General features: G+C 38.9%; 1 protein-coding gene across 1 annotated transcript; it reads left to right on the plus strand.

Moving 5' to 3' along the window:
• The first annotated feature begins 35,809 nt into the window (after positions 1-35,809).
• LOC141649137 (uncharacterized) lies at positions 35,810-39,255 on the plus strand. The gene is made up of 7 exons (XM_074457833.1): positions 35,810-36,044; positions 36,110-36,481; positions 36,663-37,273; positions 37,375-37,444; positions 37,541-38,013; positions 38,278-39,023; positions 39,072-39,255. The coding sequence occupies exons 1-7, from the start codon at positions 35,810-35,812 to the stop codon at positions 39,253-39,255; spliced, it is 2,691 nt and encodes an 896-aa protein (XP_074313934.1).
• The last annotated feature ends 32,834 nt before the right edge of the window (positions 39,256-72,089 follow it).

Consider the following 72,089-nt stretch of genomic DNA (forward strand, 5'->3'; position numbering starts at 1 on the left):
AGCATCGCAAGCAAGTTGGGGTCGATCCACGGGACGGGGCTACTCGAATTGTTCAATTTAATCGTAGTTGTGCTAAGGGTTGTCACAATTGTTTGGAATTGATTGATTCTAAACTAATGAAAGCAATAAAGTAAAACAAGCAATAAAGCAAATAAAGATGTAAACAAATAATAAAAGATACTAGGATGTCATGGGATCATAAGGGAATCATGATAAGATAGCATAAATAAGTTATGTGGATGCAAGCAATTTATTATTGTTTGGAATTAAGTTAGTTCATATCATATAATTCATAAGAAGCTTTGGGTCCCGAAGCCGAGTCATTTGTGACTTCACAACACCTACAAGTCGACTTGGGTCTTCCCTATTCAACTCTATGCATGGTCTAATAAGGCTTGAGTTGGTTTATATATTACAAGCCTTATTGAAAAGATAACAGATGGGTAAAAAAATGCAAGGTTTCATAGTCTAGCATTTCATCAAACATGACACGTGCATAAGTTGAAGAACAATAAGCAAGCATTCATATGAACTCATTAAGCATAAATCTATCCCATGATTAACTCCCCTAATCCCCCACTAATCCTAGTTAAGTAACTACTAACTTATTATCATGGGAAACATGTTATCAATGGTGTCAATCATTACAACAAGTATAAACATGATAAGAGAATGAAGAAATAAGCAATAAAGAGTAAAGAGTAAAGGAAGTATACCAAACTTAAGATGAACAATTGGAAATGAAAGAATAATAGAAGAAAACTTGATTGATTGATGAAGAGTTGTCAAGTCTCCAATAATAACCCAATAATCTTCAATTACCCAATAATAAACTTGAACAATAATTAAGGAAAGATTAATGTGGAATGATTGAGATTAATCTATTCTAATCTACTCCTAATCTAATCTAAGAGAGGTTTTTATATAATCTAAGACGACTTGGTTATTAGCTAGGTAATACAATGGAGAACATATAGTGGTACATCATTAGGTTAAGTAAGGGTAGATTAGTAAATAACAATGCTTAAGTGTTGAATAGAGCTTTGCAAGTCCCGAGGGAAATGCGCGGATCATGTAGCAACTCCCAAGGAAATCCGCGTGGATTGGCTTGAAGCATGGCTTGTCCTATGAGGGGATCCGCTCGGACTGGGCATCGGGACCCCCGGATCCTAGTCTGGGACCCTCGTCCTGAGCTCGGGATGCTCGGATCCTGGGACAGGGTTCTTCTCCATTCATGACTGCCTAACAATCCGCTCGTCCTGAGTCCAGGATGCCTGGCCTATGTCTAAGATGCTCGTCTTGAGTCTGGGATGTCCGGCCTGAGTCTGGGACGTCCGGATTGAGTTCGGGACGCGCGGATCCTGAGACAGCTTGTCTATTTGAGCTTGGATTGTAAAATTGACGTCATTTCCTTATCCGGACTCTTATTGGAGTGATTCAAAAGCCTAGACCACTTGATTTTTCGACGCTGTTTCATCTAGCTTATTTTCAGAGCCAAAAAAGCAACTCTTGGTTTGTATCCGAGCAATTTCTTCTTGTAATGGCTTCCTTCTCGCCATCCTTGTTTTTAAGCCTACGATCCTTATATATACTATTTTTTCTACATCCTTGGTCATCATCCTTGCCTTATCTTCATACTAGTCCATCTAAGATCGTTATCAAGCTTCCGAATATGCACGAGAGACGGGGATTCCACCTCATTATCTTCTTTCCTACAAGACATATAAAATGCAATAGGAAAGCAAAATAGGAAGGAATTGACCGATAAAATGGCCATGAAATGCTATATTAGTATGCAAAATAGGTTCAATTAGGGGACTAAATGTGCACAATTAAGAGTCACATCAACGATGTGAAGAAAATCAAACATTATAACTGGTCAAAGTATGTCTTCAAAAAGATGGTTGAAGGTATCAAGGGGTTGAAGACGGGAGCTATGAAGTGTCTCTGTGGGTGTATTGTAGTGCTCATTTTGGCATACATTCACCGATTTGAATTCAACAAGGAGGTACAACCTTCTAAGTTACCTCTGATCAAACATTGGTCAGATAATAAACTATCCAAGAGAGTGAAGAATGAAGCAACGCTAGGTTATCTAGGGGGTGGTGATAAACAAAGAAGTGAGGCAGATGAAGAACCATCTGATGATAAGGATGGAGAGGATGGTGAAGAACAAATGTGAAAGAAAGATGAAGAGGAAGATAATGATGAGGATGAAGAGGAGGGTGATAGCAATGAAAAACCAGATGAAGACAATGGTGGTGATAACAATGAAGACAGACCTGGTGATAAAAACGAAGATAACAGTAACGAGGATAAAGGAAATGGTAGTGAAGAGGGCCCTGGGAATGATGAAACTGGTGAAGGAAAAACAAGCGAGGGCGGTAATGAGACAGTTGGGGAAGAAGAACCAAGTAGTCAGGTAGGAGAAGATGCCAATGATGAAGAAGTTGATATTGTGGATGACGGTAGTTCAGATGACCATGTCGACGATTGTAGCAATGAGGTTCTTTATGAAAATTATGATGAAGAAACGGGCGACCAATATTTGTTACATTCTGAAACAACTGAAGAGTTGATGCGCATGATGGATCCTTGCTACGGCTGCACAATGAATTGTGGCCTACCAGCTCCGAATCTAACACTTGTGTCTGAGACTATGATAGAATATGATGCATGTTCTTGAACGTAGGAAAGAAACAATTGACTATTGTTTCCTTGACGATGATGAGGACCTCCGAGATACGTAAGTACTCTTTTTGTTTTTGACTTGTTATGGACATATGGTTTTACTTTAACAGTGTTACTGTAGTACTTTAAACTGTTGTTACAGTAACACTGTTACTCTATAAAAATGGTATTCTGACACGAACTTGCCGTTGTCCAACATGGAAAAGTTGGTCTCGTATGGGAAGAATCACTTCGTTCCTAGGGAAGATTTAGTTTCATTGGTTCCTGGTGAGCTTATTTATATAATGGTGATTGAATGTTAGGCAATGTTGCTCAATGACCTTATCTTCCGAAAGGTAGCAAGTGATACACCATCAAGAATATTCATGGGATTAGCTCAATCTCTATGTTTACTATAAAAAAATAAATGTTTATTAATATCTTTTTGTCTATTGTTATGCGCTATCGTTATTGACTGATATTTTCATATTTGTTTTTGAAGGGGGCATTAGAAGGTTTGCTTCTTCCAAAACCCTATCCTAAGAGAGATTTTGAAGCTGAAGTTGTGCAGACCTTCAAATGTTGGGTCAAATACTGCAAGAATCCACTTAATTTTGATTGTGATATGGTAACAACATTACTGTTATTTTTTATTATTCTATGAGTGTATATATATATATATATATATATATATATATATATATATATATATATATATATATATATATATATGTTTGACAATTACATCTGCTTAATTGCAGATATTCATCCTGCTCATTCTGGACGGGCACTTCTTCTATGCTTGTTGATGCGTGTATTTTATATAAGGTTTTTACCTCATGTTTACATGCATTTCTCTGTTATTTACGTGGCATCTAGCTACAAATGCCCCCGAATGGTCTACTTTGGTTTGTCTTGTATAAATTGCAGGTATGAGTCAGAAAGGAGCGTGATCAGGCCTGAACTTGTCCTAATCTCATGCATTTTGGAAAACAAGGAATCAGAGCTCGGAATCTGTCACATAGGGATGCGTGAAGTGGCTTCGGAAGGTGTCAAGGAGTCCACCCGTGCTTATATAGCTCGATCGATCCATTTTGCTAATCACAATGTTCGATCGAATGCTTTATCCTCCAGAAATCACTCGATCGAGCTCAGCCTTTACTCGATCGAGATAGCCATCCTCTGAAGTCTTCGATCGAGAGCCATGTTTATTCGATCTAACTATTTGTCAAGTTTTATCTTCGATCGAGTGGTTTCATTTCACTCGATCGAGTCTAGTCTGTTGTGCGGATTTTAGTTGTTTTCGGGATTTGCTTTTGTAAGGAGGAATAAAAGGGTTAATGACGGTAGTCATTAGGCTCTCTCTCTCTTCTTTTGGACTCTCTTCCTTTGACTATTCTCTCTATTACTCTCTCTTAGAACTTTGTACATGGAACCCTATTCTCGATTGTTTTCCTTTTTGTAATCGGTATTCTCTCTACTCTTAATTCTTAATTAGCTACTTTGATCTATTGCTTTCTTTCTATTAATCTCTATTGTTTTTATTCTCTTTTTAGACTTCTACTATGTTGATTTCTTCAAGTTTGTGTATTATTGTTGTTTACTCGATAATTATGCATAACTAAATTCCTTTGCTAGGACATAGGGGAGCCATGATTTTAAGGGAATTATGAATAGGCGATTAGAATTTGATGCGACTAGATCTATGTTGTTAATCGCTGCATTTAATTGTTCTTGTATACTTGAGTCAACGCAAATAGATAATTAACCTCGGTACACCTTGACCTAGATCGGAAGATTGGAAAAGGTAAGACCTGCAGTGAACATTAGGGCATTCTAATGAGGGCGGAAGCTGAGTTAGTATTGTTTTAGGGTGAATAGCGGACCGGAAGGATCTCTTCACTACTTTGTAGATCGAATTTGCATTGACCTAAGAACCTAGACTATAATTCTTAAGAATCATGGTGAACCGGTTGTCTTAGCTGTTTCTCTTCCCTTGATATTTGCCAACTTTCTTCTTTGCTTTTCTCTACTCTATTCTCTCTTTTGACCTCCATAGATTAGAACAAACCTTCAAAACCCCCAAGAAATAGTCACTCAGACGGACTTAGTTTAGCAGTCATTTTTCCATCTCCCTGTGGAGATTGACCCTACTTCCACTAGGTTCTGTTAGTAGTTTTAGGTATTTATTTTTGGTACTTAACAATGGTATCAAATTTTGGCACCGTTACCGGGGAGGTGGCGTAATTTTGTTGCATATTTTAAGTCTGTCTCTCGTCTCAAGGAATTTATTCCTTGAGACTGATCTCATATTTTTCTAGTGCTTTATTAGTGTTGCAGAAAATCTGTTCTAGATGAGAACATTGTCATACCTACCCTTTTGTAGACTCTGTTTGCCAATATGCCGAATATCGCCAGTCACTCAAAACCTACGGTGGATTCTTTACTTAAAAGGTTTCTTGCTTCCTACTATAGATACGGGCACCTTTGGGATCCATCCATCTTATATACAGTTAGTTGAGAGAAATTTCTTCAGGGGGGTACCTGGCGAGGATCTATGTAAGCATAAAGAGCTGTTTACAGAATACTGTTCTACCATTCCTTTAGTTGCTGGGGTGACACAGGATAGGGTCAAGGGAGTTTTGTTTCCCTTTTCTTTGACTGATGACGCCCGGGAACGGTTGAGAGATTTGGACAGGGAAGCTGCCGGTTTTACTGACTGGAATTCCCTTGCTTTAGCCTTCTACATACGGTATTTCCCACCACAGCGCACTAATGCGTTGAGAGGCCAAATAACTGCATTCGAACAATTGCCTACTGAAGATCTGAATAAAGCTTGGACTAGGTTCAAGAAACTTGTTCATTCTGTGCCTCATCATGGCTTCAAATGTTGGTTCCTATGTACCCACTTTTACAATGGGTTATATTCTAACCAGAGAGCCATATTAGACAACGCGGCCAAAGGGAGGTTCCAGAAAAATGTTGAAGATGATAAAGGATGGCACCTTATTGAAGAAATGTCCATTCACGTAGCTGAATATGGAAATCCCAGAGGAGGTAGTCGAGTAAATGAATCTTTGGTAGCTGAGGTGGAAAGTTCCAGTAGAAGGTTGGACAATTTGGATATTCTACAAACTTCAGGTGTGCATGAACAAGTTTATGCCATAACTGAGCCAGAGGTGATTTGTGGTAGATGCGGTACAGAGGGACATGATCCTATTACTTGCATGGCAGATGTGGAGCGAGTCCGTGCTTATCGACAATTCAAGCAAGGAGTGTCATTCCCTAAACTATATTAAGAGTTGACCATGACAAGTGCCTCAAGTCCTTCTAAACTAATGTCACAACAAGTTGATTCACCCTCTACAATTGGAGAACTTGCAGAGTTGAAGTCCATGGTGTTGAATTTAACACTTTAGCTAGAAAGGAAGTCTGACAAAGACGACAACGCTATAGAAGAGCTGTGATGCGTGTATTTTATATAGGGTTTTTACCTCATTTTTACACGCATTTATGTGTTATGTACGTGGCATCAAGCTACAAATGCCCCCGAATAGTCTACTTTGGTTTATCTTGTGTAAATTGCAGGTACGGACCAGAAAGGAGCAAAATCGAGCCTAAACCTGTCCCATTTGTGTGCATTTTTGGAGAATAAGGAATCGGAGCTTAGAATCCGACACTTAGAGACACGTGAGATGGCTTCGAAAGGTGCCAAGGAGTTCATATGTGCTAATATAGCTCGATCGACCAATTTTGCTACACTATTTGGTCGATCGAATGCTTTATCCATCAAAGAATCACTCGATCGAGCTGTTCTATTACTCGATCGAGGTGGCTGATATAAGGAGTGCTCGATCAAACTCCAGTTTCACTCGATCGAGGAGAATTTCAAGATTTGTCCTCGATCGAGTGGTTTCGTTTTACTCGATCGAGAGGCTTTGTGTTTATTGCGTGTTTTAGCCAATTTTCGTGTTGGGCTTTGTAAATTAGATATAAGCTAGGTTAGTATACGATACACGGACTTTTTCTTCTCCTCTCTTCACTTTGATACTTTCTCTCGACTCTCTATACTTTGCTCTTGAACCCTAATTTGGATTAATTGTAATCGGTATTATTGCTCTTTTCTTAATCTTAATCTTTTATTGCTCTCTATTATTTTCTCTCCTTTAATCTTCATTTGTTATTGTTAATCTTTCTTTATCTATTATCATCATGCTTACTTTTTATTGCTCATGTGTTGTTGTTGCTTATTTGACGATAATGCGTAGGTAATCCTCCCTTGCTAAGACATAGGGGAGCCATGATTTTAATAGAATTGTGAATTGAGTAATTAGGTTTAATAAAATTTTGGTCTACGTTGTTAATCGCTACATTTAACTGTTCTGGTTTAATTGAGTCGACGCAATTAGTTAATAAATCACGGTACACCTTGACCTAGATCGGAAGATTGGAAAGGGTAAGACCTGTAGCGAACAATAGGGCACTTTAGTGAGGGCGGAAGCTAAGCTATTAGTGTTTGAGGGCGAATTGAGACCGGAAGGAGATATTCACTGCTCCGTAGATTAATCTTGCATTGACCTGAGACCTTAGATTGCATTACTTGAGAATCATGGTGAACCGACTGTCTTAGCTGCCTTCTCTCTATTTGCCTACTTTCAACCCTTTTACTGTATTTCTCTTCCTTGACCTTTTAGTTCAGAACAAACAATCAAACCCCCAAGAATTAGTAACCTTGACGGACTTAGTTAAAGCTGACATTTTCCCATCTCCCTGTGGAGATCGACCCTACTTACTGCTAGCTTCTGTTAGTGTATTTAGGAATTTATTTTTGGTGCCTGACGACGGTATCAAATTTTGGCGCCGTTGCCGGGGAGGTGGCGTAATTTTGTTGCTTTTATTAAGTTTGTCACTCGTCTCAAGGAATTTATTCCTTGAGATTGATCTCATATTTTTGCAAGTTCTTAATAAGTTTTGCAGGAAATCTGTTCTAGAAGAGAACACTGTCGTACCTGCTTTGTTGTAGACTCTATCTGCTAGGATGCCGAATATCGCCAGTTATTCAGAGCCTACGGTGGATTCTCTTCCTAAAGGTTTCTTGTTACCCACTAATGATTCGGGGACCTTTGGAGTCCACCCATCATATATACAGCTGGTTGAGAGAATTCTCTTCAGGGGGGGGGGGGGGGTACCTGGAGAGGATCCTTGCAAGCACATGGAGCTCTTCACAGAATATTGCTCCACCATTCCTTTTGCTGCTGGGGTGACACAAGATAGAGTTAAGGGAGTCCTTTTTCCGTTATCCTTAACTGATGATGCCCGGGAGTGGTTGAGAGATTTGGATAGGGAAGCTTCCGGTGTAACTGACTGGAATTCCCTTGCCTTAGCCTTTTATAGACGATATTTCCCACCACAGCGCACTAATACGTTGAGAGCTCAAATTACTACATTTGAGCAACTACCTACTGAAGACTTGAATGGGGCTTGGACTAGGTTCAAGAGGCTCGTCCAATCTGTACCTCATCATGGCTTTAAGCGTTGGTTCTTGTGTACCCAATTCTACAATGGGTTATATTCGTACCAAAGAGCTATTCTTGATAATGCGGCCAAAGGGAGGTTCTAGAAAAATGTAGAGGATGATCAAGGATGGCTTATTATTGAAGAAATGGCCATCCACGTTGCCGAATATGGAAATCCCCGAGGAAGTAGGTATGTAAATGAGTTAATAGTAGCTGAGGTGGACAGTCCTAGTGGAAGGTTTGGCAGTCCGGATATTATACAGACTACGGGTGTGCATGAGCAAGTTTGTGCCATAATTGAGCATGACTAGATGCGGTACCGAGGGGCATGACCCTATTTCTTACATGGCGGATGTAGAGCGCGTCCACGCTTATCGAAAATTCAAGCAAGGGATACCATTGTCTAAGCTATATGAAGATTTGACCTCAACATGTACTTCTAGCCCTTCTACACCAATGCTGCAACCAGTTGATTCGCCTTCTACAAATAAGGAATTCGCAGAATTGAAATCCTTGGTACTGAACTTAACACACCAACTCGGAAAGAAGTCCGATAAGGATGACACCGCCATAGTATAGCTAAGAGAGCAAGTTGTGCGTCTAACACTCGCGCAAAATCAAGTGAATCAATCACCTCCATGTGACCCAATCAATGCCATTAATCTCCGAAGCGGTCTTACTTATGATGGACCGAAAATGCCGGAAGACGGGGTTGTGACAGCTGATGACACCCCGGATAACGATTTGGGGGAGCTAATTGATGATATCCCTGCTGAATATCATCCTGCAGCTCGATCGAGTGAAATTTTTACTCGATCGAGTGATTTAACCTCTCCTAGTACTCGATCGAGTACAATACCTACTCGATCGAGAAGTGCCCCATTTGAAGGATTCGATCGAGGAGCTAAATCCTCTCGATCGAGTAACTTGGCAAAAAGAGTTGTTCGATTGAGTGATTCTGGGACTCGATCGAAAGATGCAGAAATTGAAGAACTCGAGCGAGAGGTGGACATTCCTCGATCGAGTGATTTTTCTGATAAAACAGTTCGATCGAGTGAGAAATCTGTTCGATCGACCACCAGTAGCAGCGGAGCTTCAAATTCAAGATCTAATTCCGCTACCGTGTCATCTTCCCCTACTGTGGAGGTGTCACGTGCTGATAAAGGTAAGGAGAAGGTCGCGGGGCCACTCATTGCTACCAGGGTTCCCTATCTGGGACGTCTGAAGGATGTTAAGGTCGAGCGACAATACGATAAGTTTGTGGACATGGTCAACAATCTCCAGGTAACCGTCCCTTTTACCGAACTTATTACCCAGATACCTACTTACGCAAAATTTATGAAAGACATTGTGACGCGTAAGAGAGAGCTTAATGAATTTGAGACTGTTGCATTTATGGAAGAGTCTAGTAGTTTACTTTTAAATAAAGCTCCACCAAAAATGAAAGACCCGTGTAGTTTCTCTATTACCTGTACTATAGGCAATGAAGTGATAGACAAGGCTCTTTACGATTTAGGAGCCAGTGTCAGTGTCATGCCCTTTTCTATCTGCAAGAAGCTTAATATGGGTCACCTTAAAATGACTAACATTACATTACAGATGGCTGATAGATCTGTAAGACGACCCTTGGGTATCTTGGAGGACGTGCCTGTCAAAGTAGGCAAGTTCTTTATACTAGTGGACTTTATAGTCTTCGACATAGCTGAGGATACCCGGACCCCAATTATTCTAGGAAGACCATTCTTATGTACAGCTGGGGCCATTATTGATGTGAAATAAGGGCGTTTAACTCTTGCAGTGGGGGATGACGCGATCACTTTTAGTCTGCCTAATACTCTTGCTCGTCCAATGATAGAGGATACTTGTTATTCTGTTGATATTGTTGACAAGTCTTTTTATGACTTCAGGTCGGGTTCTTTTATAAAGAACCCGCTAGAAGCTTTGATGATTTTGGATGAGTGTGCAGATAACCCAGATAACAATGATGCTGTGTTGGATTTGCTTGAAGCTGCTTTAGATGAGCATGAACTCACCGACGCTGAAGGAGAGAGAGTGGAACAAATGATTAGTACTCTCTGCGCCATAGAAGTAAGGATACCTAAGCGTAAGCCTCTCCCTTTTCATCTTAAATATGCTTTCTTAGATGATTCGTAGCAATATCCAGTCATTGTTAGTGCTAAAATTGATGATGATCAGCTGACTGCTTTGGTAGCTGTGCTTAAGAAAAACAGGAAAGCTATGAGTTATTCATTGGATGACATTAAGGGCATTAGTCCTGATATTTGTATGCACAGAATTGAGCTTAAGGAAGATCACAAGCCTTGCAGACAGGGTCAACGCCGATTGAACCAGAAGATGCAGGATGTTGTGATGGCTGAGGTAATGAAGCTGCTTAATGCAGGTATTATCTATTTTGTTGGTCATTCTAAGTGGGTGAGTCTAGTTCAGGTAGTTCCTAAGAAAGGAGGGACTACTGTGGTCAAGAATGACAAAAACGAGTTAATACCTACTAGAATAGTAACTGGCTGGCGGATGTGTATAGACTACAGACAATTGAATTGCCGCCACAATGAAAGATCACTTTCCCCTCCTTTTCATTGATCAAATGGTAGAAAGGTTAGCTTCTCATAAGTTTTTCTGTTATCTAGATGGATACTCAGGGTTCTTTCACATCCCTATTCATCCAGATGATCAGGAAAAGACTACTTTTACTTGTCCTCAGGGTGTTTTTGCTTATCGCAGGATGTCTTTTGGTTTATGTAATGCCTCTGCCACCTTCCAAAGCTGCATGATGGGGATATTTTCTGAGTACATTGAGTCTATTATGGAAGTCTTTATGGACGACTTTAGTGTCTATGGAACTGATTTTTCTAACTGTTTATCTAATCTTGATAAAGTGTTGCAGCGTTGCATTGAGGTTAACCTTGTGCTTAATTGGGAGAAGTGCCACTTTATGGTCAACGAGGGAGTTGTCTTAGGGCACTTAGTTTCTGACAGGGGTATTGAGGTTGACAAAGCAAAGGTGCAAGTGATTCAGCAATTACTTCCTCCTGTTAATGTCAAAGGAGTGAGGAGTTTCCTTGGTCATGCTGGCTTTTATCGTCGGTTTATCAAGGATTTTTCAAAAATTGCTAAACCACTTACACAGCTGTTGCGTAAGGATGACCCCTTTGTATTTACTGATGAATGTCTTTCTGCTTTTAACAGGTTAAAGCAGGCCTTGATTTCGGCGCCGATTATACAGCCTCCCGACTGGGATTTGCCATTTGAGATTATGTGCGACGCTAGTGACTATGCACTAGGGGCGGTGCTAGGCCAGAGGAAAGACAAAGCTTTTAAATGAAATCTACTATGTGAGCCGAACTCTGGATGAGGCTCAAGTGAAGTACACCACTACTGAGAAAGAGCTGCTAGCTGTGGTATATGCGCTAGAAAAATTTCGTTCTTATTTGATAGTGTCAGAAGTTACTGTTTTTACTGACCATGCAGTGCTGAGATACCTCTTGCTAAGGAAGCAAAACCACGACTGTTGAGATGGATACTCCCTCTTCAGAAGTTTGATTTGCAGATCAAAGATAAGAAAGTTGCTGAGAACGTAGTAGCTGATCATCTGTCGCGACTGTCATAGCAAGAGGGAGAAAATTATCTGCCTATTGATGATTCTTTTCCTGATGATTCTTTGTTTGCTGTTTTGTCCTCTATTAGTGGTATGCAAATTTAGCTAATTACGTTGTTAGTGGCACGCTGCCACCTGACCTTTCTCATCAGCAGAAGAAGCGTTTTCTCTATAACGCTAAGCAGCACTTCTGGGATGATCCTTATTTATTTAAGGAATGTGCAGACGGTCTCTACAGATGGTGTATTCCGCAGTGGGAGACCAGAGTAATCTTGGAGGGATGTCATTCTTCTTCTTATGGTGGTCACCACGGTCCATCGCGTACCGTGGCTAAGGTACTTCAGTCTGGTTTTTACTGGCCTACTTTGTTTGTTGATGCTAAGGTTTTTGTTTCAGTTTGTGATGCTTGACAACGATCCAGGAATATTTCCAAGATACATGAGATGCCACAAAATGGTATCCTAGAGGTCGAGGTTTTTGATGTCTAGGGCATCGATTTCCAAGGACCCTTCCCGTCTAGCAAAGGTAACAGGTATATCTTGGTAGCTGTAGATTATGTGTCTAAGTGGGTGGAGGCGATTGCTTCACCAAATTGTGATGCCAAGACCGTGATTAAAATGTTTAAAAAGATTATCTTTCCCCGATTTGGTGTCCCTAGGGTCATCATTAGTGATGGGGGAATGCATTTTAAAGAAAAGAAACTAACTTCTATTTTGTCTAAGGTGGGTGTTCAACACCGGCGTGGTTTGGGGTATCATCCCCAAACTAGTGGGAAAGTTGAGGTCTCTAATAGAGAGATTAAAGAGATTTTAGCTAAGGTAGTTTCTAAATCACGGAAGGACTGGAGTTTTAAACTAGAAGACACATTATGGGCTTATCGGACTGCCTTTAAAACACCGATTGGTTCATCACCATATCGGCTGGTTTATGGGAAGTCCTGTCATTTACCTGTTGAGTTAGAATGTAAAGCTTGGTGGGAAATTCGTGAACTTAACTTTGATCCTAAGTTGTGTGGTCAGAACCGTTTATTGCAGCAAGATGACTGGAGGCGTTTAGGCTAAATGCCTATGATAGCTCATGCATCTACAAAGAGAAGACGAAGAGATGGCACGACAAATGGATCATACCTCAAAAGTTTCATGTCGGGCAGAAGGTGTTACTGTTTAATGCCCGATTGTGCTTATTTCCTGGCAAGCTGAAGTGCTGGTGGAGTGGCCCTTATACAGTGACAGCTGTCACTAAATTCGGGTCCGTTGAGTCAGAAAATTCTAAGGGAAATAGGTTCAAGGTAAATGGGCAATATGTGAAGCATTACCATGAAGCAAATGATGCAGACGACCGTGTTGAAGTCCTGTACTTCGGCAATCCTGATGAGCCAGCTAATTGAAGCCAGAAAGGTCGTGTGGGACCTCTTAAACCTGCGCTTTTCGGGAGGCAACCCGAACTGTTTTATTGTACTTTTGTTTGAACTTGTTATTTCTTATTTTTGTTGTGTGTTAAAACTTAATACGCTGAACTTTTACCGCTTGAATTAGTCTTGTACTCCTTTAGTGCGTTTTTGCAGGTGAAAAGTTTTGATCGAGTGGTTTTTCTACTCGATCGACCACTTTGGCTGGAATATCTACTCGATCGAGCATCTTCTGCTTTCGATCGAAGCCCTGCAAACCCACTTTCCTCGATCGAGCTTCCTATTTTCTCGATCGAACACTATGGCACCCTATTCACTCGATCGAACCTCTCTGCTATTCTCGATTGAGTTCTTGCGTGACTTTGCTGCTATTTTTCATCTGTTGTGATGCTACGCAGGTATCTGTGACCTCCCATGTTCATGGGCGGTTTGGGGAGGTCCCTCATTTACGTTGTCTTGTAAGTTTTCCGACTCTTATTTTCCTTTTCTCTTTAGTTTGCATTTCTTTCCCTATTTTTGGTACAATGAGGACATTGTACAGTTTGGTTTGGGGAGGTATGCATCCATATCTATGTCTGCATGTTTTGTTGCATTTCCATCTGCACGTTTATTTATTTTCGCATGCATTGCTGTTTCAATTCAAAAAAAACTAAAAACTACATAAAATTCAAAAAATTTCACGTTTATTATTGCATTTAGGTCGAGTCGGAACGATTGAACTTTGACGCTACTTTGAGTCCCTTTTACCCTTACCCTGCATATTCTTGACATTCTGTTGGCATGGTAATGTGCATAATCTATGAGTTTTAGTTTCTCTCTTATCTGAACGAATGGACTTGACTCATATATTGGCAAGTTACTTTACATTCTAAGGTTAGAGCTTAATAAACTGGTGACATTCATGACCAGTTTCATATAAGATGTGAGTAGTACTCTCTATAAGGCATGTAACATCATTTTACATAAACATGAATCCAGTCTTCTTGATACCTGTATGCATTCGATCTGTGGTTGGTGACACATGTTAGGAGAGGCAGTTCCCTTTATTTCATTCTACCCATGAGCTCCACATAGCCAAATTGCCCATTTTGTCCTATATAGCTACAATCTATAATTTTGCCTACCCTAGCCGAGCTAGTAATAGTAGTTGTTTGGAATGTTTCATTGCAATTTGGTTATATATCTGATTTGAGAAGTAGGTGGAAATGTTGAAGGGAATGAGGAGAAAAATGATGAAAGAAAAAGAAGCTGTGAAAAATGAAAAAAAAAGTGTTGGGAAAGAAAAAGAAAATAAAAAGAAAGATTATGAAAAAATCATGAGCCGAAAGCTTACTATGTTGTGATTTACGCTCCCATGTTTTATTTGTATCTTATGGGGAGTTAACAATTTTATGGTGGTTAGTGAGTTATGTGCTGTAATTTAGTACCGTTTTGTTTTGAAATATTGAGTATGAAGTTGGGATGTGTTCTAATTTGGACCCGTTGCTGCTAGCTTGGCTGCTAACTCCACACTTCCAAATTCTTTATAGCCCTTTCTTACCCATTACCTCACTATTCCAGATGTAAGTCCTCGGCATGTGTCTTGGTCATCAGTTGCTGGAATTCATATGTACGGTTATAGAGATTTTATTCATGTTATACTGCATGCATGTTCTTATAGGTCAAGTTAGGTGAGTGTCTTTACTTCTTTCTATCTCCTACTTATATACTCACCCAGTGCCTAAATTGTGTGATGAGCGACCCGTGAGAGTCCGATATCTGTGAGTCTTGCAAGGTTGACGGTTCAGTAGTCTGAAAGATTGATTTAACTCGTTTGCACTTGCCTATTGCTACTTTGTTAGTTGTTGCATTAAACTGGTTTGGGTGGGTGATTTGTAGCTGATGAGTTGGTCTCGTTCCGTTAGTTGTCTTTAGTTGCATTCATAGTTTGTTTGGGGACAAGCAAAGGTTTGGTTTGGGGAGATTTGATGCGTGTATTTTATATAAGGTTTTTACCTCATTTTTACAAGCATTTCTGTGTTTTTTACGTGGCATCAAGCTACAAATGCCCCCGAATAGTCTACTTTGGTTTGTCTTGTGTAAATTGAAGGTATGGACCAAAAAGGAGCAAAATCGAGCCTAAACCTGTCCCATTTGTGTGCATTTTTGGAGAATAAGGAATCGGAGCTTGGAATCCATCACTTAGAGACGCGTGAGGTGGCCACGGAAGGTGCCAAGGAGTTCATATGTGCTAATATACCTCGATCGACCAGTTTTGCTACACTATTTGGTCGATCGAATGCTTTATCCATCAAAGAATCACTCGATCGAGCTGTTCTGTTACTCGATCAAGGTGGCTGATATAAGGAGTGCTCGATCGAACTCCAGTTTCACTCGATCGAGGGGAATTTCAAGATTTGTCCTCGATCGAGTGGTTTCATTTTACACGATCGAGAGGCTTTCTGTTTAATGCGTGTTTTAGCCTATTTTCGTGTTGGGCTTTGTAAATTAGATATAAGCTAGGCTAGTATATGATACACGGACTTCTTCTTCTCCTCTCTTCACTTCGATACTTTCTCTCGACTCTCTATACTTTGCTCTTGAACCCTAATTTGGATTAATTGTAATCGGTATTATTGCTCTTTTCTTAATCTTAATCTTTTATTGCTCTCTATTATTTTCTCTCCTTTAATCTTCATTTGTTATTGTTAATCTTTCTTTGTCTATTATCATCATGCTTACTTTTTATTGCTCATGTGTTGTTGTTGCTTGTTTGACGATAATGCGTAGCTAATCCTCCCTTGCTAAGACATAGGAGAGCCATGATTTTAATGGAATTGTGAATTGAGTAATTAGGTTTAATGCAATTTTGGTCTACGTTGTTAATCGCTACATTTAACTGTTCTTGTCTAATTGAGTCGACGCAATTAGTTAATAAATCACGGTACACCTTGACCTAGATCGGAAGATTGGAAAGGGTAAGACCTGTAGCGAACAATAGGGCACTTTAGTGAGGGCAGAAGCTAAGCTATTAGTGTTTTAGGGTGAATTGAGACCGGAAGGAGATATTCACTGCTCCGTAGATTAAACTTGCATTGACCTGAGACCTTAGATTGCATTACTTGAGAATCATGGTGAACCGACTGTATTAGATGCCTTCTCTCTGTTTGCTTACTTTCAACCCTTTTACTTTATTTCTCTTCCTTGACCTTTTAGTTTGGAAAAAACAATCAAACCCCCAAGAATTAGTAACCTTGACGGACTTAGTTAAAGCTGATATTTTTCCATCTCCCTATGGAGATCGACCCTACTTACTGCTAGCTCCTGTTAGTGTATTTAGGAATTTATTTTTGGTGCCTGACGACGGTATCAAGCTGCAAGACCAAGTTGCGCGTCTTTCATCCGCGCAAAGTAAAGTGAATCACCCACCTCAATGTGAACCGATCAATTCCATAAATCTCTGAAGCGGTCTTACCTATGATGGACCAAAAATGCCGGAAGATGATAATATAAATGCTGATGAGATCCCGGAAATTGTTTTGGAGGAGTCTATTAGTAATGTCCCTGCTGAGCATTGTCAAGTCGCTCGATCGAATGCCACTTCTTCTCGATCGAGTGATATGGCCTCCGAAGGTACTCGATCGAATACTCCCACTGTTCGATCGAGAGAAGTTCAAACTGACGTTCTCGATTGAGGAGATTATTCTTCTCGATTGAGTAATTTGCCCAACAAAAATGTTCGATCGAGTGATTCAGGCCCTCGATCAAACTGCACCGAATTTGATGAACTCGATCGAGAGGTATACATTCCTCGATCGAGTACTTTTGCTGAAGAAATTGCTCGATCGACTGGAAACAATACTCGATTGAATGCCTGTACCAGCGGAGGTTCCATGTTGAAGCCTCATTCCGCTACCGTGTCGTCTTCCCCTGCTGCGGAGATGACACGTTCTGACAAAGGAAAAGAGAAGGTCGCAAGCCCGCTTATTGCTACCAGAGTTCCTTACCCGGGACGTCTGAAAGATGCTAAGGTCGAGCGACAGTACGGTAAGTTCGTGAACGTGGTCAAGAACCTTCAGGTAACCGTCCCCTTTACTGAACTTATTACCCAGGTACCTACTTACGCAAAATTTATGAAAGACATTTTGACGCGTAAGAGAGAGCTTAATGAATTCGAGACTGTTGCTTTTATGGAAGAGTCTAGTAATTTACTTCTCAATAAAGCTCCACCTAAAATGAAAGACCCGGGTAGTTTCTCTATTACTTGTACCATAGGAAACGAAGTGATAGATAAGGCTCTCTGTGATTTGGGAGCCAGTGTCAGTGTCATGCCTTTTTCTGTCTGCAAGAAACTTAATATGGGTCACCTTAAAATGACAAACATCACCTTACAGATGGCTAATAGGTCTGTTAGACGACCCTTGGGTATCTCAGAGAACGTGCCTGTTAAAGTAAGAAGGTTCTTTATCCCGGTGGATTTCATTGTTTTAGACATAGCTGAGGATACCCGGACCCCGATTATACTAGAAAGACCATTCTTATGTACAGCTGGGGCCATCATCGATGTCAAACAAGGGTGTTTGACTCTTGGAGTGGGGGATGATGCGATCACTTTTAGTTTATCTGGTACACTCGCTCGCCCAATGATAGAGGATACTTGTTATTCAGTTGATATTGTTGACGACTCTGTTTATGAATTATGGTCGGATTCCTTTATAAAGGATCCACTAGAAGCTTTGATGCTTTTAGATAAGTGTGCAGATAACCCAGAGAACAATGATGCTGTGTTGGATTTGCTTGAAGCTGCATTAGAAGAGCATGAACTCACCGACGCTGAGGGAGAGAGAGTGAAATAAATGATAACTACTCTTTGCGCCATAGAGGTAAAGGTACCTAAGTGTAAGCCTCTTCCTTCTCATCTTAAATATGCATTTTTAGATGATACAGAGCAATATCCAGTCATTGTTAGTGCTAAATTGGATGATGATCAGCTGACCGCTTTGTTAGCTGTTCTTAAGAAAAATAGAAAGGCCATGGGTTATTCATTGGATGACATTAAGGGCATCAGTCCTGATATTTGTATGCACAGAATTAAGCTTGAGGAATATCACAAGCCTTACAGACAGGGTCAGCGCCGACTGAACCAAAAGATGCAGGATGTTGTGATGGCTGAGGTAATGAAGCTGCTCGATGCAGGTATTATCTATTCTGCTGGTCATTCTAAGTTGGTGAGTCTAGTTTAGGTAGTTCCTAAGAAAGGAGGGACTACTGTGGTCAAGAATGATAAGACCGAATTGATACCTACCAGAGTAGTGACTGGTTGGCGGATGTGCATAGACTACAGACAGCTAAATGCCGCCACAAAGAAAGATCACTTTCCCCTTCCTTTCATTGATCATATGGTAGAAAGGTTAGCTTCTCATAAGTTTTTCTGTTATCCAGATGGATACTCAGGGTTCTTTCAGATCCCTATTCATCCAGATGATCAGGAAAAGACTACTTTTACTTGTCCTCAGGGTGTTTTTGCCTATCGCAGGATGCCTTTTGGTTTATGTAATGCCCCTTTCACCTTTAAAAGGTGCATGATGGGGATATTTTTTGAGTATATAGAGTCTATTATGGAAGTCTTTATGGACGATTTTAGTGTCTATGGAAGTTATTTCGCTAATTGTCTGTCTAACCTTGATAAAGTGTTGCAGCGCTGCATTGAGGTTAATCTTGTCCTTAATTGGGAGAAGTGCCACTTTATGGTCAACGAGGGAGATGTCTTAGGGCATTTAGTTTTTCTGACAGGGGCATTGAGGTTGATAAAGCAAAGGTGCAAGTGATTCAGCAACTGCCTCCTCCTGTTAATGTTAAAGGAGTGAGGAGTTTTCTTGGTCATGCCGGTTTTTATCGCCGGTTCATCAAGGATTTTTCAAAAATTGTTAAACCACTTACACAACTGTTGCTTAAAGATGCCCCCTTTGCATTTACTGATGAGTGTCTTTCTGCTTTTAACAGGTTGAAGTAGGCCTTGATTTCAGCACCGATTATACAACCTCCCAACTGGGACTTGCCGTTTAAGATTATGTGCGATGCTAGTGATTATGCACTAGGAGCGGTGTTAGACCAGCGGAAAGACAAAGTCTTGAATGCAATATACTATGCGAGTCGAACTCTGGATGAGGCTCAAGTGAAGTACACCACTACTAAGAAGGAGCTGTTAGCTGTGGTTTATGCACTGGAGAAATTTTGTTCTTATCTGATAAGGTCAGAAGTTACTGTATTTACTGACCATGCAGCACTGAGACACCTTCTTGCTAAGAAGGAAGCTAAACCACGGCTGTTGAGATGGATACTTCTTCTCCAGGAATTTGATTTACAGATCAAATATAAGAAGGGTGCAGAGAACGTAGTAGTTGATCATCTGTCGCGATTATCGCAGCAGGAAGGAGAGGATTCTTTACCTATTGATGACTCTTTTCCCGATGATTCCTTATTTGTTGTTTTGTCTTCTAATACTAACCATGATCCATGGTATGCAGATTTAGCTAACTATGTTGTTAGTGGCGAGGTGCCACCCGACCTTTCTTATCAGCAGAAGAAGCGTTTTCTCTATAACGCTAAGCAATACTTCTGGGATGATCCTTATTTATTTAAGGAGTGTGTAGACGATCTCTACAGATGGTGTATTCCGCAGTGGGAGACCAGAGCAATCTTAGAGGGCTGTCATTCATCCTCTTATGGTGGTCACCACGGTCCGTCGCGTACCGTGGCTAAGGTGCTTCATTCTGGTTTTTACTGGCCTACTTTATTTGCCGATGCTAAAGTGTTTGTTTCAGCTTGTGATGCTTGCCAACGCTCTTGGAATATTTCTAAGAGATATGAGATGCCACAAAATGGCATCCTAGAGGTCGAGGTTTTTGATGTCTGGGGCATCGATTTCCAAAGATCCTTCCCGTTTAGCAAAGGTAACAGGTATATTTTGGTAGCCGTGGATTATGTGTCTAAGTGGGTGGAAGCGATTGCTTCACCTAATTGTGATGCCAAGACCGTGATTAAGATCTTTAAAAAGATTATTTTTCCCTGATTTGGTGTCCCTAGGGTCGTCATTAGTGATGGGGGAATGCATTTTAAAGAAAAGAAACTTACTTCTATATTGTCTAAAGTCGATGTCCAACACCTTCGTGGTTTGGGGTATCATCCTCAAACCAGTGGGCAAGTTGAGGTCTTTAATAGGGAGATAAAAGAGATTTTGGCTAAGGTAGTTTCTAAATCACGGAAGGATTGGAGTCTAAAACTGGATGACACATTATAGGCTTATCGTACTGCCTTTAAAACACCGATTGGTGCATCACCATATCGCTTGGTTTATGGGAAATCTTGTCACTTACCTGTTGAGTTAGAGTGTAAGGCTTGGTGGGCTATTCGTGAACTAAACTTTGATCCTAAGTTGTGTGGTCAAAACCGTTTATTGCAGCTAGATGAACTGGAGGAGTTTAGGCTAAATGCATATGATAGCTCACTCATCTACAAAGAGAAGACGAAGAGATGGCACGACAAACGGATCATACCTCGAGAATTTCATGTCGGGCAGAAGGTGTTGTTGTTTAATGCCCGACTATGCTTGTTTCCTGGTAAGCTGATGTCCAGGTGGAGTGGCCCTTATACAGTGACTGGTGTCACCAAATTTAGGTCCGTTGAATTGAAAGTTCTGAGGGCAACAGGTTCAAAGTCAATGGCCAGTATGTGAAGCACTACCATGAGACAAACGATGTGGATGGCAGATTTGAAGTTCTATACTTCGACAATCCTGATGAGCCAGAAAATTGAAGTCAAAAGGTCGTGCGGGACCTCTTAAACCTGCGCCATCCGGGTGGCAACCCGGCCTGTCTTGTTGTATTTTGTTTAAACTTTTTGTTTTTTTTTTTGTGTGCTTAGGCTCTAGTTTTACAAACTATTGCTGAACATGTACGTTCTTTTGTTAGACTCGTGGTCCCTTTTGTTGCGTTTTGCAGGTTTGACGTGTATACAGTTCGATCGAGAGGTTTTATTGCTCGATCGAACACTTCTGCTGCTATTTCCCCTCGATCGAACACCTGCTCCCTTCGATCGAGTGCCTGCAAAATCCATCTCTTCAATCGAGAGCCCCTTCTCCTCGATCGAAAGCGTTTGCCACCTCTTTTACTCGATCGAGCATTTCTGCCCTTTCGATCTAGTCCTGTTGCTATATCTCGCATGCTGCGACGCTATTGGGCTGTTTGCGACCTCCCATGTTCATGGTCGGTTTTGGGAGGTCCCTACTTAACGTCCTCTTGTAAGTTTTCCGACCTCCATTCTCCTTTCTCTTCAGTTGCATTTCTCTCCCTGTTCTTGGTACAATGAGGGCAGTGTACGTTTGGTTTGGGGAGGTATGCATCCATATCTGTGTCTGCATGTTGTTTTGTTGCATTTCAGTTTGCACGTTTATTTCTTTTCGCATGCATTGCTGCTTTAATTCAAAAAATGCCATAAAAATTTAAAAAATCACGTTTATTTATGCATTTAGGTTGAGTCGGAACATTGAAATTTTATGCTACTTTGAGTCCTTTTTACCCTTACCTTGCACATTCTTAACATTCTGTTGGCATGGTAATGCGCATAATCTACGAGTTTTTGTTTCAAACTTATCTGAACGAATAGACTTGACTCTTATATTGGCAAGCTACATTTACATTCTAAGGTTTAGAGCTTGACAAACTGGTAACATTCATGACCAGTTTCATATAGGATGTGAGTAGCACTCTCTATAAGGCATGTAACATCAAATTGCATAAACATGAATCCAGTCTACTTAATACCTGTGTGCATTCGGGTCTGTGGTTGGTGACACATGTTAGGAGAGGCAATCCCCTTTATTTCATTCTATCCATGATCTCCACATAGCCAAATTGCCCATTTTGTCCGATATAGCTACACTCTATAATTCTGCTTACCCTAGCCGGGCTAGTAATAGTAGCTGTTAGGAATGTTCCATTACAATATGGTTATATATGGTTTGAGAAGTTTGTGGAAATGTCGAAGGGAATGAAAAAAATGAAAAGAAAAAAAGAAAAGGTTGTGAAAAATTGAAAAAAGAAATATGAAGAAAAGAAAGATTATGAAAATCATGAGCCGAAAGTTCTATTTTGTGATTTCCGCTCCCATGCTCTAGTCTGCTGTGCGGATTTTAGTTGTTTTCGAGATTTGCTTTTGTAAGGAGGAATAAAAGGGTTAATGACGGCAGTCATTAGGCTCTCTGTCTTCTTCTGGACTCTCTTCCTTTGACTATTCTCTCTATTACTCTCTCTTAGAACTTTGTACTTGGAACCCTATTCTCGATTGTTTTCCTCTTTGAAATCGGTATTCTCTCTACTCTTAATTCTTAATTAACTAATTTGATCTATTGCTTTCTTTCCATTAATCTCTATTGTTGTTATTCTCTTTTTAGACTTCTAATATTTTGATTTCTTCTAGTTTGTGTATTATTGTTATTTACTCGATAATTATGCATAACTAAATTCCTTTGCTAGGACATAGGGGAGCCATGATTTTAAGGGAATTATGAATAGGTGATTAGAATTTGATGCGACTAGATCTATGTTGTTAATCGCTGTATTTAATTGTACTTGTCTACTTGAGTCGACGCAAATAGATAATTAACCTCGGTACACCTTGACCTAGATCAGAAGATTAGAAAAGGTAAGACCTGCAGTGAATATTAGGGCATTCTAATGAGGGCGGAAGCTAAGTTAGAATTGTTTTAGGGCGAATAGCGGACCGGAAGGACCTTTTCTTTACCCTGTAGATCGAATTTTCATTGACCTAAGACCCTAGACTATAATTCTTAAGAATCATGGTGAACCAACTGTCTTAGCTGTTTCTCTCCCCTTGATATTTGCCAACTTTCTTCTTTGCTTTTCTCTACTCTATTCTCTCTTTTGACCTCCATAGATTAGAACAAACCTTTAAAACCCCTAAGAAATAGTTACTCAGACGGACTTAGTTTAGCAAGCATTTTCCCATCTCCCTGTGGAGATCGACCCTACTTCCACTAACTTCTGTTAGTAGTTTTAGGTATTTATTTTTGGTACTAAACGACGGTATCACTTGTATTAATTTTTTGATGGAAAGGGTTGACTACCTCGACAATAAACCATTTTATGTCAGATCCCGAAAAGAAAAAATGGCAAGGAATGCAGTAAGTCTCCTCTACTTATATATTATCAGCTTTACATATATAGTAATATTTTTAACTTCCATTACAGTAACAATGTTACATTTTTTATATAGGCAAATATCATGGAGAAATTGATGGTGCAGATGGGTGTTGAAAAAGGATCTTAGGTGCTGAATTACCCACTTAAGAACGTGAAGTTTGGATGGCAGAGCAATGCAAAAAAATGTGGATTGTGGGGTTTTCATGATGCTGCACATGGCATTCTACACGGGAACTGTATTTGAATGTGGGTTGATTGATGAACAGAAAAGAATTTTGTACCGTGCTGAAATTTGTGCAACACTTGTCCTAAGTGACTTGAACGAAGAACGAGCAGAGGTCCTAAAAAGAATATCAGAATTCAGGGAAAAAAGGGAACAATTGAAGGAAAAGCTAGTGGAAAAAAGAAAGGAGGAAGAGCAAAAAAAAAAAGGAGGAAGAGCAAAAAAAAAATAAGGAGGCAAAGGAAAAAATAAAGGAGGAACAGTCATTGGAAGCAAAGGCGAAGGTGGTAAAAAAGAAGTCTGTTGCTCACAAGTATCCCAGAAAGGGGAATTCTCCTAAAGACATTGATCAAGATGAGACGAGAATAGTAAAATTTCGCGAAGATGATGCAATGGGTTGTTCTTTAGGTTATTCGCCTACTGACACTGATTTGTTCCTGGTCTCTGAATTTTTGAAAGGAAATCAGACTCTATTGTCCTCCACAAATAATCTGAGAAGGAACGTGCTTGATTATAGGTTCCTTGATGATGGCAACTTCGATATAAGGTAAAGTGTGACATTGTTACTATAACTGTGTTACTGTAACATTATTACTGTATAAGCTCTAGTCTGACTTCAATATGCTGTAACATTGAGACCCTGGCTATGTTTGGAGAGAGAAGGAATTTGACAAGGGCAGATATACTCTCACTACATCCAAACAGTCACACGAACTGGATTGTGTTTTGAATGTTGGTCTCTTCTCTTAAATAATGTGGAGAACAACAAAAGAGCAACAAGGCCCAACAGTACTTTACCTTGGACTAGGTCACATGGTAAGTTCAACCGTTGTAAAATGTCTGCTTCTGTTTAATCAGATATAATGCTTTTAAAAATCAAAACTAACATTTGAACACAATCTACTGTAAATGTGTTACTGTAACATTATTACTGTATAATGCTTTTTTTTTTAAATACAGAATGCTCTATTGGCTTTGATGCAAGAGGGAAGTGAACAGGGTAATTTAAAGACCGAGTTGTTTGAGATTTGGGATAGTTTCATCCATGGGAGCAAGGTTAATAGCAGAATTGATGCCCAGCTTATTTTTATACCTTGTTTGGTCGACAATACAAGTTAATTAATTCCTTAAAATTGAAGAAATGATTTTGTGAGTATAAATACGTATCTTATAATTCGATTAAATAAGATTCGTACTAAGTAATTAAATTGTTTAATTACTTAGGTTAGTTATTTTTTATGAAAGAATTATAATAAGAATGAATTGTTTATTATAAATACAAGTAGTTGTGATTTATAATTATATTACCATTTTAAGTAATTGTAATTGTGAATTACTAGTTAATTTTTATATGTGATTTATTTCATTTATAAAATGATTTTTAATTTCTTAAAAATGCATTATTTAAATGACATGTCTAGTAACATGTCCAACTGTCACACAATACAAATTAACAAATTGACAAAACTTAAAATGGACCCATTTTATATAGGTGTACCGTGTGAGTGGAGGGAGTTGGGTAAGTTTAGGATTTAATTAGTGCTCTAATTGAGAATTAGGCATAATGATTATGTCCTTTATAGACCTAAACCTAACCCTACACTATGTGTCTTGAGAAGAACAAATGTGTGCAAGTATTGGGCACTCTACCCTTGGCAAAATCGTGGCCTCCCCCCTTTATACACTCAAGTAGTGTATTTTCACTCACTAGTTCATTCTTATGAGTTTTAAATTAGAGAAAAACCAAAACCTCTCTTGTTTTTGTTGTTGAACAAAATTGATAAACTCACATAAATCTCTAATGTTGTTAACATATTACTAGAAGTAGTAATCACTTAATATTAGTAATTTTAATGGAACAAATATTAATTCTAGTAATCAAATTAATATTTGTATTAAGAGTGATTTTCTTGGTACAATCCTTGAGGAAAGATTCTAAATTGAATCTTTTTCATCCATTTGGAAAGCTCAAGAACTAAGTAAGGTAGGAGACCTTACTAGTGCCCTAATAGCCGAAAATACATTTGTAAGGGACCTATTTTCTTCACTCTTGTATTTTGTTTTGCATGCATAAGATCTAGAATTAATTTTATGACTAAATTAATTTATCACATATTCAATATATAAACTTATGAGATTGATGAATCGAACAAGTGGTATCAGAGCAACACGGTTGTTGCATGCAAAATCGGGTTAGTTTTTCCGAGTTAATTTGTTAACAAATAAAACTTGTTATTGAGAATTTATAAAGATAAATCATGAAATAATTTTGCATGTTAAAAGTTTCTGGTCCTAAATGGATTTTAGGTCATATGGGACGATTTATGGATTTTTATTGTTCATTTTATATATTATTGGCATTAAAATGTGATTTTTGTGAGACAAATGTCATATTTGGACGAAAAATAGCTAAACTTCGAACTTTTCAGTGGTTTTTTTGATATGTTTTCACATATATTATCTACTGATAGCATGTTAAATCTCGTGAATGACTAAGTTATTTTGCATGATATATGGATTTTATAAGCTTAAATTGAATTTAAAAGGTTTATTAGGTTAATATGACTTAAATTTCGAATCTGGTCATGGAAATTTTATCTGTTGTCACATGCATTTTTACTCAGTGTGTGTAAAAATCTTAGACTTATTTTACTTCTTATGCATAATTTATGAATTTTTGAGTAAAAATTCAATAAATAGTGACTTAAATTAGTCTAATAATGCTAAAACATATTTCATGACTATAGAAAAATATCATATGTTAAATTTTTATCCCACATTTCAGATCTAAAAGGAAAAAGTTGATTAAAATTATATTTCTCATATTTTAATGGTCATGGTTGTTAAAACCGATAAACCGCAACAATGTCTTTCTCCAAATATTTTCCAAATTTTTAACCTAAGTTTTGAACATTATGAGTGTCATGGTATTTTTCTAGAATGTTCATGAGTTTGAATTTCAAATTTTGAAATTATTTGGAATTTTTATAATTTAATTTGGAGTTTATAATATAATATTGTATTTTTGGGTCCATAATGAACAATATTGAGGAATCAAGTTGAATTATTGTCAAAGTGTTAGTGAAGACTAAGTTTTGAGTTCTAAGATGGTTAGGGTAATTAACTTGAACATAAATATGGATTTATGAGACATTTTGTGATTTTAACAAGCTTATAATCACGCAAATCCATAAAAACCGATAAAATATACGATATTGGCTCTTAAAAGGCGATTTAGCATCAAATTAAGCATGTTCATACATATTATAATGCTGCATTTTATTTATGATTGTCATATTTTATTTTATATAATTTTGAATTATGTAATTTTACTTAGTATGGCCTTAGTTTTTTAATTGGTATTACCCGGAATGTATGGGAATACCGATTCAGTTGTAATTATTGTGATCTCGTATCACCGTTTTGTAATTTAATAGATTTAATTTTTATTAAAAAATGTATAATAGGAAATTATGTAATTTTTAATTATTACTTGTAATTCCGGAGATTCTTGAAGACGGTGCCATTAGGAAAGGCGTTCCGACAAGACGGTGTTGCCTTGGAATGCGTGCCAAGTGAAGTTCAAGGGACCAATGGAGTTGGTTCCAAAATTGTAATAGTTAATTAGATTTTCTATTTTAGGAAGGCCATACTAGGACTTTATATTTATGCTTTGCATTTTATTTATATGTTTGCATGCATCGCTAAATCGCCATAACTAAACATGCATTTTATTTTATCGTATCATCGACCGTGTCAATTATAATTATCGTAGTTCACCGCTTTAGTTCGCTTAAAACGTGATAGATAATAAATTGACATGACCTCTCGCTAAATTAATAATTGAGATATAGCCTTACCAAATAGTAGAACCCATGAAGTACCAATTTCATAAGGGAGTTAAGCCGGCTTCACCATAATACAAACCTTGTTACGTTGGCGAAGTGGGGTAGTAAAATGTTATTACATCGAAATTTGGATTGAGCTCAACGGAAGTATTCGTGACCGTAGTCGCATGTGTTCCGGGCTAAAGATAAAAATTAGAGTAATTTTATCGACCGAGAGTTCTAGAAGTAGAATCGATTAAAGAGTTAATCCACCGAATTATATTGATAAGGGATGAATCGGCTCACCGTGCCCGAGTTAATATGAATTTGGATCTCGGAATCATTTATCATAGTTGGGTAGAGGTCACTATGTAAATGCTTTACTTGTTAAAATATTTACAAGTATTATTATAACGATAAATGTTTTGTTTTCATTATTCCATTAATCATATTGATCTAATTCTTAACCTCAAATTACATACGATATCATTTCGATTTTAGTTCAAATCTCCATTAAAACCACGTAACTAATGACAAATTAGAATTTTCTTCTAAAAACCTCGTATTATCCATTGCAAGGATCTCTTGTGAATAGTATAGATAAAAGTTATTCGTGATCAAAAGGGTTTTTGATTTTTGACTAACATATCTACTTACAATGAATTGTTTCTCATATGCTTAATTGAGTTAAGTACTTTGAAACGTTAAATCTTTTTTGGTGACTAGATTTGTTAGAAATCGTAATTGACCAAAATACCGCAACCACTTCAATAATAGTTTTAAGACTAAACGAATAAATTGAAGAGTAGTCTTCATGAATTTCAATTTTGCTTCTCTTAGCAAAGACTAATTGAAAAGAGTGGGAGCATTCTCTTAAACCGTTAAGAAAAGGACGGGGTTTAAAGAAGTATAATTAGAATGGAATTGATACAAGATAATGGTAAAAGTAAAGTTATTGAGAATAACGATACTAAACCTATCAATCCCAACCGATAAAGTTTCCATTTTGGAAGTGTTGGACACTGAAAGGAAACTACCCCAAATCATTGAAGAATCAGCAAGTTAGTTGTGGGACATCTAATGAGACTTTCTTCTATAAATGTTTATTTGATTGACATAAATTTTGCTAGTACTACTTCGTCAATATTAGAAACCGGTGGTGGTTTTCATCATTGTATTCGATACATAAGATGATTAGAATATGACGACTAGCATCAAATAATGTTGAGAGATAGAGTCATTGTGTACTCAATCTAGTTTTGTATTTATCGTTGTACCTTAATTATGACTATTAAGTGCATAAACTTTAAATAAGAATATAAACTTGTTAATATACAAACGAGGTTTCACTTTTGTGACCCTATACACCATGATTTAATGTATGGCTAGCCCATTATCAAGGTGATTATATTCTAAACCAAACTAGAATGATATATCATGTAGATGATGCAAGACTCAAATTGGGAACCCAAGATTAAACTTTAAATTCTGGAATGATGAACGCAAAGAGTTAGCGAGTACTCTTGAAACCATTAGATTTTTAATCTTATGCTATATGCGTATCTTGTATTCAAAGCAAGATGTCTCGTGCCTTTTGGTTGAAAAGGAGATCGAGGATGTAAATCATTGATCCAGAATAGGTTGATCATTTTCTTTTACCAACGATTTAAGTTGACACTAATGTGTTCACTTAATAAGGTAAAAAGAGAAATCTTTGAACAAGTTCAAAGAGTTCCAGGAATCGCGATTTAGTCGTGATGGGATTATCTAAGTGAAGACTTTGATATAAGCCAAAGGAAATGTGATATAGTATCACAAGTTAATCTCTCTTAGCACGCATTATGGGATAAGGTGTGATTAAATGAAGATATCAAATTACTTTAAGTTAATTGATTTTATTTTGGGGATTTTATCATTTTGTCAGTTGATTTTTCCACTAAATCTAAACGATTCATATGAGATATGAAATGGTAGAGTACCATGCTTGTAAGTTTTCACAAGAAACAAGTGCTCATTTTTCTTTGCAGTGATCACGAGTGCAAGGGTTTGTGGCTCGTGATGCTGTCTTTCTAGAATACAAGTTTATTCCTAGAAGACAGAGTGGGAGAAAATATTCAAGAGCCACAAAAGAATTTTGTCAAAAATTGTATGTCGCAAGAAACTGGTCTTTCTTGGCTACATGACGTTTTTTGTTACTTTTAGAAAGTAAAGAGCTTGCAACTTACAAAGAAATTGTTTGATTCAAATTACTTTTAGAAAGTAATGAACATATGACTTACATGAGAGTGTTTAAGTCACAACTCAATACAAGGCTAGAGCCATGAAAATCCGAAATAAATTCCAAGTGGAATTGTTGGATATCAAAGAGAGACATCAAAGCTTGATTAGTTGCAAAGTGTTTTCCACTATTCGGATCTTCTTAGGGATTGTGTTTCATTATGATGATATACATATAACGAGTGAATCTAAAACCCATTTCTTCAATTAAAGAAGGAATGTATTACGCGAGGAGACCAAAAGAAGATGTTCTTGAGGATATAACGCGAGGAGACCAAAAGAAGATGTTCTTGAGGATATTACACAAGGAGACCAAAAGAAGATGTTCTTAAGGAAACTACATGAGGACACCAAAAAAAGGTGTTCTTTTGAAATTTTTCAATACATGTGATGTGTTTTATAGATTCTTACAATCCTAAGACAATGTGCAACTTAAGAGATAGTCTTAAGTAGGACATCAATGAGTTGGAGTCAATGTTTTGATCATGTTATAAAACTTTTCTCGATGGGTCGAGAAGTTGTGTTTATACATGAAGTTTTAGTGGGAGTTACAAAAATTTTGATTAATCTTATATGTGGATGACATATTGATCATTGGGAATGATTTAAGACTTTTGGAGTAATATAATACATTTTTAATATCCGGATTTATGGAGATAAATCCACATGATATTATCGCCAAATAAGAAGTCTTATGTTGATAAGATTCATGATTAGTTCAATCGAGTTGAACATATTTGATTGATTCCATTTGCTTCCGCTGCCGGATCAATTAAATGAGTAATGATGTATAACACTTCATATACTTTATGATGAATTGTTTCAAATCGAATTTAGGTAATAGTTACCTAGTAGCCATATAGATTATCCTTAAGTGCTTGAGGAAGCATTAAGGATGTAAAGTTAAGTGTTTTTGATACAATTCACCAATTTTTGTAAGGGCTTACACTAATGACTGTTGAGATTGTGCAAGGTTTCCGACAAAACCGTATATCAAAACACATAAAGATGGTTAAGGAACCATTGTGGCTATGTTATTTAAGAAATAGATTTGCTAGAATCGTTCTAGGCAATAAAGAACAATGAGAGATATTTACAACGGAAATTGAGTACACTTACAATCATGAGATGTGCAAGAAGGATGAGTCCCGCACACTATGAAAACAGTGGGAGCCATTCTAAGGCAAGAGAGCCTATGTTTAGATTGGATCTAGACACGTACTCAGAAAGTTTTTGTAATACAAGTGTATGCATTACGAAAGGAAAACAAGTGTGTAGCAAGGTTGAGCAAGGAGTTGTTAAAACCTACTATCCAATGCCTATTCATGGGCTTAACATGATGAGTCATGTCATTTCAATTGGATTGAGATGAACAACCATATACAAGATCTAAATTGGATTATAGAATATGAAGTAGTAATAAGGTATTGACTACTCATATGATAATCACATTTATCGTTTGAGTTATCATTAACTCATCTTGTACTTTGTTATATCCAATGGGTTGTAGAGACAATCATGAACCCCATTAAAGTGAACTGGTTTAACATAGTATTTGCCCCTAGTTGCTTATATGAGGTGACGTCTCGAAGTAACTAGAGTGTGATGCGATTGATGGCAAGTTCAAGTGTTATAGAGTCATAAAGAGATGACTAGTCGATCACATAGGCAGACTGTGAGGGACACTCTGTCGGACTTATGACCGCTTATAGAGTTCTGGCAATTTTTACAGCCTGGTCGTGGCGAGAGCGACTATGGTATTCTAATGAGCCGTTTCTTTGACTAATGACTGTTCGCCTAAGATGGCAAAGTTTCAGGGTGACTTTGATTTATCTCCGGCGACCTTCGTAATTTGGGTATGATGGGCATGCTTTGGGTCATGATGAGCTGTGGCTAATCGAAGGGAAGAGTGTAATAGGAATTGTCCATCCCGTCAGGGTTATCTTATATCTCAAGGCCACTCGAGGAGCAATGAACTGGAAATGCGTGGCCACGCTCGGAAGGTATCTATGGTAGATAATTCCGGTCAGACAGTTATTCTCCAGATCGAGGAAACCACTCTAGATATGATCAAATGCAAGTACGACCTGCAAGACACCTTGCATTGAGTGAGAGATAATAATAGGACAAGAGAATTGGTGACGCACACTTGTCGCGGACAAGTAGGAGATTGTTGGAGTATGTGTCCTCGACAATAATGCGATCACATGTTTAAATCTCATATTAAGAATACTAAAGGGAAAGTAACATTTTATTGTCAACTGATCCACATTAATCGGTAATGATTGGCTGACTAGAGTTTGACATTACTGTCGTGTGACGGTGGTGATCAGTTGATCCCTTAAGGTCATACCTTTAGGGAAACATTCTTAATTGACTAATTAATTAATTTTATGACGATACAAGTTAATTAATTTCTTAAAATTGAAGAAATGATTTTGTGAGTATAAATACGTATCTTATTATAATTCGATTAAATAAGATTCGTACTAAGTAATTAAATTGTTTTATTACTTAGGTTAGTTATTGTTTATGAAACAATTATAATAAGAATGAATTGTTTATTATAAATACAAGTAGTTGTGATTTATAATTATATTACCATTTTAAGTAATTGTAATTGTGAATTACTAGTTAATTTTTATATGTGATTTATTTCATTTATATAATGATTTTTAATTTCTTAAAAATGCATTATTTAAATGACATGTCTAGTAACATGTCCAACTGTCACACAATACAAATTAACAAATTGACAAAACTTAAAATGGACCCATTTTATATAGGTGTACCGTGTGAGTGGAGGTAGTTGGGTAAGTTTAGGATTTAATTAGTGCTCTAATTGAGAATTAGGCATAATGATTATGTCCTTTATAGACCTAAACTTAACCCTACACTATGTGTCTTGAGAAGAACAAATGTGTGCAAGTATTGGGCACTCTACCCTTGGCAAAACCGTGGCCTCCCCCCTTTATAAACTCAAGTAGTGTATTTTCACTCACTAGTTCATTCTTATGAGTTTTAAATTAGAGAAAAACCAAAACCTCTCTTGTTTTTGTTGTTGAACAAAATTGATAAACTCACATAAATCTCTGATATTATTAACATATTACTAGAAGTAGTAATCACTTAATATTAGTAATTTTAAGGGAACAAATATTAATTCTAGTAATCAAATTAATATTTGTATTAAGAGTGATTTTCTTGGTACAATCCGTGAGGAGAGATTCTAAATTGAATCTTGTTCATCCATTCTGAAAGCTCAAGAACTAAGTAAGGTAGGAGACCTTACTAGTGCCCTAATAGCCGAAAATACATTTGTAAGGGACCGATTTTCTTCACTCTTGTATTTTGTTTTGCATGCATAAGATCTAGAATTAATTTTATGACTAAATTAATTTATCACATATTCAATATTTAAACTTATGAGATTGATGAATCGAACATTGGTACCACAACAAGTTATATCAGCGGGCATGTTGTGCTCAAATCGCTGCATCTTTGCTCTTAGCAGACATCAATAAAATAAGGACTGAATTGCTGGACGCTGTGGAAATCTTCATCAAATCCAAGAAAACTCTTTGGCCTGGCATATATGCAAGGATAGAAGCCCTTAGAAAGGCCAAAGGAAAGGCACCAGAAGACGTTCAGGAGTTGCAAGGATATGACGAAGAACCGGTTCAAGAGAAACCGAAAAAAATTAACACTGAAATGCCTGTCCTTCGTTTTAAAATAAATAACAAGTAATGTTAACTTAGGTCTACTATAAAACAATGTTACTGTAACAGTATTATAGTGGAGTTGCATTTTCGAATATTCCTATTATTATGTAATGTTCAACGATGATGTTAATCAGTGACTAATTAGAAGTGACATTTCTTAATTACGTAACATCTTACCTTGTCAAATTCAGTATTGTTTTGATAAACTGCTATTGGACAATAATTTAAACGACAAATCGTTAATAAGTAACTATAACACTGACAAATCATTAATAAGTAACTGCTCTTAATCAAGGGAAACATTAAACGTGGGTTACATCAATTTTTAAACTTAACTTTAACTTCTCAAGTAAGTTTTTAACTTTCTAAATTCCAAAAAATAAAGAAACAGTTTTTTTATAGCAGTTAATTAATTCTAAAACTGTTTTTAACCAATTTAAATTCAAAACTATAACTGCTAATGGACGTTATTTGAAACCACAAATCATTAATGATGTTAGTGTAACAATGTGACGGTTAAATTATGTGACGCTTCGAATTCTCCATTCTCCGCAGCAGTATTACTGCTCTTTAATCATGGGGGACAGGTAATCATGTGGAACATGTAGCATGGGTTACATCAATTTACACTTATTTTTAACTTTGTCAATTCCAAATTAAATTAAAAGATTATTATGTAGCAGTTATTTAAAAAATGTAACTACTTCCTAATCTCACTTGTCTATAAATACAATCATTTCCATTCAACATATGCACTTCTCATTTCCATTCAACTTTGCTTTAGTTACAAAAGGTTTTTTGTTTTAATTTTTTTGTTGTTTTGCAATATTAAATCTACTAAAAAATTATCGAATCTTAATATTAAAAATGTCGATGTATTTCGATTTTAATATCTTAATACCTTGTTTTCTGTTCATCTTACCTGCATTACTCGAATTTTATTACAAAGAGTAACACCGTTACAGTTTAATTTCTTTTTATTAATATATATTCTTTTCGCTGGTACAGAGACAAAAGGTCAAAATAATGGAAGAAATTAAGAAGATGGAAGAAATTCAGAAGATACTTTCAGAAACCAAGAATGAGCTTAAAGAAACAACAAGGCATACAGATTCCTTGTTTGAAGAGGTTGTGGCAAATGATTCCAAGGTTCTCGAATTTGAAAAACGTGTACAATTGCTTGAAGAAGATTTGCAGAATGCTGAAGCGCATGTCAAGTTTCTAATTGGAGAAAAAAAATGTATTGCGAGACAATTAGAAGAAAATAGGAAGAACAAATACACTGAAGCTGATCTAGACAAGCAATTTCTCCTTGGTGTAACAGCTTTAAGGGGAGCATATGCCAAAATCCACCCGTAGAATAAGGTAAATTGGCCTATAGTTGTGAAAGCAATTGAAGAGATGGAAGGTTACAAGAAGCGTCTTAAGGAGGAGTTGCTTGAGGGTGAAAGTAGCTTCCATGGTTCCAGGAACAAACGTCCTAGAAGGGGCTGAAAAATTTGATATATTCTTAACAGTACAACATCATGCTGTTACTGTAACAACACGTTGTTACAGTTTATTTCAAAGTTAACTACTGTTAGTTTTTGCGGAGTATTTAGTTTTGTTAGTAGTTGTTGACTTGACATTTTGTCTAAGAAGATATTTTTCATGAATGAACGTATCCTAATTTAATAATTGTGCAATTTATTCCGTTTAAAATTTATACTAACATAACACTCTTTCTGTAACAATGTGACACTAAATAACGGAGTAATAATAACCTAGAGAGATGTTTAACCTAGAGAGAGAAAGGGAGACAGCCGTCATCTCGAACTAAAACTGTTCTTGATTTCAGAGTCAATATGACAAGGGGATCAACAAAATCTTCTAGCAATAAACGTCACAGTACAAACAAAATCTCTGCTACATCTACTTCTATTAGGGCGGTTAAGCATGTTGTCTTGGCTGGCCCTAATGTGGAGAATGATGTAGGACAAAAACAAAAACCTATTAGTTAAATCAATGGAATCCCAGTTTTGAATATAGGAGATGGAATGGTGAAGGATGTGGTAGAGGACTCTGAATCAGACAAGGATGCAGAGGAGGAAGGAGAATGGTATCAGCGACATGGTAAGAAAGTGATGCAGGTGATTGAAGAGGAGCCAGAGGATCTGCTACAATTGTCTGAAGAGGATGTACACGATGAGGTTGAATACTGGAAGCAGGCAGTCTATGGCTTCAAAGTTGGGGCAAATCCTCCATAGCAAATCTTGGAGGGGTTCCTGAAACGTATATGGAACAAACATACCATAGATAAGATATCGTTTCTTCTCAATCGAATTTTCATAGCAAGATTTCAAACGGATGAAATGAAGCAGGTAGTCCTTAATAGTGGTCACTTCTTGTTTGACAATAAACCCATGATTGTTAAGCCTTGGGTTCCTGATATTGAATTAATTAAGGAAGAAGTCAAAACAGTTCCTGCATGGGTAAGGCTGCACAAACTCCCTCTTAAATTTTGGGGTAAGAGTTTAGTTAAATTGGCAAATCTGGTGGGTAGCTATGTCAAGTGTGACACTGCCACAGAACAGAAGGCTAGACTAGGTTTGCTAGGGTATTGGTGGAATTGAAAATTGGATAAAAATTTCCTAACTCTATCAAATTCTTAGATGAGAAGCAGAAAATAATGGAAATAGAAATAGGCTATGAATGGAAACCTACCATGTGTTCCACTTGTAAGCAGTTGGGTCATGACAAGGAGACCTGCAGGAAGGGGCAGACTGTAAAGCATACTCAGCCCAAGAAAGTATGGAAACCAGTGCAGAAGGTTGTTCAAATCCAAAAGGCCGTTCAAATCCAAAAGCCTGCTCAGGCTGTTCAGCAACAAGTCCAGCAACCTGCAAAGAAGATAAAATTTTATCAGACTATACCTGAAGTAGTCCAGACACCTGAAACTAAAATTGGGCCAAGCAGCAGTGGGTCTCTATCCCCAATTAAAGTCACTAGACAGGGTCCAAAAATGGTAGCAGGATTAGACATGGGTCTCCCACATACATGGAGACTCTAAGTTGTTCTAGTTCTCCTAAGCAAGGAATTGGAGTGAATGGTAATGGCCTATCACCCCAAAAGCTATGATTAAGATAGGGTTTTGGAATATGAGGGGGATGAACAGGGTGGATAAGCAAAAAACTGTACATAATTTTTTGAAGTCCAATAATGTAGGTCTGTTTGGTCTATTAGACGCTAAAATAAAACCTAGTAAAGTGAATAAAGTTGTGGTTAATGTTTTCAATGACTTGAGTGTATCAACCAATTCTGCCTACCATCCAGGGGGGAGAATCTGGGTGGTCTGGAAGCCTCATCTTTGTGATGTCCTCTTTTTAGACTATGCAGCTCAACTCATTCAGATGAAAATTATGGATAAAATAACTGGAATGTGGTTCTACTATACAGATATTTATGCCTTCAATGGGATTGGTGAAAGGGAACCCTTGTGGGACAGGTTGAATATTTTAAGACCTCAGGGTACTGAACCTTGGCTGTTAGGGGGAGATTTCAATTGTGTGTTGCAGGCCAAGGAGAGATTGGGTGGAGGTTTTAATATGGCAGAGGCTAAACCCTTCCAACAATGTTTGGAGGAGTGTGAGGTGATGGATATTCAAGCTGCAGGGTCCTATTATACTTGGAACAATAAACAACCTTTAGAGACTAGAGTATATAGCAGATTGGATAGGGCTTTGGTTAACCAAAGTTGGATTGATCAATTCCCTAATGTGTATGCCAATTTTCTTCCCGAGGGCCACTTTGATCATAATCCTTGTATGATTGGAATGGCAGATACAGGACAACATAGAAACAGGCCTTTAATTTTAAATATTTTAACATGTGGAGTTTAGCTCCAGGCTTTCTTGAGTGTGTGTCCAATATTTGGCAGATGCATTATGAGGGTACACAAATGTTTAAGGTCACTCAGAAGCTCAGAAGACTAAAGCCTGAACTAAGGAGTATTAATAAATCCTGCTTCTCTGATGTTGAAAATCAAGCTATGTTGGCTGAAACTAATTTATTTTAACTTCAGAAACTATTTTCTTAATCTCCAGGGGACAAGGATCTTTTGGCTCAGGAATATACAGCTCATCAGCACTCAATTCAGTTACAGCAAGCTAAAACAGCCTACCTGAAGCAGAAAGCAAAGGCTCACTGGCTGGTAGATGGAGACACTAATTCCTCTTATTTTCATGGGCTTATTAAGGCTAGGAGGAATAAGAATTGTATTTACCAAATTAGAGACCATAAAGGAATTATGCATTCTGATGAAGATGGGATCCAACAAGCTTTCTTCGAGTATTACGAAGAATTGTTAGGATCTAATGCTCCTACTATAGGAGTCAAGAATGTAATCATTCAGAAAGGGAAAAAATGCACCAAGGCTCAAAGACAAATTCTGTTAGCACCTGTGACACAAGAAGAAGTCAAAGAGATCATTTTCAATATCTCAGATGACAAAGCACCAGGCCCGGATGGATATTCTAGCAAGTTTTTTAAAGACTCGTGGGATATAGTTGGGGGAGAGGTGACAGCTGCAGTGATGGATTTTTTTGACTCGGGAGCTTTGCTTAAATAGGTAAATGCTACTCTGGTTACCTTAATTCCCAAGGTAGAGCGACCTGAGACTGTGCTTCAATACAGACCTATCGCTTGTTGTAATGTCATCTATAAATGCATATCTAAAGTGTTATGCAACAGATTGGCCCTCATCTTGCCTGACTTAATCTCTCACACTCAAGGAGGTTTCATTCAGGGGAGAAGTATCATGGATAACATATTGATTTGTTAGGATATTATACGACTGTATGAAAGAAAGGCTAGCTCCCCTAGGTGCTTATTCAAACTTGATCTCCAAAAAGCTTATGACACAGTGGAGTGGGGTTTTCTAGCTCAGTTGCTCAAGGCCATGAATTTTCCATCTCAATTCACTCAATGGACTATGCAATGTGTCACAACTGCTAGTTATTCATTGAATCTTAATGGAAATTTATTCGGTTTTTTCAAGGGGAAAAGGGGGCTAAGACAAGGGGATCCCCTATCTCCTTTACTCTTCACCATATGTATGGATTACTTATCTAGGTTCTTAAGTTATTCAACTGAGACTCCTGATTTCCATTTTCACCCCTTGGGCAAACCCATGAAGCTATCTCATCTAATGTTTGCTGACGATCTTTTATTATTTAGCAAGGGGGATGCTCACTCTATGATGATTCTGCTTCGTACCTTTTCTACTTTCTCCAAATCATCAGGCTTAAATATGAGCAAAGGAAAGTCTAATGCCTTTTTTAATGGAGTACCAAAAGGCCTTAAAAATGACATCTTGCAAGTTTCTGGCATGGTGGAGGGAAGACTTCCTTTCAAATACCTAAGGGTTCCAATTAAAACTACTAGGTTGTTTGCCCAGGAATGCAAACCCATTATTGATAGAGTGGTGGATAGAATCAGGGGTCTGGGAGCTCGAAAATTGTCTTACGCTGGTAGACTGGTCCTAGTGAATGTTGTGCTTAAAACTTTACATAATTATTGGGCTACAATGTTCATATTGCCAAGTGGAGTTATAACATGAATTGAGGCATTTTGTAGGAATTTCCTTTGGGATGGAGGGACTGAGTTCATCAAGTCTCCTCTGGTGTCATGGGAGAAAGCTTGCAAACCTAGAGATGAAGGAGGACTGGGGCTGAAAAATGATGTGGAATGGAACAAAGCTGCTATTGGCAAACTAGTCTGGTGGATAGCTAGTAAAAGTGACCATTTATGGGTTAGGTGAGTCAATCATGCTTACATTAAGGGGATGCCTTGGCTGACTTATAATCCGCCAACCAATTCTAGCTGGTACTAGAGGAGAATATGTCGAGTCAAGAATTTATTCCTTAATGCTTATCATCAGAATTTATGGTCACCCCATCCAACCAAGGAGTACAGTATAGCAAAGGGTTATGAATTCCTAAGGGAAAAGGGTCCGAAAGTCACTTGGCACGACCTGGTTTGGAACAAATGGTCCATACCCAAACATAGTTTTATGGCATGGGTATATCATCACAATAATATGAATACGATGGAAAAACTATACAAATTAAATGTCAGTGATGAGGATACATGTTGGATTTGCAGGAGCAACACGAAAACCATTGAACATCTCTTCTTCGTTTGTCCTTACAATTGAAAAGTGCTCACCAACATAGGAGAATGGCTTGGGATCCCTATACCGAGCAACGACCTTCTGATCTGGAGATTGGGATTCATGGGCTCTAAAACTAAACGTGGTATTGTGAATGCATCCATCAACAGCTGCATTTACCATCTATGGAAGCAAAGGAATCAAAGTAAACATGAGTTTAGCATCCTCCGACCAGAGAAAGTGGCACAACAGATCATAGAGGAGATGCGCAGTAGAGTGAAATACCTGATGTCAGGACTGGTGAAGGGAAAGGATCGTATCTTCGTGCAGTGAGTCACTGGTGTTGATTGCGATCGTCTCTGTGTACTAGGAAGGAGATAGATTTTTGGGATTTAGAGATTTTCCATTCCCAAATCTGATTTTGTTCCTATGCAATTTTGTTGCTCCACTGAGTATATTTCGATTTGTTGGATTTCGTATTGGGCTGCCATGCTGATAGACCAAAAAAAATCTTGTATGGTCTTGATTTTGTTTATAATATACTTACCTTTACCAAAAAAAAAAGTGTGACACTAAATATAAACCAATTGTTAAACAACATGAAATCATGAATAATGCTTTGAGAACGGGTCGGAAAAGGTCGTTTATAATCAAATATATAGTAACACTGTAACTCTAAAACTTGAATGGCATTAAAAGAGGGGAAAGACGCTTTAAACACGGGATGGAAAAGGGTTTAGGGTTGGATTAAGCGACACCGCTTCGCGGAGCCGCCTAATCCAACCTTAAACCCTTTTCCTTAGTCAAACGCCATTCATAATCAAACATATAGTAATAATGTGACTATAAAACATGAATGGCATTAAAAGAAGGGAAAGACGCTTCTAAAATTGGACGGAAAAGGGTTTAGGGTTGGATAAGGCGTCACCGCTTCACGGAGCCGCATAATCCAACCCTATACCCTTTTCCTTAGTCAAAGTCGTTTGTAGTGCAAAAGCCCAAGACTAAAACCTAGGGAGGTATGGGTAATACCCTATCGTGGATGGGATTAAAAGAGGGGAAAGACGCTTCTAAAACGGGACGGAAAAGGGTTTAGGGTTGAATTTGGCGTCAACGCTTCGCGAAGCCGCCTAATCCAACACTAAACCCTTTTCCTTAGTCAAAGGTCGCTCGTAGTGCAAAAGCCCAAGACTAAAACCTAGGGATGGATGGGTGATACCCTGTCGTGGATGGGATTAAAAGAGAGGAAAGACACTTCTAAAACGGGATGGAAAATGGTTTAAGGTTGGATTAGGCGTCACCGCTTCGCGGAGCCGCCTAATCCAACCCTAAACCCATTTTTTTAGTCAAAGGTCGTTTGTAGTGCAAAAGCCCAAGACTAAAACCTAGGGAGGGAAGGGTGATACCCTGTCGTGGATGGGATTCAAAGACGGGAAATACACTTCTAAAACGGGACGGAAAAGGATTTAGGGTTGGATTAGGCATCACCGCATCGCGGAGCCGCCTGATCCAACCCTAAACCCTTTCCTTAGTCAAAGGTCGGTCATAATCAAACATATAGTAACACTGTGACTATAAAACATGAATGGCATTAAAATAGGGGAAAGACGCTTCTAAAACGGGACGGAAAAGGTCGTTCGTAGTGCAAAAGCCCAAGATTAAAACCTAGGGAGGGAAGGGTGATACCCTGTCATGGATGCGATTAAAAGAAGGGAAAGACGCTTCTAAAACGGGGCGGAAAAAGGTTTAGGATTAAATTAGGCGTCACCGCATCGCGAAGCCGCCTAATCTAACCCTAAACCCTTTTCCTTAGTCAAAGGTCGGTCATAATCAAACATATAGTAACATTGTGACTCTAGAACATGAATGGCATTAAGAGAGGGGAAAGACGCTTCTAAAACGGGACGGAAAAGGGTTTAAGGTTGGATTAGACATCACCGCTTCGCGGAGCCGCCTAATCCAACCCTAAACCCTTACCCTTAGTCAAAGGTCGTTCGTAGTGCAAAAGCCCAACACTAAAACCTAGGGATAGATGGGTGATACCCTGTCGTGGATGGGATTAAAAGAGGGGAAAGACGCTTCTAAAACGGGACGAAAAAGGGTTTAGGGTTGGATTAGGCGTCACCGCATCGCGGAGCCGCCTAATCAAACCCTAAACCCTTTTCCTTAGTCAAAGGTTGGTCATAATCAAACATATAGTAACAATGTGACTCTAAAACATGAATGGCATTAAAAGAGGGGAAAGACGCTTCTAAAACAGGACGGAAAAGGGTTTAGCGTTGGATTAGGCGTCACTGCTTCGCGGAGCCGCCTAATCCAACCTTAAACCCTTTTCCTTAGTCAAAGGTCGTTCGTAGTGCAAAAGCGCAAGACTAAAACCTAGGGAGCGACGGGTGATACCCTGTCGTAGATGGGATTAAAAGAGGGGAAAGACTCTTCGAAAACGGGACGGAAAAGGGTTTAGGGTTGGATTAGGCGTCGCCGCTTCACGGAGCCCCTAATCCAACCCTAAACCCTTTTCCTTAGTCAAAGGTCGGTCATTGATGTGACCATAATTGGCGCATATTTAGCTCCCGAATTACCATTGTTTCCATGCTTTTTAGTGCCTATTTGGGTCATTTCTTATCTTTAGTTCTTTGTTTTGCATATTCTTTGAGATTTTGATCCCTTGGTAGGAAAGGAGTAAGAATCTTGCATTTTCGTGGCAAAACGAGGCTAAATTGATCGTATTCAATGACCAAGCATCAAGGAGAGACAAGACTAGAAGGCCTTTGTACATAGCATAGTAGAAGAGCAATGTTGAGAAAAGGATCCTTGAGTCCCCAAGGAAATCCCCAAGGAATTCATGAAGAAAAGGGAAGAAAAGAAGAAGAAAAGATGCTGCCAGACAATCCGAACGGATTGTACACAATCCGTCCGTCCGCCCAAGCCCAATCCGAGCGTCCCTCAAAGGAATCCGCTCGGATTCCCCCTCGCCAATCCGAGCGTCTTGCCCAAGGATCCGCTCGGATTCTCCAGCCCAGATCCGGCCGTCCCGACTCCCATCCGCACGGATTTCGATGACAAAGACGTTTTCATTCTTCAAGCCACGATAAGAGAAGCCCTTCTCTCGGAGAATACCGGAGTCTCCTTGCTCAACTTAAAAAGTGTAATTACTAGTTTAGCCCTTAGTTAACCCTAATGCATCCTCCCTAATTTTCACTATAAATACCCCATTAGTCTAATTAGAGGAGCATGTTCTTCTTATCAATAATTAGTGTAGTTAATATCAATCAAATCTCTCTTCAATATTGTAATCAAGTATTAATCAAGTTTTAATCCAAGTTCTAGTTCTTTAATCTCTCTCTTGTTCTTACTTTATTTTGGGTAATTGAAGATTATTTGGGTTATTATTGGGAGATTGACAACCTCTCAATCTAGGATTCAAGTACTTCTATTATTCTTGCTTTATTATTGGAATCATTAGTAGGTATAATCTCTTAATCCCTTTTTAATTATTGCTAATTACTTTCATTTATTCATCATGTTTCATTATGTTAGTATGAATGACAACCTTTCTAGCATGATCAATATGATAATGAGTGAGTAGTCTCTTAGCTAGGGTTTAATGGGTGATTAGGGGAAACCAACATGGGGAATGATTCATGCTTAAATTAATATGCTTTCATATCTTATTTGCTTGCTTGTTTTGATCTTAATACATGCACATGTTATATTTGATGAAATGCTAAGCCTATGAATCCTTGCATTTACTATCATCTTCTATCCTTTCAACTTGACTTGTAAGACATAACCCAACTCGAGTCTTGTTAGACCATGCATGTGTTGATTAGGAAAGATTAAGTCGACTTGTAGGTGTTGTACAATCTAATCGATTCGGCTCCGGGACCCAAACTTTCCTAGGATTGTAAGATATAACCCAACTCAATCCATCACAACAATAATTGCTTGCTTATAATTTGAGAACATGTTTGTATGATCATATCCCATGATTCCCCTATGAACCCATGACACCCTAGTGCCTTTAATCATTTGTTTACACCCCTTATTTTATTTACCTTGTTAGTTTATTTTCATTGCTATTTTAGTTTAGTAACCTTCTACATCAACCCAATTTGTGACACCCCTTAGACACTACTAGTTACAATAGAATTCTCATTTCAATACCCGTCCCTTGGGATCCGACCTTTACTTGCCTCTTTACTTATTGTAGAGTTGTTTGTGAAGTATAAATTGTGTTTTGTATCGACCATTGACCAACGACCACATATGCTTAATTTGTGAAACGAAATGGACTCGATCAAAAATGGCGCCGTTGCCGGGGACGGTGTTTAATTGATTTAAGATTTCTTTTATTGTTTTTAGTTGTGTCTTTTTCACCTTGGGGAAGTAAAACTCCTCAAGGTTTGTTCTAATTGTTTTCGTGTTGTTTGATATTTTGCGAGAATGGATTTCATAGATTGTTTTGTAGAGGACCACTTGAGTATCCCTTACTTCAAGGATCCCATGCAAGCATTAGAGGCCTTAGAAGCAAGTAAGGCTAAGAGCATGTATTGGGAGTTGGAGGTGGATCTCTTTGAGGCCGCTCTAGCTAACAAGGAACTCACTCATGCACAATCCGAGTTGGTGCATAATATTCTAGTAGAAGCATGTCAACCCATAGAAGATGAGCAATCCATCCTAGAGGATATTCTACAAACTCAAGAGCAAGAGGAGCCCATCATGGAATTCGAATATGATGAGGTTCATGAAAGTGAAGAAGAGTATGTCATGAGAATGGAATGTTTAATGGAGATGGAGCAAATTCTCAATGAAACTCCAAAGGAGGAAAGTGAGGTACAAACTCCTACTTTGAAACCCCTTCCCCCAAATTTGAAATATGCTTACCTTGATGAATCAAAGACCAAACCCGTGATTGTTAATGATAGACTTGATGATGACCAATTGGGAAAATTACTTGATGTGTTGAAACAACATGAGAAGGCTATAGGTTATAGTCTAGATGACCTTAAGGGGATAAGTCCCAACTTTTGCATGCATAGGATTCATCTAGAAGACGACCATAGACCCACCATTCAACCCCAAAGAAGATTGAACCCCCACATGCAAGAAGTTGTCAAAGGAGAAGTCATGAAATTACTTGATGCGGGAATCATATATCCCATATCGGATTCTTTGTGCGTTAGCCCCGTCCAAGTGGTACCTAAGAAAGGAGGTACTACGGTAGTGACAAATGAAAAGAATGAATTAATACCCACAAGAATGATCACCGGTTGGCGTATGTGCATTGACTACCGTAAATTAAACTCCGCAACAAGGAAAGATCACTTCCCCTTACCATTCATTGACCAAATGCTTGAGAGGTTAGCCTCTAACAAATTCTTTTGTTACCTTGACGGGTATTCGGGATTCTTCCAAATCCCTATACACCCGGATGACCAACATAAGACCACCTTCACGTGCCCTTATGGCACTTTTGCATATAGAAGGATGCCTTTTGGATTATGTAATGCCCCCGCTACTTTCCAAAGATGCATGATGAGCGTCTTCTCCGATTATCTAGAGACCATAATGGAAGTTTTTATGGATGATTTTAGTGTTTATGGAAAGGACTTTGACTCATGCTTGCATAATCTTTCTCTTGTATTGCAAAAATGTGAAGATGTTAGTCTTGTTTTAAATTGGGAAAAGTGTCATTTCATGGTCAATGAAGGAATTGTTTTGGGTCACTTGATTTCGGAAAAAGGCATCGAGGTCGATAAAGCTAAAGTTGAGGTGATAGAGAAACTCCCGCCTCCCGTGAATGTTAGAGGGGTGAGAAGTTTTCTCGGTCACGCGGGTTTTTACCGTCGTTTCATAAAAGATTTTTCTAAAATAGCAAAACCCCTCACTCAACTTTTGCTTAAAGATGCCCAATTCCAATTCTTGACGAGTGTGTTGAAGCTTTTAATAGAATCAAAGAAGCATTGATCTCGGCACCAATCATCCAACCCCCAAATTGGGAGTTACCTTTCGAGATTATGTGTGACGCTAGCAACTACGCCGTTGGAGCGGTGCTTGGCCAACGGGTAGGGAGAGCTCTTCATGCCATCTATTACATAAGCAAAACCCTCGACCCTTCTCAAGTGAATTATGACACAACCGAAAAGGAGCTTCTTGCCATTGTTTATGCTTTGGATAAATTCCGGTCCTACTTACTCGGATCCAAGGTGATTGTATTTTTGGATCACCGTGCTCTTCGGCATCTCTTGATAAAAAAGGAGGCAAAACCAAGGTTGTTGAGATGGATTTTGCTTCTTCAAGAATTTGATTTGGAAATAAGAGACAAGAAAGGAGCCGAGAACGTAGTGGCGGATCATTTGTCAAGGATCCGGTTTCATGATGAGAATGGAGAAACCCCGATCAATGACTCATTCCCCGACGATATTTTGATGGCTATTCAAACTCAACTTGAAAGGCACATCACCCCATGGTTTGCCGATTATGCTAACTATATTGTTGGAAAAGTGCTCCCTCCAAACTTGAACCACAACCAAAGGAAGAGATTCCTATTCGAAGTGAAGAGGTACTTTTGGGATGACCCAAACCTCTACAAGGAGTGTAGTGATGGGCTCTACCGGAGATGCATCCCTCAATGGGAAATCCAAGGAATCTTGGAAGGATGTCATTCATCACCCTACGGTGGGCACCATGGAGCAAGAAGAACCGTTGCAAAAATTCTCCAATCGGGTTTCTATTGGCCCACAATGTTTCAAGATACAAGAGAATTCATCATTCATTGTGATGCTTGTCAAAGAACGGGAAATATATCTTGGAGAAACGAAATGCCACAAAGGGGCATTCTAGAGGTGGAGATTTTCGATGTTTGGGGAATTGACTACCAAGGACCCTTTGTGACATCCAACGGGAACAAGTACATCCTTGTGGCCGTAGATTATGTTTCAAAGTGGGTGGAGGCAATTGCCACCCCAAATGATGATGCGAAAACGGTCACCAAGCTTTTCAAGAAGATAATTTTTCCACGATTTGGAGTTCCTAGAGCTATCATTAGTGATGGAGGAACACATTTCCATGAGAAGAAGCTTGCATCCCTTTTGACCAAGTATGGTGTTCAACATCGAACCGGCTTGGGATATCATCCTCAAACAAGCGGTCAAGTGGAAATTTCAAATAGAGAGATCAAGCAAATTCTTGAAAAAGTTGTGAACAAGACTCGGAAAGATTGGAGCACAAAGCTTGATGATGCTCTTTGGGCTTATAGGACGGCCTATAAGACTCCCATTGGTGCCTCCCCCTACAAGCTTGTCTATGGAAAAACATGTCATTTACCAATCGAATTGGAGTACAAAGCTTATTGGGCAATCCGAGCACTCAATCTTGATCTCAAATTGAGCGGTCAAAAGAGGATGATCCAAATTCAAGAGTTGGAGGAATTCCGACTACAATCCTATGAGAATGCAAAGATTTACAAAGAAAGAACAAAATTGCTTCATGATAAGAGAATTCGACAAAAGGCCTTGCACAAGGGAGACAAAGTCCTTCTATTCAATTCCCGCTACCGACTCTTTCCGGGAAAGTTGAACTCTAGATGGATGGGTCCCTATGTGATAACCGAAGTTGGGAAATATGGAGATTTCGAACTCAAGGCCGAAGATGGAAGCAAGTTCAAGGTAAATGGTCAAAGGTTGAAGCCATACTATGAAGGAGCATTTGTTGGAGAGGTCGAGGCTACCTACCTCGGACCTCCTTCCCCTTGAAAGAACCATCTAAGGGAGAGTTTGGTGGAGTCCTCCCTAAACCACCAATTGTAAATATACTAACCCTCTAACTTGTATTTATTATTTAATTGCATTTGTTTAATAGCATAAATTCTTTTCATGAGCGTAAGTGAGGGAGGGTTACTAACAAGTTTTTGAATGAAGGAAGGAGCAAATTCCTAAGTGTGGGGATGCATTGAAAGAAAGAAGAAAAAGTCAAGGCTCGCAGCTAGAATCCGAGCGTCTCTCTGGAAATCCGGGCGTCCTGGCAGAATACGGACGTCCAGGGGAGAAACCGCACGTCCAGCTGTGTTGAGAAATTGAAGGTTTCTGGACTGATGAAGAATCCGAGCGTCCCATGGAAGAAGACGCCCGTCTGAGAGAATCCGGCCGGATTAGTGGAAAGACGCTCGTCTTTTCCCCTGAGCATTTCAAGAAATTTCTCTGTCAAAGAATCCGTCCGTCTTCTCAAGAAGACGCCCGTCCTGACCCTGAAGAATCCGAGCGTCTTATGCTCGGGACGCTCTTCTTGAGGCGAGAAAATTTTTGGGATTTTACTCTGTGGCAGAATCCGGGCGTATTGCCCAGAATCCGCCCGTCCCGTGAGAGGAGAATCCGAGCGTCTTAACTTCGAATCCGCTCGTCTCCCTGCCCGATTTTCGACCCGACTTTTCTCAATTAAATTACACCCCACCACCCATATAATGACACATCACTACTCCTTCCACTTACCCTATAAAAACCACCTCCTTATGACTCCCATACATATCCAATTCACTCTCTTCACCCACAAAATTAAAAGTCCCCAATTTTCTAGGGTTTCCAATTCTCAATCAACAAGGAACAACCTTAGCAAATCTTCAAATCAAAACAACCCAACAAAAAAAAAAGAAGCAAGAATGGGACCTAGAAGATCCTCCTTTAGAAGTAAAAGAAGACCAAGGATGGTGGGAAGTTCCTCTACCTCACATCTCAACACCATTAGAAGAGAGCATGTGGAGATTGTAGACCTCACAAGGCTCGATGATTTCTCGAATGTGGAATTCCTTGATGATGTGCAGCGATTGGTCTTCTATCGACTCTTAAGTAAGAATATTCTTCCCACTAAATTCCTTTGTCATGATACCTTAAGAAAACTTGGAATCTTTCACCAAGTAGAGGCACTCTTTGAGGTTTTTGGTCTTTCGACTCTCTTTCGCATGTATGAACCCACCTATCGGTCTCTTGTGCTCGAATTCTTGAGTTGCTTAAAGATTACAACTTCAAACAAAGTGATTTGCATAGAGTTTAGGTTGGAGAATGTCTCTAGAACAATGACCCTTGTGGAATTTGCGAATGTGTTCGGGCTTGATGTTTCGCCTACCCGAACATCAAGACCCAAAAATTATAGTGTCGCACCTTTGTGGAGGGCCATGACGGGCCGGGACTTCATTCTTACCAAGGAGTGTCTTGCTTTTCACATCCAAAACCCGATCTTGAGGCTCACATACCGATTTCTTTCGGGTACCCTCTTCGCCCGCCGAGATCCGGCTATTGTGAATCAATTGGACCTCATGTTCATGGAATCTTATCTAAACATTCAAGGAAGAGACGGGTATCATCTCAATGCACCTCTAGTTTTGCTAGAAAAGTGGGCAAAATTTCGAAATGGAGATGATGATGGGAAGAAGCATATAGTGAATGGTGGACTCATAACAAGACTTGCAAAGCACTTTAATCCTAGGTTCAATGAGAACAATGAGTACACTCCACTCTCGGGAGGAATGAGAATTAATGAAGACCTCCTTGTTGTCCAACACCATTGGATAACCCTTGAGGGGGTTGATAAAAGGATCAAATGGTTGACGAAAGGAAGTGATCCTATCTACCTTCCGATGGCCGACCTACCTCGAATTTCCCCAAGGAGAGGACGCTTGTCCCCAATACCCTCCTACCTCATTCAAAGTCAAGAAAGGCAAGCTCCACCCCCACAAGCTCCTCCACCACAACAACAAGAACAACAAACCCAAGGTGAAAAGATAAAGGTGCCTCCCTACCCCTTTACCTACCAACCTTACAACCATCCGAATCCCTTCATCCTCCCCCGTGACGACTTTGTCACGGGAATCTTGCAAGACTTGCACTACCGTCAATATGAAACCAAGGTGGACAACTATTATGCTCTTTACCCCCAATACCACGACATGGTTCAAAAGGGACGGATAAGTGAAGAAGGAGCTTTTCCTTCATGGGCTCAAATGGAATTGCTCTTTCCCAACTCGGAGAAGGCCAATGAAGGGGCAAACGGTCGCAAAGGGGAAGAAAGTGGCGACTCTTGTGGAGGTGATACGGTGAAGCTTGAGAGTGAAGAAGAAGATGAATTCATGGATCCAAGTTTAAGTGATGCTTCTAGGGATATTTGGGATACCGATATTGAAGGAGATGATGCCGATATCTAGGAGATTACTTCATCACTAGGTGGAGCGGGCAAGAGGCACCCACCTTAGTTCAAGTGAAGTTTTCTCAACTCTCCTCTTTATCTTTATTTTTCATGAAAAGAACTTTGTATCTTGTTTCTTTGTATTTTATTTAACTTTGACTATTTGTTGGAGAAGTCCTAGCAACATCAAAGGACTCACACCTCGGTTCCATTGAGGTGTTCTTTATTGTTCCCATTTTTGAAAATCCAAAATGACAATCTAGTTTCATGCATAGCATAGTGTGTGCATGAACTCCCCCATGCTTTGACATTAGCAATAGTGTCTTATCCGGTTTGGGGAAGTTAATGCATACACAACGGGAGGTAATCTAAATTATCCTCTCCGTCATAACAAAAACCATGCATCATGTAGTATAGCTTAGTGTAGAATTGCATTTAGTATAGAAATCATGCATCATCTTTGTATAATTTCCATCATTTTGGCCATTGAGGACAATGCCCATATTAGTGTGGGGATGGGAATTCTAACACTTAACTTTTATTCAAAAACCATAAAAATTGAAAAATTTCAAAAATCATAAAAATTTGAAAAATTGAAAAACCAAAAACAAGTTCATTTCCTTTGTATATATTGTCTTGTATATATTGTGTTTGTTTATCCTTGTTCACTTTGATTGACTTCGCCACATCCGAGACATGAGGATATTGAAGACCGCATGGTATGATCTTTCCAATCTCCTTTTTTCCTCTTTATGTTAATGACTATGTGGCTTTATTTTGATTGATGCGGTAAAACAATGTGAACTTAGGATTGCATTTAGTTTATTTGGCATATTAGTTGGTAGAATCATTTACATTAGGATGTTTATATGTTAGTTGCATCATGGCATGTAGTTGCATGTTAGAAAAATTTTGCGAAACCGTCTATTTGGGAAGCTTGACAAGTGTATATAGGCCCTAGTAGATGCTTTTTATTCTTAAGACTTTGCTTGTTAGAATACTTGTAAAACACCCTAGGATGTGTCATGCTAGTATCCTTTGACCCATGGTTTAAGGCCTAGTCAAGAGTACCTTGTGGTGTGATAACTCCTTGGCTACCGTTTATTCCAAGGTGACCCTTGAAACCATGCATACTTCCATCATTCATCCATGTTCTACCACATTTTTGTCATCAAAGGGAATGGGCACAAAACAAAAAGAAATCAATTTGAGTTCAATGAAATGAAAAATGAAAGAAAGTTTGCAAAAATGCATCAAAAGAAAAGAGGAGCAAAATAGACTCCTAAAGCTTCAAATACAAGGCACCCTCGTTACTAATTGGGGTGACTTTGAAAATGTTCAAAAGAAATGCAAAAAGTTGTCAAGTATTGAATTGCCAAAAATCAAAAGAAATGGCAAAGAAAGTGTTCTCAAATGTCAAATGCCAATGAAATTGGGGGGAAAACAAAAAATAAAAGCAAACTCCCAAAGTGAAACTCAAATATCTATCGATCCCTTTATCCACCGTATCCATTTTTGTGCATGGTAGAGAGGGGACGACCCTTCTTCTTGTCTAGGCAAGAGGGGGAATTCCGCGATCCTCCAGTGTTTCTAACACCATAGGGAGTCTACTCTTGACAAAAGCATTTAACGATTGAGGACAAAGGTACCCTAGCTTGACACATTTTGGAGGTGATTTATTGGTATCCTTCTAGGCTTAGTAGTTTGAACAAATTGCATCTATGAAGGATTGTGTACCCTTGAATTGCTTCCCTTGTAGATAATTTCCGCCACTTAGATGAGGAAAGTGGCTATTCTTTTTGTAGATGCATCCATTATGTGTTTTTGTGTGCTTAATGTTTGGATGTGTCGCCATTTTGGCAAGACCCACCTTGCCTTGCAAGAAGGCATCCTACCTCATGGTTGTCTTGTTGTGAGTTGAAGGGGCGGAGTGAGACCCGCTAATTGTCTCATATCGGCTATTATTATTAGGTTAGGTTAGTATTGGTCCTAGTCTTTGTCACCTCTTTACTCGGGATGAGCAAAGGTTCGGTTTGGGGATATTTGATGTGACCATAATTGGCGCATATTTAGCCCCCGAATTACCATTGTTTCCATGCTTTTTAGTGCCTATTTGGGTCATTTCTTATCTTTAGTTCTTTGTTTTGCATATTCTTTGAGATTTTGATCCCTTGGTAGGAAAGGAGTAAGAATCTTGCATTTTCGTGGCAAAACGAGGCTAAATTGATCGTATTCAATGACCAAGCATCAAGGAGAGACAAGACTAGAAGGCCTTTGTACATAGCATAGTAGAAGAGCAATGTTGAGAAAAGGATCCTTGAGTCCCCAAGGAAATCCCCAAGGAATTCATGAAGAAAAGGGAAGAAAAGAAGAAGAAAAGATGCTGCCAGACAATCCGAACGGATTGTACACAATCCGTCCGTCCGCCCAAGCCTAATCCGAGCGTCCCTCAAAGGAATCCGCTCGGATTCCCCCTCGCCAATCCGAGCGTCTTGCCCAAGGATCCGCTCGGATTCTCCAGCCCAGATCCGGCCGTCCCGACTCCCATCCGCACGGATTTCAGTACAGCACGTTTTCATTCTTCAAGCCACGATAAGAGAAGCCCTTCTCTCGGAGAATACCGGAGTCTCCTTGCTCAACTTAAAAAGTGTAATTACTAGTTTAGCCCTTAGTTAACCCTAATGCATCCTCCCTAATTTTCACTATAAATACCCCATTAGTCTAATTAGAGGAGCATGTTCTTCTTATCAATAATTAGTGTAGTTAATATCAATCAAATCTCTCTTCAATATTGTAATCAAGTATTAATCAAGTTTTAATCCAAGTTCTAGTTCTTTAATCTCTTTCTTGTTCTTACTTTATTTTGGGTAATTGAAGATTATTTGGGTTATTATTGGGAGATTGACAACCTCTCAATCTAGGATTCAAGTACTTCTATTATTCTTGCTTTATTATTGGAATCATTAGTAGGTATAATCTCTTAATCCCTTTTTAATTATTGCTAATTACTTTCATTTATTCATCATGTTTCATTATGTTAGTATGAATGACAACCTTTCTAGCATGATCAATATGATAATGAGTGAGTAGTCTCTTAGCTAGGGTTTAATGGGTGATTAGGGGAAACCAACATGGGGAATGATTCATGCTTAAATTAATATGCTTTCATATCTTATTTGCTTGCTTGTTTTGATCTTAATACATGCACATGTTATATTTGATGAAATGCTAAGCCTATGAATCCTTGCATTTACTATCATCTTCTATCCTTTCAACTTGACTTGTAAGACATAACCCAACTCGAGTCTTGTTAGACCATGCATGTGTTGAGTAGGAAAGATTAAGTCGACTTGTAGGTGTTGTACAATCTAATCGATTCGGCTCCGGGACCCAAACTTTCCTAGGATTGTAAGATATAACCCAACTCAATCCATCACAACAATAATTGCTTGCTTATAATTTGAGAACATGTTTGTATGATCATATCCCATGATTCCCCTATGAACCCATGACACCCTAGTGCCTTTAATCATTTGTTTACACCCCTTATTTTATTTACCTTGTTAGTTTATTTTCATTGCTATTTTAGTTTAGTAACCTTCTACATCAACCCAATTTGTGACACCCCTTAGACACTACTAGTTACAATAGAATTCTCATTTCAATACCCGTCCCTTGGGATCCGACCTTTACTTGCCTCTTTACTTATTGTAGAGTTGTTTGTGAAGTATAAATTGTGTTTTGTATCGACCATTGACCAACGACCACATATGCTTAATTTGTGAAACGAAATGGACTCGATCAGTCATAATCAAACATATAGTAACATTGTGACTCTAAAACATGAATGGCATTAAATGAGGGGAAAGACGCTTCTAAAATGGGATGGAAAAGGATTTAGGGTTGGATTAGGCGTCACCGCTTCGCGGAGCCGTCTAATCCAACCTTAAACCCTTTTCCTTAGTCAAAGGTCGGTCATAATCAAACATATAGTAACACTATAACTATTAAACATGAATGGCATTAAAAGAGGGGAAAGTCGCTTCTAAAACGGGACGGAAAGAGTTTAGGGTTGGATTAGGCGTCACCGCTTCGCGGAGCCGCCTAATCCAACCCTAAACCCTTTCCCTTAGTCAAAGGTCGTTCGTACTGCAAAAGCCCAAGACTAAAACCTAGGGAGAGACGGGTGATACCTTGTCGTGGATAGGATTAAAGAGGGAAAAGACGCTTCTAAAACGGGACGGAAAAGGGTTTAGGGTTGGATTAGGCGTCACCGCATCTCGGAGCCGCCTAATCTAAGCCTAAACCCTTTTCCTTAGTCAAAGATCGGTCATAATCAAATATATAGTAACACTGTGACTCTAAAACATGAATGGCATTAAAAAGGGGAAAGACGCTTCTAAAACGGGATGGAAAAGAGTTTAGGGTTAGATTAGGCGTCACCGCTTCGCGGAGCCGCCTAATCCAACCCTAAACTCTTTTCCTTAGTCAAAGATCGTTCGTAGTACAAAAGCCCAAGACTAAAACCTAGGGAGAGACGGGTGATACCCTGTCATGGATGGGATTAAAAGAGGGGAAAGACACTTCTAAAACGGGACGGAAAAGTGTTTAGGGTTGGATTAGGCATCACCGCATCGCGGAGCCGCCTAATCCAACCCTAAACCCTTTTTTTTAGTCAAAGGTCAGTCATAATCAAACATATAGTAACATTGTGACTCTAAAACATGAATGGCATTAAAAGAGGGGAAAGTCGCTTCTAAAACGGAATGGAAAAGGGTTTAGTGTTGGATTAGGCGTCACCGCTTCGCGGAGCCGCCTAATCCAACCCTAAACCCTTTTCCTTAGTCAAAGGTCGTTCGTAGTACAAAATCCCAAGACTAAAACCTAGGGGAAGACGGGTTATACCCTATCGTGGATGGGATTAAAAGAGGGGAAAGACGCGTCAAAAACGGGACAGAAAAGGGTTTAGGGTTGGATTAAGCGGCTCCTCGACGCCTAATCCAACCCTAAACCCTTTTCCTTAGTCAAAGGTCGGTCATTATCAAACATATAGTAACACTGTGACTCTAAAACATGAATGGCATTAAAAAAGGGGAAAGACGCTTCTAAAACGGGACGGAAAAGGGTTTTTGGTTGAATTAGACGTCACCACTTCGCGGAGCCGCCTTATCCAACCCTAAACCCTTTTCCTTAGTCAAAAGTCGTTCTTAGTGCAAAAGCCCAAGATTAAAAACTAGGGAGAGAAGGGTGACACCCTGTCGTGGATGGGATTAAAAGAGGGGAAGGACGCTTCTAAAACGGGGCGGAAAAGGGTTTAGGATTGGATTAGGCATCACCGCATCGCGGAGCCGCCTAATCCAACCCTAAACCATTTTCCTTAGTCAAAGGTCGGTCATAATCAAACATATAGTAACACTATGACTCTAAAACATGAATGGCATTAAAAGAGGGGAAAGACTCTTCTAAAACGGGACAGAAAAGGGTTTAGGGTTGGATTAGGCGTCACCGCTTTTCGGAGCTGCCTAATCCAACCCTAAACCCTTTCCCTTAGTCAAAGGTCGTTCGTAGTGCAAAAGCTCAAGACTAAAACCTAGGGAGATACGGGTGATACCCTGTCGTGGATGGGATTAAAAGAGGGGGAAAACGCTTCTAAAACGGGACGGAAAAGGGTTTAGGGTTGGATTAGGCGTCACCGCATCGCGGAGCCGCCTAATTCAACCCTAAACCCTTTTCCTTAGTTAAAGGTCGGTCATAATCAAACATATAGTAACATTATGACTCTAGAACATGAATGGCATTAAGAGAGGGGAAAGACGCTTCTAAAACGGGACGGGAAAGGGTTAAGGGTTGGATAAGACATCACCGCTCCGCGGAGCCGCCTAATCCAACCCTATACCCTTTCCCTTAGTCAAAGGTCGTTCGTAGTACAAAAGCCCAGGACTAAAACCTAGGGACAGACGGGTGATACCCTGTCGTGGATGGGATTAAAAGAGGGGAAAGACGCTTCTAAAACGGGACGAAAAGGGTTTAGGGTTGGATTAGGCGTCACCGCATCGCGGAGCCGCCTAATCGAACCCTAAACCCTTTTCCTTCGTCAAAGGTCGGTCATAATCAAACATATAGTAACATTGTGACTCTAAAACATGAATGGCATTAAAAGAGGGGAAAGACGCTTCTAAAACGGGATGGAAAAGGGTTTAGGGTTGGATTAGGCGTCACCGCTTCGCGGAGCCGCCTAATCCAACCCTAAACCCTTTTCCTTAGTTAAAGGTCATTTGTAGTGCAAAAGCCAAGATTAAAACCTAGGGAGGGAAGGGTGATACCTTGTCATGGATGAGATTAAAAGAGGGGAAAGACGCTTCTAAAACGGGGCGGAAAAGGGTTTAGGATTGGATTAGGCGTCACCGCATCGCGGAGCCGCCTAATCCAACCCTATACCCTTTTCCTTAGTCAAAGGTCGGTCATAATCAAACATATAGTAACATTGTGACTCTAGAACATGAATAGCATTAAGAGAGGGGAAAGACGCTTCTAAAACGGGACAGAAAAGGGTTTAGGGTTGGATAAGACATCACCGCTTCGCGAAGCCGCCTAATCCAACCCTATACCCTTTCCCTTAGTCAAAGGTCGTTCGTAGTGCAAAAGCCCAAAACTAAAACCTTGGGACAGACGGGTGATACCCTGTCGTGGATGGGATTAAAAGAGGGGAAAGACGCTTGTAAAACGGGACGAAAAATGGTTTAGGGTTGGATTAGGCGTCACCGCATCGCGGAACCGCTTAATCCAACCCTAAACCTTTTCCTTAGTCAAAGGTCGGTCTTAATCAAACGTATAGTAACACTGTGACTCTAAAACATGAATGGCATTAAAAGAGGGGAAAGACGCTTCTAAAACGGGACGGAAAAGGGTTTAGGGTTGGATTAGGCGTCACCGCTTCACGGAGCCGCCTAATCCAACCCTAAACCCTTTTTCTTAGTCAAAGGTCGTTCATAGTGCAAAAGCCCAAGACTAAAACCTAGGGAGAGACGGGTGATACCCTATCGTGGATGGGATTAAAAGGGGGGAAAAACCCTTCAAAAACGGGACGGAAAAGGGTTTAGGGTTGGATTAGGTGTCACCGCATCGCGGAGCCGCCTAATCAAACCCTAAACCCTTTTCCTTAGTCAAAGGTCGGTCATAATCAAACATATAGTAACACTGTGACTCTAAAACATGAATGACATTAAAAAAGGGGAAAGACGCTTCTAAAATGGGATGGAAAATGTTTTAGGGTTGAATTAGGCGTCACCACTTCGCGGAGCCGCCTAATCCAACCCTAAACCCTTTTCCTTAGTCAAAGGTCGTTCGTAGTGCAAAAGCCCAAGACTAAAACCTAGGGACAGACGGGTGATACCCTGTCGTGGATGGGATTAAAAGAGGGGAAAGACGCTTCTAAAACGGGACGAAAAAGGGTTTAGGGTTGGATTAGGCGTCACCGCATCGCGGAGCCGCCTAATCAAACCCTAAACCCTTTTCCTTAGTCAAAGGTTGGTCATAATCAAACATATAGTAACACTGTGACTCTAAAACATGAATGGCATTAAAAGAGGGGAAAGACGCTTCTAAAACGGGACGGAAAAGGGTTTAGCGTTGGATTAGGCGTCACCGCTTCGCGGAGCCGCCTAATCCAACCTTAAACCCTTTTCCTTAGTCAAAGGTCGTTCGTAGTGCAAAAGCGCAAGACTAAAACCTAGGGAGCGACAGGTGATACCCTGTCGTAGATGGGATTAAAAGAGGGGAAAGACTCTTTGAAAACGGGACGGAAAAGGGTTTAGGGTTGGATTAGGCGTCACCGCTTCACGGAGCCCCTAATCCAACCCTAAACCCTTTTCCTTAGTCAAAGGTCGGTCATAATCAAACATATAGTAACATTGTGACTCTAAAACATGAATGGCATTAAATGAGGGGAAAGAGGATTCTAAAACGGGATGGAAAAGGATTTAGGGTTGGATTAGGCGTCACCGCTTCATGAGCCGCCTAATCCAACCTTAAACCCTTTTCCTTAGACAAAGGTCGGTCATAATCAAACATATAGTAACACTATAACTCTAAAACATGAATGGCATTAAAAGAGGGGAAAGACGCTTCTAAAACGGGACGGAAAAGGGTTTAGGGTTGGATTAGGCGTCATCGCTTCGCGGAGCCGCCTAATCCAACCCTAAACCCTTTCCCTTAGTCAAAGGTCGTTCAGTCTTTGCAAAAGCCCAAGACTAAAACCTAGGGAGAGATGGGTGATACCTTGTCGTGGATAGGATTAAAAGAGGGAAAAGACGCTTCTAAAACGGGACGGAAAAGGGTTTAGGGTTGGATTAGGCGTCACCGCATCTCGGAGCCACCTAATCTAAGCCTAAACCCTTTTCCTTAGTCAAAGATCGGTCATAATCAAATATATAGTAACACTGTGACTCTAAAACATGAATGGCATTAAAAAGGGGAAAGACGCTTCTAAAACGGGATGGAAAAGAGTTTAGGGTTAGATTAGGCGTCACCGCTTCGCGGAGCCGCCTAATCCAACCCTAAACCCTTTTCCTTAGTCAAAGATCGTTCGTAGTACAAAAGCCCAAGACTAAAACCTAGGGAGAGACGGGTGATACCCTGTCGTGGATGGGATTAAAAGAGGGGAAAGACACTTCTAAAACGGGACGGAAAAGTGTTTAGGGTTGGATTAGGCATCAGCGCATCGCGGAGCCGCCTAATCCAACCCTAAACCCTTTTCCTTAGTCAAAGGTCAGTCATAATCAAACATATAATAACATTGTGACTCTAAAACATGAATGGCATTAAAAGAGGGGAAAGACGCTTCTAAAACGGGATGGAAAAGGGTTCAGGGTTGGATTAGGCGTCACCGCTTCGCGGAGCCGCCTAATCCAACCCTAAACCCTTTTCCTTAGTTAAAAGTCATTTGTAGTACAAAAGCCCAAGATTAAAACCCAGGGAGGGAAGGGTGATACCTTGTCATGGATGAGATTAAAAGAGGGGAAAGACGCTTCTAAAACGGGGCGGAAAAGGGTTTAGGATTGGATTAGGCGTCACCGCATCGCGGAACCGCCTAATCCAACCCTATACCCTTTTCCTTAGTCAAAGGTCGGTCATAATCAAACATATAGTAACATTGTGACTCTAGAACATGAATGGCATTAAGAGAGGGGAAAGACGCTTCTAAAACGGGACGAGAAAAGGGTTTAGGGTTGGATAAGACATCACGCTTCGCGAAGCCGCCTAATCCAACCCTATACCCTTTCCCTTAGTCAAAGGTCGTTCGTAGTGCAAAAGCCCAAAACTAAAACCTAGGGACAGACGGGTGATACCCTGTCGTGGATGGGATTAAAAGAGGGGAAAGACGCTTGTAAAACGGGACGAAAAATGGTTTAGGGTTGGATTAGGCGTCACCGCATCGCGGAACCGCTTAATCCATCCCTAAACCTTTTCCTTAGTCAAAGGTCGGTCTTAATCAAACGTATAGTAACACTGTGACTCTAAAACATGAATGGCATTAAAAGAGGGGAAAGACGCTTCTAAAACGGGACGGAAAAGGGTTTAGGGTTGGATTAGGCGTCACCGCTTCACGGAGCCGCCTAATCCAACCCTAAACCCTTTTTCTTAGTCAAAGGTCGTTCATAGTGCAAAAGCCCAAGACTAAAACCTAGGGAGAGACGGGTGATACCCTATCGTGGATGGGATTAAAAGGGGGGAAAAACCCTTCAAAAACGGGACGGAAAAGGGTTTAGGGTTGGATTAGGTGTCACCGCATCGCGGAGCCGCCTAATCAAACCCTAAACCCTTTTCCTTAGTCAAAGGTCGGTCATAATCAAACATATAGTAACACTGTGACTCTAAAACATGAATGACATTGAAAAAGGGGAAAGTCGCTTCTAAAATGGGATGGAAAATGTTTTAGGGTTGAATTAGGCGTCACCACTTCGCGGAGCCGCCTAATCCAACCCTAAACCCTTTTCCTTAGTCAAAAATCGTTCGTAGTGCAAAAGCCCAAGACTAAAACCTAGGGACAGACGGGTGATACCCTGTCGTGGATGGGATTAAAAGAGGGGAAAGACGCTTCTAAAACGGGACGAAAAAGGGTTTAGGGTTGGATTAGGCGTCACCGCATCGCGGAGCCGCCTAATCAAACCCTAAACCCTTTTCCTTAGTCAAAGGTTGGTCATAATCAAACATATAGTAACACTGTGACTCTAAAACATGAATGGCATTAAAAGAGGGGAAAGACGCTTCTAAAACGGGACGGAAAAGGGTTTAGCGTTGGATTAGGCGTCACCGCTTCGCGGAGCCGCCTAATCCAACCTTAAACCCTTTTCCTTAGTCAAAGGTCGTTCGTAGTGCAAAAGCGCAAGACTAAAACCTAGGGAGCGACAGGTGATACCCTGTCGTAGATGGGATTAAAAGAGGGGAAAGACTCTTTGAAAACGGGACGGAAAAGGGTTTAGGGTTGGATTAGGCGTCACCGCTTCACGGAGCCCCTAATCCAACCCTAAACCCTTTTCCTTAGTCAAAGGTCGGTCATAATCAAACATATAGTAACACACTACTACAAACCCCTTACCTTCCCGACGCTTTATGGTCGACGCTTTTAAAGGCGTCGACCCAATTTTCCCCCCATATACTATTTTATTAATATAATAATAATTTTTAATTAAAAAATCCCGCTGACTTCTATAGGGTTTCATTCTCGCGCTAATCATTTCCCAAATATTTTGACTTTCCCCCAAAATATCAAACCGCTATTCAGCTATCAATTTCGCCCCATACCTTTCACCCAATTTCCCTCAGAAATTGTAATTAATTAATCAAAACCTAATTCATTACTATTCAATTGTCCTACTATTCATCTCCAACAATTGGTCATCACAGTGAATTGGGAGACTCGTTGATCATCATCGTCATCAGCTAAATAGGTATGTAATTAATCAAAACCTAATGTACGCTTGTGTTTTATTTCTTGCTTTCGATCGTTGTTCCATCATCATCGCAAGTTTTTGTATATTGTTCAATCGTTGTTTCATCGTCATCGATCTCGAGTAGCCGGGTTGTTTTATTTAGCATATATAATCGTGGTGAAACAATGATTTGAACAAAAACAAGCATGCCTCTGCCAATTTTAATGGACAGTGAGTATAATCTAATTAATTTCAATGGTCTGTTGCAGTTTTAATTTAGGGAAAAACTTGATTGGAAAATTGTTTGAATAAAATTTCAAAATTGATTGACAATATCTAATTGAATGTATGCTTCTGTTTGACCTGGTATAAAGTCAACATCTATTCGTGTGTGTGAGTCTTTAGATAGAGCACAAGTCTGCTATATTAAAGCACCTTAGCAACTGTCTATCTGAAACAGTCAGAAATCCAGCATGAGTGTCAGAGTATGGTGTGCAAATGTGCAATTCTAGGCAATCTGCTAGAATTTGCTTCACAATGTTCAGTAGAAAGGTGATCCTAGTGAGCGAAATTCACACCGAACATGAATTACCAATCTACCATGTCAATCGAACAAGAGTGTACAAAATAGTTTGGACTCGTGAATTCTAAATGTGACTCAGCTCCTAACAACAGTTGTTACTAGCTTAGTCGGTAAGGTTATTGAGGGATAGTACTCAGGAGTCATGAGTTGGGTTCACAAGCAGCAAGCATCAGAAATTATGCTTTTGCTCCTTTGACACGCAAAACAAAACCCAACTTCCAGCAAAAATTAATGCACCAGTGAAATGAGCAAATTGTTAATGTCACAGTTGGGGACACAGTTGTAATTGTGACCATATGGCTAATTTACATTGTCTCTTCAATTTTCCTGAAAACTTGTCTCCAACCAAAAATGACGCGTGATAAAAAAAACCGCCACAATAACAAGTGAACAAAGGCGTAAAGCCGTAAATAGCTCAATCATAATATTTCAAGCACAACTACCATGTTCAAAAAGAATAAAACACTTGAGGAAAATGGATAACATAAGAAATAATCTCAATTTCATCTTCATTGATTTAATCCTCATCTCAATTTCATCTTCATTCTTTACTGATGCTTGACATATTATCGCAAATTTGGCTGAGATTCAGCATCTATGGAAGACTAAGAAGGTCTAATTTGGTGATTATGATTTAATTGATAGGGCTTTACAAATTGATACAGAGCAAAAGAGTTTCTGCGTACTTGAGGATTTTATTTCCGAATTCGGCACCGATTCATACTGGGTCTAATCTAATACTACTTTATTCAATGAAGATGATTTTGGAGAAATGAGATTAATCAATGGGCTAATTTGGTGAAATAGGATTAATATGTGGGATAATTTGAAGAAATGAGATTAATTTGTGGGATAACTGTTATGCACATCACTTGCTTTTTTATCAACAGCAGTTTTACATTCAGTATTTTAAATTCTGCTTTCCTTCCTGTAGACTGCTGCATATAAGCTGCATTATTATCACCTGCTATTTGTGCATTGTTCTGACCAGAGTCTGGATGTTGTGTTGACGGAAGGGCCCATCCTCCCCTACTTGCCTGGCCACTACTTCCAGGCCCAAAGTTCCCTGCTGATTATAAACCCGTATTAGTGTTTGTTTAACACATTGGGGGTAAAATATCATTATTACTCCTTGACTTAAAGATAGTACATTAACCGTAAACATTCTCTCCCTTTTAAGTGCTACTTGACTATGGATAGTATGGAAAGTTCACCTTTTGTTTTACTAGCTAAGTAGCTATAGAAAGGTGACCGGTATTTTCGAATTGATAGGAAAAAAAAGAAAAGGAACAATATAAAAAGGATTGAGGGAGTGTGCACAATCATTAAAAGCCAATACAATCAAAGTTGTTAATCCTCGCATAATTTCAAATGTAAATCTACCCTGCACATGTATCCACACTTCCACATTTTAGGACTTGGATTCAGCAGCTAAAGTTAAATCATGCCGAGTCCAAAACTTGAATATGTACCCGACATTAAAGTCAAGTAACATACCTTTGGAGTAACTTTCAGAGGAATTGAGTTTAAGGGCATGTAAATGTAGAATTTTTAATAGGAAGTACCAGAATATCATGCTGCTAAAATAAATTACGATTTAATTTTGGTTAACTAATCTAATTTTGTTGTTTTGCCATATACACTTCTCTCATTTCGTTATGTTTTTTTTACTACTTTACCTCTCTCATTTCGTTTTGCCGCTTAACCTCATTATTGTGATCTTGGAACTAGTATAGATTGGAAAATTGATCCAACATTCCAACTAATCAATTCACTATACCTGATCACATTAGTTTCAATCAAATTTCAAAATTGATCGAATATTTGATGGATAAAATCTAATTAAATTTATGAAACATAGAATCATATGCCCATTTTGAGTCTAAAAAGGATACATATTTTTTGTTTTTTTGAGGAAATTTCATTTTATTTTGGTTGAAATGTGAGGTATATATTAGAAACAACAAAAGACAAAATTGTTTTTTTTACAAGGAAACAATATGCTAGCTAATATTCGACTGAAAACATCAAATATAGCTATACTAATAGAGCCAACTAGCCAGCTCTATTTATCCAAAATGTTCTACCATTTAGCATCAGAATTGTGAACTGGATGCTGAACTTTGCTTTGAGTATAGTCTGCACAAAGTTGATGATCTCTTTGACAATCGTTCTGGACTATCCACCGCATCATTGTTCGCTTTTGTTCTTTCTTTGCCATATACCATAATAGCAGAAAGTAACAATAAGAAAGTAAGCTTTCCTTCTCAACTTCGAGCCTTTCTTTACTCCCCTTCCTGAAGTGCATCACTTTAGAAAATCTGCAATTTACACCAAGTCTCAATCATCCAAAGAATAATTCTGCTGTAAGTATAATTGAAAAAAAAAATGTGTTCATGGGTTTCTTCATCCAGTTCACAAATATAGAAGTTACCAATCCTGAACAACTTTTCTTTGACATTCATTGCCTTATGCATAATCAACCAAGTAATGATTGAATGTTTAGGGATATTCAGTGTGCTCTAAACTTGTCTGTCGATTGCGTTTCATAGTTTTTTCCCTCTCGCCATTGTAGAATCCATCTTTTAACGTCTCCTTAGCCTTACAAATTATTTTCCAAACCAGGAAGAGTCATCTTTAGGCTTATGCTGCTCCCAATTCTGCCCTCTACTATATACACTACTAATCCATTTGACCCATAGAAACTCAGAAATTTCCTTTGATTCCGCTTTCAATGAAAAAATTTCGCTCTTTGTTATGCTTACTATTTTGTGCAAATTTCTGAAACTTATCTTTTTTTTTTAGAGTTATTAATAAATATTGAGCAATTACTTCTTGTATTGGGCGTAAGTATAGAGAATTCGCATAAAATTGAGATACTGAGAACATTAATTTCCAACATAAAAACTATGCATATCAGAAAAAGAGTTAAAGCAGTAGTAGGCGTAAGTATAGAAAATCGCTGCATACCTTAACAAAAAATGTGCCAAGAGGCAGCTTACTAGCTTGAAGGTCCCTTAGTCTCCTAAAAGTCTGGTTTAAACCACAAAACAGGTCTCAACCCCTTCTTGTGTTCGCTCTCATAGTCTCATGTTTAGACTCGGCCGAGGTCCCTTTCTTCTTATTCTTTTTACTACTTTTATCTCTCCCCTTCTTAATTCTCAGACTGGCATACCAGCTAGTAACCGAGTATTCCCGAGCTATCCAATTTGATTACTACGAGCCTCTACAGGTTATCCTTTGGCTTGCATATACGTTTCCATCCCCAACTGATTTGTTTGGAAACGTATTGACAGATTATTTTTATCATTGCAAGACTATTATATATATTAGTTCATTATTTCTGTTGCAAATGGTTTATCATAATTTCAATAGATGTGCATGATAAAATTTTGGAAAATCATGTTCTCTGAATGCTTGAAAATTAAGCACTAGCATAATTTTGATTTTCTTGCCTTTTTCTTTATTAATCTATTCACAATCGTAAGCACATGACCTAAAAAGTGCATTTTGGCCTTTATGGTATAGTTAAATATTTCAGGAAAGTATTTGATAATCCTTAATTAAGATTAACAACAGTGGTTACTGTGACTCTTTAATAGTCAGGTCTTATAGTTCTTTATATTGTACTCCGTAGTATTTATTTATCAGTTTATAGTCTTTAATTTCAGGGCAGGATCCGGATAATTGGAATTTGGACCAAAGTTTGGACGGTGACGCTACTTGATAGTTTTTACGGTGGGTATTTGAATTACTATTTTAGTTTTTATTTATTATTAAAACTTTGTCTTTTTTACTTTAGCTACAATAAGTAAGCCTTGTTACTTTGACATCACGTAATAATTTCGTTTTCGTGTATGTGATTGATACTTTTATTCTACAATGTTCTGATTATGTGATTTAATAATTTCTTTATAAGAGGTATCTTAATTGAAGGCAAACAATTGATTGAAGCGGATGAAATATTCCATTAAAGAATTGATAAAAAAATAAGCAGTTATCAATTATCGTCGTCGGTAGAGATCTCATATTGAGATTTATGCGAGTTGCTCTCATTAAATATGTAATGCCTTCAAAAATTGTGTCAAAACTAAAAGAAAAACAAAAAAAGTTTGGTTAGAATAATATAGAAAAAAATGTGAAAAATAAAGCTGAGAATACAAAATATATATATTGATTCAATCTTTATGATGTGTAGTCATGGATACTATTTGGATTACCTTGCCAAATGACCATCGCGATTACATAAATGGATGTAGGGAGTTTATTGAGTTAGCTAAGGAAAGTCTTGTAGATGGGAAAACAAAATGCCCATGTAAGAGTTGTAAGTTACGTTATTACTTCACGTTGGGCGAAATAGAGGGACATATTTTGTTCAAAGGGTTTTACCAGAAGTATACGGATTGGTTTTGGCATGGTAAAAGGGACGTTCTTGATCATTTGCATGGAGAAAGTAGGGAAGAACCCTTGGTAGGTCGTGATAATATGAAAGGTTTACTTGATGCAGTTTATAGGACTACGATTCCTAGCCATTCTAAAGATCTTGATGATCATAATACTTTTCAGCTCGTAGAAATAGAAAAAGAAGCTGAATTTGATGACGTGTCTATGGGGTTTAGTTCTTCTGGTGAGTCCGATAATGAGTTTGAGCACGCATACGATGCTACGATTGATGACCTCAACAATAAACAAGACAATAGCTATAAAAGATTATTCAAGTCGCAAACGAGGAACTTTACGAAGGTGTCAATCTTTCTCAAAGCTCTCATTCCTTTTACATTTATACCATATTAAATGTATGTTTCATTGGTCTATTGAGTCATTTAACAAGTTACTTGAACTTCTACTTCAAGCATTTCCTCAAGTAAAAGAGTTCCCATCATCCTTTTATGAGGGTAAGAAGATAATAAATGATTTAGGACTTGGGTATGAAAAGATTCACGCCTGCCCATCCAATTGCATGCTATTTTGGGGGAAAAAGTGACAAGGAGGAGTGTAATGTTTGTCACACGTCAAGATGGAAAAAAGTCATAGGTGAAAAAGGTAAAAATCTAGCTAAGAAGGGTGAAGGAGCTAAAGTGATGAGGTATTTTCCCCTCATTCCTAGATTAGAGAGGATCTACGCGTCACCTAAAACAATGAGAAGATATGAGATGGCATCATAAAGATCGTGTAAAAGATGGAAAACTTAGACATCCAGCAGACGCTTTAGCGTGGGAACAATTTGATTCTCGGTATCCTCTATTTGCCTCTGATCCTCGAAGTGTTAGGTTAGCATTAGCTAGTGACGGGTTTAACCCATATCGTTTGATGAATACCACTTATAGCACATGGCCAGTTATTTTGATTCCTTATAACTTGCCACCATGGTTGTGCATGAAACCCTCTTCATTTCTTTTGTCTTGTATTATTCCTGGAAAATCCAGTCCAGGAATTGACATTGATGTGTATCTCCAACCTCTAATTTCTGAGTTGAAGTTGTTATGGAGCGGTGTTGACGCATTTGACGCCTTTGAAGGTGAAAAATTCAAACTCCGAGCAGCATTACATAGTACTATTAACGATTTTCCAAAGATATGCTATGCTTTCTGGATGGAGTACTGCTGGTTATGATGCTTGTCCACGTTGTACCCATTCAACTAATTCCGGAAGATTTGGTGGCAAGATTTGCTATGTGGGACATAGGAATTGGTTGGCTCCAGATCATCACTATCGTTCTGAAGCCAATTTGTTTGATGGAACGATAGCGTCTGGCTGCGCTCCAAAATCTATAAGTGGTTCTGATGTCTTAAGACAACAAGAAAAGATTGAATATACGTATGGGAAGACTACAAAACGATTGAAAAGGCCAAATAGAGCAAGGGAAGTTGGTGTCTCGACTAACATGGTTAATGATAGCAACTGTGAAGATAATAATCATAATTTGTGGAATAAGAAGAGTATATTTTTTGAGCTGCCCTCACGGGAACACAACCCACTAAGACATAATTTAGATGTTATGCACATTGAGAAAAATGTGTGCGACAATATATTGGGTACACTTTTAGATATGGATAAGAGTAGAGACGATGTGAATGCGAGAAAAGGTCTAAAGAAGCTAGGCATAAAGGAACATCTATGGCTCCAAGATCGACCTAATCGAGAACCATACATGCCTCCAGCATCATACACCATGTCTAACGAGGAGAAAGAGCGATTTCTAAAAGTCTTGCAAAAGATTAGAGCTCTTGATGGGTATGGCTCAAACATCTCTAGATGCGTGAATATGAAACAGAGAAAACTCATTAATCTTAAGAGCCACGACAATCATGTCTTAATGCAAGATATACTTCCTGTGGCATTGAGGGCATCCAAGGCTACTAAAGTTATTGACTTACTTGGGGAATTATCTTGCTTTTTCAAGTCTCTTTGTTCGCATACCCTTGAACACGACGAGTTAAATGCACTTGATCGAAAATTGTGCTAATACTATGTCGTATGGAAATGGAGTTTATGCCAACCTTTTTCACAATTATGGTTCACCTATTGATTCACTTAGTCGAGGAGGCGAAACTTGGTGGTCCTGTCCAGTATAGATGGATGTACCCTATTGAAAGGTAATTATCAGAGACTATTTAAGTGGATGTTTAAGTATTTTTTCTAAACTGATTTTATGAACTCTCTAAAGGTATTTGGCTCACTTAAAATCATACGTAAGTAATAAAGCGCGACGGAGGGATCAATTGCTGAAGGGTACATGCTTGAGGAGACAATCACATTTTGTTCAAGGTATTTGGGAGATATTGAGACTATCTTTAATAGATCGAAGAGGAATGATGATGGTATTCAAGACATGAGTGATTATTTGTTTCGCTCTGGTGGTAGAGTTGTTGGTATGATTGAAAAAGTACGCCTAGATGATGAAGTTTAAAACAAGCTCACCGCTACGTTTTGCTTCATTCTGATGAGATGAAAGAGGTTCTTGAGTAAGTATAAATGACTCAAAGTTTTATAATTTAGCACCCATCCTTAATATAATCCGGTAATGATTTTTTTTCCAATTCTTTTAAAGTGCATTTCTTAATTACAAGCGGCTGGAGATGGTCCATCTCAGTGTTACCCAAAATAATGAAAACGAATGGATTATCAAAGAATTTGCGGAATGGTTGCAAGGACAGGTCCACCTCTTTTAAAACTTCGAAATGTGGCTTATCAATTTTATATTATTCATATTAATACAATTGTCTGTTATCATAGGTACAAAACCTAGATACAAGTACCCCACAAGGACAACTTAGGAAAGCTTTGGCAGGTGGTTTAAATAATCATTGTAAAAGGATGACGGGATTTATGATCAATGGATATAAATTCCAAACGGTTGATCGTGAAGAAAATCGAAGAACTCAAAATTCTGGAGTTATGGTCGAAGCTGATGGTGAAACATATTATGGAAAACTAAAGGATATAATAAAAATGTTTGATGTACTCTAAAATTTCTTGTAAATTGACACATACTAAGCATTTTTTTAATGTGTGCAGTTGGATGCTGATACTTATGTTCAATCTAAACTTGCAACTAATCCTACCAAGCCCAATGCGCAAATCCAAAATGAAGCTTTCAGTAAACTAATGTATGGGGAAGATATCCCTAAACGCCCGTTAGGCTATGGTTTCGGCGTGAAAGGAAGTGATGTATTTGGGGTGCACAGTATTTTAAGGAAAGAGACTTTTAATTCTGGAGATGGTAGTTCTTTGGAACTCAAGCATGTGGAAAAGGTGCAAAATATGGAAAAGTCTGTTCTAAGTTTGACTAAGGACAAAGAAGAGCTGCAAACCAAGTTGAATGAGACGAATAGCATCTTGTATAAAATCTTGGAAGGTATGAGTTCGGGAATGCCGTCGCCCGAGATAGCCCAACTTGTAAAATCATCCTTGAACTCAAAGGTATTTTTATATTTATGTTGTCTTTAAATTTAATATAGTACTGAATCGTAGTATGATTCGATTTGGTAGTTTTGTCTATCTTTGAATGGTTCTATAGGAATGATGCTCGGTTATATGCCTTAGGGTTAGTTGTTGCCCGCAACCCCTTTCATTCTTAACGTTATTTAAAATAGTTGCGACACGTCATAAACTTGTGACCGTCACCATTCACAAGTAAGAATTTGTGACCAATGTGTAAATTGTTGTAGTTAGGTGTAAAACTTTGTTGGTTTCCACTAGCATCCACAATAATGATGACTTCATTTATAAAGTCATCAAAATTTCCTGAGAAATGCTAAGCCTAAAGCCCCATGAGAAATCTGCTATGTGAAAAAACAATGTCATGCAGATGCAGGGGTACAATCAAGGTGATTGGATTGCTAAGTATAGAATCCGGGATGGTTACAATTTCCTGAGAAATGCTAAGCCTAAAGCCCCATGGTATCAACAAGTTTGGGCTTCATGGTCAGTCTCTAAGCATAGACTAAGCCTGGCTAGTTTATGAGGGAGCATTAACACTAGAGCAAAACTGAAGAATCTGGGAATAAATGAAACAGGCAAGTGTTATTTATGCGAGGATGGAGAGAAACTATACAGTATCTTTTCTTTCAGTGCGACTACAGTACCAATATTCTTAATTATCTGGAAAAATGGCTGGGAGTTAGAATTAGAAGAGAAAATACACTCAACTGGATCCTCAATTGCATGTAGATATCCGACAAACAAAGTTTGTTTCCAGTAGAACCATATCATCAACATTTTCACGGTGTGCTTAAACAAACAAAGTTTGTTTCAGAGAACCAAACCTGGAAAAATGGACATATCATCAACATTTTCAGTGTGCTTAAACAAACAAAGTTTGTTTCCAGTAGAACAATAAAATTTTGATGACTAAGAACAACGTGAACCCAATCGGCCAGTCTTTATATGAAAATAGTAAGAATCAGAGTCGGAGCTGAGGGAGTAGCATATTTGGCATGTAATAAATAGCTAGCAACTGTAGCGGTTAGTGTAAGGTAAGTGCTAGCGCTGTTAAGTGTTCATTAAGGTTCATGTAATCATCTTTTTTTTTTTTTTTTATGTATGGTTTCTTAAGTATGTAGTATTTTGATTTCTTTTTGTTATTAGTAGCACAACTTCCTACTTGATTGCCTTGTTAATGATATTTAATTTCCTTGCATGTAGATATCCGACTCAACTAATGGTGGCGGTGCATCCGGATAGAAGGACCAAATCTTGAATTCACTTTCTGGAGTAGATTAGTTGCAGCTTTTGGCTTAAATCTAATCGTTTCGAAACAATTTATTATTTTTGCTGAAAAGTATTAATAGGGATATTTCTTATTTCTATTGTTCGATTGTTCGGATTAAATAATTACAATATTTTTTTTTATTGTTTTTGAATTTTGAAAGCATGTAATTTGATAATTGCAATTTTAATTTATGGTATAAAATTTTGTTTTGGTTCTAGTCAAATTAATCTTTTTTATACACTTTAATTTATGATGTCATTAGTTGGTAATTTATATGATTTAATTCAAATCATATTGACGAAGATAGTATTAGTGAATTTGTCTAGTGACAGGAAAAAGCGTAGAGAAATTCAAAATTTCGACGCGAAAAAGTGTAGATAAACTTTGACGCTTAAAAGTGTCGCTGCTCTCGACACATAAAAGCGTCTACAAGGTTGACGCTAAAAACCGTCAAAATTTCCTGACGCCCCAAAAAACCACGCTTCTAAAAGCGTCGAGAAATAAAATGGCGACGCTTTTAAGCGTCGGGAATAGCCCAATAAAGCGTGGGCAAAGTAAGGTGTGTGTAGTAGTGACATTGTGACTCTAAAACATGAATGGCATTAAATGAGGGGAAAGAGGATTCTAAAACGGGATGGAAAAGGATTTAGGGTTGGATTAGGCGTCACCGCTTCGCGGAGCCGCCTAATCCAACCTTAAACCCTTTTCCTTAGACAAAGGTCGGTCATAATCAAACATATAGTAACACTATAACTCTAAAACATGAATGGCATTAAAAGAGGGGAAAGACGCTTCTAAAACGGGACGGAAAAGGGTTTAGGGTTGGATTAGGCGTCACCGCGGAGCCGCCTAATCCAACCCTAAACCCTTTTCCTTAGTCAAAGGTCGTTCGTCTTTGCAAAAGCCCAAGACTAAAACCTAGGGAGAGATGGGTGATACCTTGTCGTGGATAGGATTAAAAGAGGGAAAAGACGCTTCTAAAACGGGACGGAAAAGGGTTTAGGGTTGGATTAGGCGTCACCGCATCTCGGAGCCACCTAATCTAAGCCTAAACCCTTTTCCTTAGTCAAAGATCGGTCATAATCAAATATATAGTAACACTATGACTCTAAAACATGAATGGCATTAAAAAGGGGAAAGACGCTTCTAAAACGGGATGGAAAAGAGTTTAGGGTTAGATTAGGCGTCACCGCTTCGCGGAGCCGCCTAATCCAACCCTAAACCCTTTTCCTTAGTCAAAGATCGTTCGTAGTACAAAAGCCCAAGACTAAAACCTAGGGAGAGACGGGTGATACCCTGTCGTGGATGGGATTAAAAGAGGGGAAAGACACTTCTAAAACGGGACGGAAAAGTGTTTAGGGTTGGATTAGGCATCGGCGCATCGCGAGAGCGCCTAATCCAACCCTAAACCCTTTTCCTTAGTCAAAGGTCAGTCATAATCAAACATATAATAACATTGTGACTCTAAAACATGAATGGCATTAAAAGAGGGGAAAGACGCTTCTAAAACGGGATGGAAAAGGGTTCAGGGTTGGATTAGGCGTCACCGCTTCGCGGAGCCGCCTAATCCAACCCTAAA

This window comes from Silene latifolia, chromosome 3 (genome assembly GCF_048544455.1).
Source record: "Silene latifolia isolate original U9 population chromosome 3, ASM4854445v1, whole genome shotgun sequence".
Lineage (NCBI taxonomy): Eukaryota > Viridiplantae > Streptophyta > Magnoliopsida > Caryophyllales > Caryophyllaceae > Silene > Silene latifolia.

Bases quoted from the DNA above. Each gene is read 5' to 3' on its own strand.
- LOC141649137 (XM_074457833.1), top strand. From the start codon at position 35,810: ATGAAGCAGGTAGTCCTTAATAGTGGTCACTTCTTGTTTGACAATAAA. The intron at 36,045-36,109 runs GTTTGCTAGGGT...TCAAATTCTTAG, and splicing joins AGAACAGAAGGCTAGACTAG to ATGAGAAGCAGAAAATAATG. The intron at 37,445-37,540 runs GTATTAATAAAT...CTTAATCTCCAG, and splicing joins ACTAAAGCCTGAACTAAGGA to GGGACAAGGATCTTTTGGCT.